The sequence below is a fragment of the Triplophysa dalaica genome, chromosome 17 (assembly GCF_015846415.1).
Source record: "Triplophysa dalaica isolate WHDGS20190420 chromosome 17, ASM1584641v1, whole genome shotgun sequence".
Classification (NCBI taxonomy): Eukaryota; Metazoa; Chordata; class Actinopteri; order Cypriniformes; family Nemacheilidae; genus Triplophysa; species Triplophysa dalaica.
Window position 1 is genome coordinate 4,789,835 of NC_079558.1, and position 56,887 is coordinate 4,846,721.

The window sequence follows — 56,887 nt, forward strand, 5'->3', positions numbered from 1 at the left end:
CATTACGAGCCCATTTATCTTATTATCAATTTTCACTACGTCTCTCTGTCCTCAGGGCAACAGCTGCATGAAAAACCCAAACAAATCATGAAAGAGAACAAAAGACCTAATGTCATAAAGTTTGTTGATTGTTATGTAACGATGGATTATTGTGACTACTATCAAGGCGCAAAAAAGCGAGAAAGCTAGTTGTAAACCAGGATGAAAACAAAAATGTCTTGGTTCTGGTCAGAGCTCCTGCAAAGTCATTCTGCTGTCAGAGGAAATGGTGGTACAAAAACAGTTTGCTGGGAGAGTGTTGATAATGATACTGTAAGGTAAACTCTCTCTCTGTCTCTCTCTCTCTCTCTCTCTCTCTCTCTCTCTGTCTCTCTCTCTCTCTCTCTGTCTCTCTCTCTCTCACTCTCTTTAACCCTCTTTTAAACACACACGCACAGACAGACATGCTCTTTGTCAGCGTCTTTGTCTCTCTCTTTCGCACACACACGCACTGTTCTGTTTGAGGGGAGAAGGAAGAGGTAACAGGCAGATTTACATCGTTGGGAGGGAGGAAACTTGGCGACCGGCCCGCCCACTAATGCCCCCAACCTTATAAAAAACCTCAAGAATGGAAAAGACCCTCTTAGAAAGCTGAGCCAAACTGCCGGAACAGCACATCGGTTGCTGGAACGAGTGAGAGACAGAAAGAGGGCGAGAGAGAGAGATTTTAATCTGCATTCATGGATGAACAGAGAGGTAAGTCTATGACAAGCACTTTCACACCAGCGCAGGACGAAATTTACAAGCGGTGTTTTAAGACAAGAAAAAGGAATGCACATAAAGCTTTTCAGGGCCATTAAACAATGCTTGTATTTTGTTTAATAGAGCTCGATGACTGTGTGCACTAAAGTTTAATAAAACAGGAGCATGTGTTCACATTAGTTGCCAGGCATTACGTGTTTATGTTTTTGTCTTTATGTGTTGACTTATGGCAGGCAAATACAGAATTATACGTTGTGTTTAGCTTGCCACAGCCTTTCTTTAGTGGTGTGCCAAATTACAAAGCAACAGTGTTTTGTCCTGTCAGCTAACTAATTTAACTCAAATGAAATAATTTGCATTTTATGGATATGACTGCTTAGTGGCATGATCTGTTCTACATTTCAGCAGGACAGCTTGACCTGTACAACATCAACTGACCGTAAAAGAATTTCAAACATCCTTTGATGTATGCACTTTACATTATGCCGTCTACGTTTCTGGAAAACCTTTTAAACAGACACATCATGAAATATTCCTGCACGGCTTTTAAAAGTGTATCGATCTTCTTTATGACCTCTAGGGAACATATACTAGATTACAAACTATAATATGCAGTAGAAAAAGTGTCTACCATTGTTCACTAAAAAGTGCTCTCAAACTTTGTTTGGATTATTTGAGTAAACAGATTATTTGAGGCTATGTAAATAAATGACGGTACAAAATATGTGAATCCCTTGAAGGCTGAATGTTCATCTAATGCCGAACTCTGCATCTGGCGTCCATCTAACTGCTTTAGCATCTGGAGTCTGTGAATTAGTAAAGGACTCAGGCATCCTCGTAGAGAGAGAGAGAGAGAGAGAGAGAGAGAGAGAGAGTGATTGTTACGTAACAGCCGAGGATTTCTTCCCGTGTGTGAACAGACCATCTGGTAGCTCTGCAATCTAGAGTTACAAAACAACATCATTGGATTGTTACCATGACGACAAAGATACTTAGGTTGCTTTCTGCATCAAACTTCTAATTAAGCAAATTTTCCATTTAGTCATATCTCTGCACTGAACATGGAAAAGAATTATGGGAATGTCGCTGTTGTATTCTATTCCTTAAAGTAGAAAACTTTTACTCACTGTTTGCCATCTTCCTCTCATTCTTCAAAAAGAGGCTGTACTTTGAGGACGCCACCAAACTTCCTGTAGCTGACACAACAATGTTAGTGTGGATGTTGCTCATTATTCCAGTCATGAGCATTTGAGGAAGTCCCATCCCTCCCACACACAAGGCCTTATCTGGAAGCCTGGCAGGGGTGATTCCCTTTAATAAAAGAACATTTCTGAAATGTAGAATTTTAAAAGAATAAGATGAAATAATATGCATTGAAAAAGTGTAAATGAATTGGGTCCTCGCAACCTATATCACAAATCATAGAGTGACAGTTTTAAAGCTGTGAGTCTTGTGTGGGTTGAACCCCCCAAATGATTTTCCGCTGCTGTCAGAATGTGGTCTGGTTATAGGCTAACACTTACTTTGAAAAGGTCAGTCTACATTTTACATATAATTTATATTTCACGACTGAAGCGATACGTCGTGTAGTCTACATTTTACATGTAATTTATGTATAAATTGATAAAAGAAAAATAATCATTCTTTATAATGGAGATGTCTGAAGCAGAAACAAAAAGAAATGTTTGATTTTGTTAAAATTTGAAGTGGAGCCTATTCTAATGACTCCGCAAGGTACAGTCATAACCCACTTAAACCCTTCTTTCTTTAGCAGACATTTCCTGCATGTCCTTGTGTGATGCATCAAAAATTCTGTTGGATTAACATAAAAAAGTATCAAATTTTTCTTTTTTTTCAAGAAACATATTTTATATACAGGCATTTAAGATTTTGTTTACAGTTCACAACTCAGACATTTTTGACATTACTTTAAACTTTCATTTTCAAGACATAAAGTTTACAGAAATTAAAGTGATAAATGTAACCTCCCACAACCTTAACACAAGCACCAAATTCATGAACAATGGCAACCACTAAACTCAAAAATATGACAAACTTTTCTAAACACTTATTTGTTCTATTTACTGAAAAACATCTAAAATGTATTTATTATAAAAATATAATTTCCCAGAGCTATTCAGAGAGGGTCACGACAACGGAAGTTCACATTTTTCGTGTCACATGATTCACGAAGCCTTCAGATAGTTCCAGGAAGTTGTGTTTTTTCTTTAAAATTTTTCTTCCTTTAATTTTTTATTTATTAAACAACTTACGTCTTTAAATGTGTCAAAAGTTTACCTCAGCTGGACTGTTTAGCCGCAGCATGCGTCACTTGGAACTTCCGGAAACTATTGAGAAGCACAAACACAACCTAATAATTTATGTAGTCCAAACCTTGTGACAATTTAAAAAATGTAATGATCTTGCTTAAATTAAGTTAATTGAACAAGAGGCAAACTCTATTTTTCATTACTGTAAATCTTATTTCCAAAGAACTAAAACTTCCTCACTTTGCATTAAACTAATTCATCAAAATCATTAGTTCTACACACTGTGGGGTAAACACGCTCAGGCAGATTACCGTCAATAACCAACTACAGAGGAAAGATGCCTCCATGAAAGAAATATGTTTGTGTTTAGGATGAGTAATGACAATTATCACGTTCTATTCTTGGCCCATCAAAATCAGGCTTCCTCAGGCCATAAGTTGCAAGATTTGGTAAATGAATACATTTTTAAAAAGATAAAAAGTCTCTGTGTTCTCGTGCTATCCTGAAGTCAGAGTGTTTTGGAAGGTCATGTCGTGCTCAGTCTAGTCATCAGTCATTTCACAACTCAGCAACACAGAACACAATCATGCTCACTTCCTCTAAGCTTAACGTCTCACGCAGTTGAAATAAACATCCTTTTCTGCAAGAATAAATGTATAGGGAACGATTGTACTGAAATGTTTATAAAATGTATATATCACATGTGACATGGTCATTTCAAAACAAAGAGAGCCTGATTTTTGCAAACAATTGATAAATAGTAGAGAATGCACAGTTAAGTACAATAAATAATGTTTAACATCTTTGTAATAAAGATTTTGTTTTTATTTTTTATTATTAAGATAAGAGTGGAGATCTACAGCGCCTCTCTCAAATACCAAATATACAATATTTTAAACTCTAGCAAATCTCTTTGCGCAAGTCTCTTTTTACTTTGCTGAGAAACAGTTCTTATTATGGTTTGTGTCAACAAGCCCATGTTGACCACATGATCACTTTGGCACTCTCTTCGAACATGGGTGTGACAAATGCTTTTCTCTCTAGTGGAAATTCTGACTGCAACCTGTCTTAACCGCTAAGTCACACGTATTTTCAGTGGGTCGACTTAATGTCTTCAGAAGTCTGTAAAACTAAATGATCTTCATTATATCTAAGCCTCTTGATGTAAAGAGGCTTCTTGGCTCTCTCACAAAAAGTCTGATTGCTTTCAAATGGACTGGATTTCAATTGACATTGTTAGGCAGTATGGTGCAGAGGAAAGAAAGGCACCATTTATTTTATTATATTTCTAATAAAAACCTCACAGACGGATGACTGGGAAATGTAACTCGGTGGAAATGCACCGTTAATATGTATTGTTTGTTACTGTAAGACTTCAATGACGATTTTCCAAGAAGCTGTGTCAAGCGAGAGGATGTAAGTTCTCATCAGTGTGAGCTCTGTATTATTTACACGCCTTATTTTTGGCTGATGGTACGTATGTGAGGATTACACCTGTCAACGGATCAATTTGTTTCCTGTTTTTACACTCCGTTTCATGAAGAACTTCAGACTTTAGCAAAAATACCATTAAAAGGACAATTTATGTTGTTCAAAAAGACAAAAATAAATCTTCATAGGTTCTTCTATAAAACTTTTTACAATTCAATGCCACTCCAAACAATATTTTATAACGTAGTAGCCTATATTACCACCTTGCAACACATGGGAAAGCTCACCAAAAAATCCTGTCATGATTTATTCACCCTTACGCCACTCAAAAACTGTATAGTTTTTTTCCTCTTTAGAGCACAAAAGATGATATTTTGAGAAATGATGTGGTTTTGTGAACATACAATAGTAGTCAAGATAAATGAAAACAGCATTGTTCTCTATGCGTTTATCTCTGCGATCCCTTATGGATCTTCATATTCTTGTCTTTTGAATGCCATTCTGAATGTAGAATGGAATCTCAGATTTTTGTTTTCATCGCTCGAAAGTAAATACATTTAACCCCGAAAGAACACAAAGATGTTTAAACCCGATGCTGTTGGTCAAGCTTTCCCACTATTCTGCTGTGAGAACTCTTCTGCACGTAGGGTGTGAAGTGACATTTACCATTTTTTACCTTGTCTCAAGAGTGTCACATTGATACAGATTACGTCATTACTGCTTATTCAAGCAACTTGAAGCATGTTAGTGCAGGTAAACCGTAAGAGGACACATTAAACTTGCCGTAACAGGTTCAGCCACAGATTTTGCCTACAGTGAGTGTTCAGTCTGACTAGACATAATCAAAACTGATGATCCGTTCATGTAAGACAAATTCATAGACACTCCAAATTGAGACAGAATCTGTTTATTTGAGAGCTAGTTTGAGAGTTGTTAAGTGTCCCTCAATGCACCTGTCATAACAGAGACGCAGTAGAGATGTGTAGGTTCAGGTTGCTATATAAACATCCTTCGTCACAAGCCTCAGTTCAGAAAAATGCATTGTTTATATTTCCCTTTGCGCAAGAGTAAATGCAACTTAGTTTCATAATGATGTGTAAGGCCAGGAACCTGTCCCTGGTGCCGCGGATTGTTTTGGGGGCATGTTTCTATGGATATAACAGCAACAGTGATTGCCGGAGATCAGGAAAGACTTGAGGGTGATGTGTTTGGTGTGGGAAGGTTGGCTGGATGCATGCAACAAACACAGATATTGTTAAGGACAAGTTGTCCTTAATAGAACATTGATTGGATTGTTTAGTTTTACTGATATTTTTGTTTGCAGAACAGTGGTCGTGCTGCTTTTCTGCAATCTGCAATGTACTTATTTTACCGTCAAACAGTGTGTTCACATTTGATGAATTACTGCCAGTTGTAGTCATCTGCAGCATACATGTTTTTCATAGAGCATGTCAGTTTGTGCATGAGATATTAGGTCAGTGCTGCACAAGTTTTGCACGCTCACTAACAGGCTATTTTCCATGCAACTTTCAGATTGGTGTTTGTTTCCTTGAATGTTGAGGAAAACACCAAAATGTTTGTGGCATTTTAACTCTAAATGATTTTGATGCCTTATTTATCATTTTTACAGTAAACCCTTTGTGTGTCGACTTGTGGTATCTCTTTTAAGATGGCCGCAAGTCAGGGATTTCGTGAAAAGGTTGGGTGGGATCCAATGATGATGGGGGTATTGTGCAAACAGAATTTCTGATAAATGTCAGACATGAGAGTTTAGTGATTCAGTCTGCCAAAACACTGCCAGATCCTAAGTAGACAATGATGCAAACATTTCCAGTCCTTTCCCAGACATTTATAATTTATCACTTGATAAGGACCGAATAAAAATGCCTCCATTCATATTGCACTTTCAATAGTTTGTAAAAAATATTATGTTTGCATTTATGCATTTGGCAGATGCTTTTATCCAAATCGACTTACATTGCATTATACTACACATTTGTTTCAAAGTATGTTGTAAATCTTAATCTACCATACCTAAAAAAGGTTATTTTGTAAAGCTATTTTGAACAATATTCTTTTTATGTTTGAATAGATACTTTAGTTAGTAGCTGTCCTGTAGAAGGTTGTGGGTTCGATCCCAGTGGATTGCACATACGGAAACAAATGTATACGGCAATGCAATGTCGTAAAAAATTGATAAAAGCGTCTGCCAAATGTAAATGTAGTTCTTATTTAATACATACAGATATGAATAATAATTTATTGGGGTGCATCAGAATGTTGCATGAAAGTGTATCAGCATTGCTTGTGAAATAAACTGTATTCTCATATACAGTAGAATAGGCCATATATTCAGACAACTAACAGACGCTTTCATAATTCTATTATGATGTTTTAATAATATTTAATGTATAAAAAGGTTATGATCGATTGTAACTGCATAACTTTTAAAAAGTTTCCCAAGCAGGTACCTCTTACAAACTGCATGCGAAAGTTTAAGCTAATCGGGACTGTGATCTGTATGCAGCCGATGGCAATTCTCCAAAGGGAGTCAAACCCCGACCCGGTACTAGGGAATTCCGCTAATAGGCACCTGTGACGTCACTGCAAGCCTGCCTCCTCGTGCGAAGAGGGTGTTTCCCCAAATTCACATCAACTCCCTTTATATAATGAAGGAGAAAAGAAAACCGCAGCTGTGTACTTTAGTGTGTGCGTGATCTTGCACACACATATTTGAAATCGTTGCTATAAAATCCGCACGGATACATTGTAATTTAGTGACCAGGAATTGATCCCGTTTGATTCGGTGTCAACCCGCAGGAACCACGTGAGTCGTGTACGACAGCACAGACAGCGCGCAACGGTTGACAGACACGAGCGCCGCGGGTCCTGATGGGTAGGTGGCGGAAAGCCCTGAGAGGTCCCACGATTTAAATGAATGAATGGTGTCGTGTACGGTAGCTGATGTTTGCTAATGTTACTGACTAGGCTACTAAATAATGCGATTCTTTCCAATAACAAAGGAAATGTGTTGTGGCTTTGTTCAAGTAGGCTACACTGTGTTTTGTACTGTTTATTTATTTTAAACGTGCTTTTCAATCGAACACTTTCATGATTTATGTCCCTTAGATTATCATTTGAATACCGTATTTTTTCTTTAGTCAAAGGTGATATGTTTGACATTTTAAATGGGATATTTTAAAATAACATCACAGATGTTTGTAAAACTTTATTATCTATAAATATATGAACATATAGTTTTATATAATATAAATGTAATATTTTGCAGTATTTATTTTACAGTAGTTAATTCACATTCAGACCGTAGGGCCTCTTCTATGTATTTCTTGTATAAACAGAGACAGCTGTATCATCCAGCATGGTGCATGGGTTTCAAGCCTTGTTTGTTTTTCCACTAAATGACAGGGATTACTGTTTGATCTATTTTCATTTAACACCTCACCAAGGTATAGGGTTGAATCTATAAACATATATCTGCTTTCTTTTCAGATGCAGTAAATGTTTGCATTGCAGATTCTGAATAGAAATGACCTAGATTCAGTTATAAATTAAACACATAATTCAAATAATATTGATTTGAGCCTATACACAGTAAATAATGTTCATTTTTAAATAAGTGATCTGGCCTGCTTTTTCCACTAGTTGTTCTGCGTATTATTTATTGTTCTCAGTAATTCAGCTGGCACACTAGCCGCCTTTGTGCGTTTTATCTACAATACATATTGATGACATTTATCAACCGGCTCTCTGTCTTTGAATCGGTTTAGAAGTACAAGTAAAGAACCCATGCCACAGGCCATTGTTCCTCATTCTGACTGCTGTTATTGCTGTGGGGATCATCACTGTGGTTTCCATTTCTGTTGTCCAGAACAAGCCTTTACTCCAGAAGTACAAGGTAATTGAATCGGCCATTTACAATGAGTCATTATTTGTAAAACATTTATGTTACAGCAACGTGCAAATGATACACATTGAGTCAAGATTGTATTTGAACTTATTTTTTGTTCACGATGTTACAGTATGGAATAGTTCTGGATGCAGGCTCCTCCCACACATCCGTCTTCATCTACGAATGGCCAGCTGAGAAAGAGAACAACACGGGAATGGTTCGACAGACACACACCTGCCACGTTAAAGGTACATGAAAAAACTTCAGTCCAGTGTCTTATTTAAGAACCTTTTATAGACACGTTAAATAACTTCTAGTAAGAATTTTTACAATATAGCATCTCTCAACAAATTCTGCATGGGTATTCTGAGGAACTGGCTATTGTGCATCATGTTCCTTTTATTTACCTGTAGGCAAAGGAATCTCCAGTTATTCCACAAACCCAGAGAAAGCTGGCATGTCCTTGCACGAGTGTATGGAAGAGGCTAAACAGAAAATTCCTGTTACCAGGCACCCGGAAACCCCTGTGTACCTGGGAGCTACCGCAGGCATGAGACTGCTCAAGTAATTGATCCTCAATTTGTCAAATACAGCCCAAAATCAAGCAATGTTAAATGGGACGTGTCAAGTGATGACACTTAAACAAGTCCATTTTGAATTCAGCTTAAAAAAAATATTCAAAAAAATATTATGGTTTATCGTAATTGCAGTATTAGATTTTCGATAAGTGTTGTCTGGCCTTTTTTATAGTGATGCAACTTTTTTGAATAACTAATAATTGGTTATTCAAAAAGCGTTTCTTTCTGGTATGTAAAAATAATCGATAAGAGATTAATTATCTTTTGTGAAGATTATGTTTCTATTTTTGTTGATTAAATGTTTTTTTTCTCCAGGATGGAGGATGAAGATGCTTCCGAGAAAGTGCTAGCCTCTGTGACATTTTCTCTGAAGAAATATCCCTTCTCCTTCCAGGGAGCTCGAATCATTTTGGGTCAAGAAGAGGGAGCTTTCGGCTGGATCACTGTGAATTACCTTAGTGACAACTTGAGAAAGGTACGGCAGTCATGTCTTACATTTAATGATGTTTGGGTTGCAGAATCCACACAAACGCAATTTTCTAAAGCCTGAGTTGCATACAGAACAATTTTGATGAATTTTGCAGAGGGTTTGTGAGCTCCCAGCAAGCATTACAGCGTGACAAAAATTCTGTGGTCCCGTTAAGGGATTATTGTTTGCTGACTTTATAGTGTTGTCATTGCTGTGATGTCATTATAAGCTATTCTTTTGTCTGATAATACTATGAGGTCTATCAACACCATGATATTTGTTGATAGTCTCTGTTATCATGGTTTCGTGTGGTGAGGCTTTTGTGCGTTGTGTTTGGATTATAGGATATTCTGTTCAAAAAAAGGCAATAATTGCTGAGTTCTCTGGAAATTAAGCCACGTAAAACCTCACATAAGAATAAAATGCTAATTGATCATTTACTATGCAATTTATTGAATAATTACATTAATTACAAAAACAATTATCACAGCAGTTTGGCGAGAACACCAAAATGCTAAGAATGTCTCTGTAAAATACTAGGCTCTCTAAATTTGTTTTCTAAGTGAGCTTGTATGTTTATCTTGTAGGCCATGGGGACCCTTGGTGCTCTTGATCTTGGCGGAGCCTCCACGCAGATAACCTTCATACCCAAACAGGAAATAGAATCACAGGACAACGCTATTGACTTCAGGCTTTACGGAAACGATTATCACTTGTATACACACAGCTTTCTTTGTTTCGGGAAGGACCAAGTGCTTAGGCTTTCTTTGGCCGAGAAGTTCCACTCCACACTTGACAAGGTATTTGTATACAGTTGTAAAAACATGTAGACCACACTTGTATCTAATATTTTTTATTTGTCTTTTCAAGACTAATTCAACTTTAAGTGATCCCTGCTTCCACCCTGGATATAGCAGCAGCAAAAAATATATGGATGTCTTTGATACACCCTGTATAAAAGAAAAGAGAACCTCATCCAAAGACTTTGTCCACGTTGGAGTGGGGGATTGGGTGGAGTGCCAAAATTCGGTTCGGAAGGTTTTTAATGCAAGCCATTGTGGGTACTCAACATGCTCGTTTGATGGTGTTTTCCAGCCTTCTGTTGAAGGAAAGTTTGGGGTAAGAAACAATAGAGATTGTTTAAATGTATAGTTGAAGGAGTAGTGCACCCAAAAACCAAAAAATCTGTCATCTTTACTTGCCCTCTTTTTAAATCTGTATGACTTTCTTTCTTCTGCAGAACACAAGAGGAGATATTTTGAATAATGTTGGTTACCAAAAACTGTAGATCCCCAGTGACTTTTTTTGAATGGACACAAATCCAATGTAAGTCAGTGGGGACTGTTTTCGCTTATCAACATTCTTCGAAATTTCTTCTATTGTGTTTTGCAGGAGAAAAAAAGCCATACAGTTTGAAATGACAAGAGGTAAACAAGTAAATAATGACAGAATTTTCGTTTTTGGGTCAACTACTTAATGGCTGGTTGTTATAGACAAATAATTGTTCCGCACCTATTTTAATCTACAGGCCTTCTCAGCTTTTTACTTTGTTATGAACTTTTTGAATCTGACAAGTGGAACATTAGATGATGCTAAGTTGAAGATGAAAAGGTATTGCTCCACCCCATGGAAAGAGGTGAGATGTTTACGCATGTCTTTTAAAGATGTTTTAGCATTTTGATTGATCCAATGTCTAAACGTAAACTTGCCTGTCTTTTCTAGATTGTACAACGATATCCCAATATACCAGAGAAGTATCTTTCTGAATACTGCTTCTCAGGAACTTACATTCTGACGCTTTTGGAACATGGATACAAGTTTACCTCAAACAACTGGAAAGACATCCAGTTTATTAAGAAGGTAATAAAGTAAATGCATGCTTTAACAGTCAATTCTTTCTCTTGGTGCTCGTGTTGGATGAATAGCAAGAACAACTCCATAAAGTTGAAATTAATTTAAGCAATAATGAATGAGTTAAAAAAAACATGAGTGTGGAAAAGCATTGGCTGTAGTATTCCATTATATGTTATCAGTCTGATAATCTCTTTACTTCATGTTTGTGTGCAGATAGGAGACAGTGATGCTGGCTGGACATTGGGTTATATGCTGAATCTGACCAACATGATCCCAGCTGAAGCTCCAGACGTACCCCTGATGCCACATGGGGGATACGTTTCATTTATGGTCCTCTTCACACTCCTCATACTTCTTCTCTTCTTTCTGGCCTTTTTATATTACCGTCGGTCCACACGTACAGCCCAGAAAGACATCATTTAGCTCGCCTGATAAAGTAAGAGATGTGCTGCAGTCTCTTAGTATTGAATGTTTATTTCTGCAGTCTAAAATATGCAAGATCCAAAACTGTGTTTTTACTTTTTTTTCAAAGAATTTGGACTTCATACTTCATTTGAAAGATAAACAGGTTTCGAGAGAAAAATGGGTGTCCTGGGTTCTGGTGCAATTGCATGAAGGCACATGAGAACTCTGTGGGAAGTTACTCTTTCTGTTATTTTATGTTTTTTGGTGGTCACTTACAGTAAGTTTGAAAATCTCTTGACCAAAGTTCAGGGCAGCTGGGCATGGGCTGAGTGAAAGTGGCTTGCAGGGCTTCGTGAACAGAATGTGCACTGACGATATATTGTGTGCCTCAGAATCTTTTACGGTTTCTCAATTACTTATACTGTAGAAAAGCACATGCACACATTTTCTGGATGACAGTATCTCTCAGTTATAATGAAAAATATCTGCGAGGACAAAGTCTCTAAGCATAAACTTTTATGCTCTTTTTAATTTGCATTATTGTCTAAAGGTCGATGTTTAAACTAAATAAAAGCTTTGTAATAGTAAAAGGAGGGCATTATGTCAGGCTTGTCATGCATTTTCTCTGCTTACTGTGTTTGGCTCTTTATTGTACCAGGAGAGGCTACAAATGTTCTTGCCTCTTTCTGTAAGGCACATTCTATGTGACATCACTGTGTAGTTCTGAAATGTTTATAATTACGTGAAAATCTGTTTTTATATATTTAAACTACACCTGTAGCAAATTTCTGTAATAAACGGACACAGTCAAGGTTGTGGTTGTGTGTAATGCGAAATGTTAAACAGTTTGACAGGTAAAAGAAGTCAACGAGCATTGAATATACTAACATTTTTATTGTTGCATAATTAACAAAAAATCCTTACAAAGGTTAGGCCTTAATTCCACAGGAATATTAAAACCATGTATTGCCACTGATAGAGATATAATTTAACATTTATCTTAGGAATCCATGAATAAAGCCTGTTTTACAGATTCCAGGAGGGGCCTTAACACTTTACAATACGTACATAGAGTATATAGAACCAGTTTGAGATTATAGAACATGATAGGAGTATTATGTTTTATTAAAGAGAGTGATTATATCTCAGTAGTTTAGAAACCGGCAATATATGTTACTTCTTTCATCACATGAAGCGACAGTGCAATACACAATCTGCATAAGATATATGAGGTACATACCATGTAGATACATCACATTTTGCCATGGTGACTCATAACATTCCTCTTACAAACTCAATGGTCCAGTTTCAAACACTTGTAACTTCTGATCATCCCTCAAAGCCGTTTTTGCTGTCCCATTGGTATGCACCCTTTGGTGCCCGTCAGCACCCCAACAGCCAGGTCAGGTGGTGGAAGAATTGCAGTTCCTGGCCTCTCTCGGCCTGATGTGAAGTGTCTCTAGCTGCTTGTCTCTGGCACACTCTTGTGGCTGGTCCTGGTTGTACAGCATGGAACGTAAATGTGGCAGGCATTGGTCCCAATCTTCAGGCAGCAGGAGCAGAAGGAAGCCCAGACAAATGATGGAGCCAGCTATGACTCGTACACTGTTGAGCTGGATCTCACACATGAAGCGGTCTATGACTGAAATTGGAAGATGTTCTGTGATCATTTTTGTATATATTTGTGAAATACTCAGTTTAGCTTTTTCTTGTTATATTTTTAATTGTTATATTTTTTATTGCTTTTTAATATTTTTTTATATCTATAATTAAGTCAAAAATTGTGGGATTCAAAAACTAGTTTAAACTTATCCTTAAAATTAAAATAAATGAAAATTAAAATAAATGAAAATTAAAATAAAAAAAATTAAAACATTTGCTAAATAAATACAAATTATGACAAAATTATTAAAAAATTATTAGATTGTACACTGTTTTTCTGGTTTCTAATCAAATCCACTTTTAAAAATAAAGGTGATACACAAGGTAAAGTACTTCACAACTTAAGAACCATTTGGTTCTTTGGTTTCCCAAAGGGCCATTTCTTTCTTACATTTTCATGGTCTAAAAATAGCTTTTTAATAGAAAGGTTTTCTCGGATATTAAAGGGTTCTTTAACATTAATTCTTTATGGAACCATACAACCAAAAAAGGTTATTCTATGGTCTCATGTAGAACATTTAATTTTTATGAACATTCAACCATCTGTGGTATGTGACCTAGTCATCATTAGGGTTTTATCTGCATCAAATTCGAAAAGTACAAAAGCCATATTTACACTTGCATTGGACTTCAGAACGGTGCCAATATGACCTACCGGCATTGACAGGAACACTGAGGACAATGCCCAGAGAAATCAGAGTAGGAAGAGTTATCACAACACCAAAATTCAAGAGAAAGTTGAACACTAAGTGGGAAACAAAAGGAAAAAAACATGAACGCTAAAACTATTAATGCAGTTAATATTGATCGGTTTAAAATAACACAGTGTGACATGGTGAAAGATTATATTAAAGAAGGAAAGTATGTGCCATCTCGGTGGTTGCAGCAAGGAGACTATAAACCAAGACGGTTGCTTGGTCCAGGACTACAAATACCAGATGACTCGGTGGAGGATGAACAGCTGTTGTGAAGGAGCTGTTAATGTGTGTGTGTGAGGAACTCCAGTGTGATTACCTACATCTCACAATGCCACAACAGTGTTATCAAATGTTTTGCCCGACCTTTTTATAGTTCCTGTACAATTCTGTGGTGCCCATTATTGTGAAAATATTTATTTAATGTAGCATCATTTTTTTTGTGCATATTTATCTTAAGTAAATTTTGAGATTTGACCTTTATTTGACCTTTGATCTGCTGAGAGGATTATTGGTGCCCCCGCCCAGCCTCCATGATCTCTACACCTCCAAAGTGAGAAAAAGGGCTAAGAAAATCACTTTGGACCCCACTCACCCAGCTCACTCCCTCTTCGAACTGATGCCATCTGGCCGGCGCTAAATGATATTGCAAATAAACAAAAAATGTAAAAATTTTCACATACTTTGAAAATTAGTTTCCAATTGTCACTGTCAGAAACTTCTAGAAATCTCTGTAGCACAGGGAAGGTGGCATGAAGCCGTGATGGGTGACTATGCCTGGAACATGGTTGGTGAGGACAGTCTTAACGACCAATTTTTGGAAACTGTTGTGTTAAACTGTTGTTTTGAGCTTAGTGTTATGCCAGTATCTTGTCATTTCTGCGTACGAGTAATAATACCAAAATGTATAAATGTGTAGGTGAGTACCGTAGATGGTTAAGAATGCGATTTTCAAATTATGGATGTTAAACTTCATAATGAACCAGTAAATTTAAAGAGCAACACCACCTTTTAGAAAATGTGTTACATTGGGTAAGTATGCCACTTTTCATGAGTATAACCAAGATCATTTTGTGACACGTGTTTATAGATCTATAGCCTCTTACCCAGCAAAAGAGCAGCCATGCCACAGATACTTGTCCATGGCAAATCTCCGGGTGAAACAAAGTCCTCAGCTCCCGTGAGGAGCAGGATTAGGGGTACGGCGCTAATGAAGACCAAATTAGCTCCACCGAGGATGGTGAGATACACAGCTGCTTCACCGAGCTTTGCATTACCCAGAACAAGCTTGAACAGTACCTGAAGTGACAAATGGACAGTTCATAGATACAGCCAGAGCATAAAATGTTACATCGTAGTTAGAACAACAGATCAGGGTGTAGGCCTATAACAGTCACCCTGTGCATTTATAATATTTGCCAGATTTGAAATCCTTACTTTGTATATAGCTGCTGTTGATGCAGACCCGACCACAAGAGAGATGCCAATGACAGAATGACTGTGAAAACCATCAGCGTATGTCAACATAACAATGCCCCCGATGGCTAAAATGGCTGCCACAATCTGTGATTAAAAATATTTAAATACGTAATTGTTATAACAAAATATCCATAATGGTATTTTGTTTAGTTTTTGAAGTAAAAAGTCGAGAGTCGTTAAAATATGTTTAACAGTATAGTTAAAGGGATAGTTCACCCAAAAATGAGATATATTGCATATCTCTAAGAATGTTGGTAACCAAACAACACTGCCCCCTATTGATTTTCATAGTACAATAGTCCCAAAATATCTTCATTTTATGATTGTGATTAATCTTCATTTTATTTATGATTTATAATTAATTATTTTGGGGGTAAACTGTCCCTTTAAAGGTGTAGAAAGATTTCAAAACAATTGCATTTTATTTAATAATGTATGTCATTATAGTCTTAATTTTAAGCCTCACCCGCACTCCCATGAAGCGATCCCGCAATACAATCCAGGATATGAGGAAGACAAAGGCACGACTACAGCAGAAGAGAGCAGAGGCGTCGGTGGCAGGAATCCTGCGGAGGCCTTGCAGGTACAGGTAGCTGGTGAGAGTCCACAGCACTCCAAATGGAGCCACGCGAGAAAGCAGCATCTTCAGAGAAAGCCCATCATCTCCCAGGAACTGACAACACTCTCTAGTGTAAAAAGACAAATAGCGTTGTCTATCATTAAATACAAAATACGGTAAATATTTATAGAATACGTCTTATGATTATAAAGAGCTTTGATCAAAGTTCTTAAAAACATTTTCATGCACATACATGTTTTATAAGTTTGCTGAAAAACATTGCATGTTTTAAAGAGGAAAAAGGCCATTACAATTACGTACAGTCCATTCACAACCCATTTAAATTGTATAATCTAATCATCTAAAGCAGTGGTTTTCAAACTGGGGGGTACGATGGATACAGAGCGAGGGCACAGATTTTGTGGCATTTTATGAAATATTATATTTTTTATAGATTTTATGCAATCAAACATCAGAAAAATAAGACCACCAACGAAAAGAATTGATGTTCCAGCATTGTATAACTAAAAATGTTTTTGGTTTAATTAAAATTCTAAGTTTAATATTATAAGTCTTTATTGTCCAAGATCAATACAAATCAGTACAAATACGGTTTTATTTTCTTGCTATGATAAATCCCCTTCCAAAAGTGCTGAACCAATCCTATAAAAATGCAAATGGTGTACCAATAAAAAGGACAAAAATGCAATGGGACACGGTTAGAAAATTGGGCTAGTATCTAAACAGACCGTCTCTTCAAAACTGCAGCGTCAACACAGCAAACTATATAAAGCTGCCTGCATAATCTACAGACTATAACAGAATTTACACAAGAAACTCTCATTTAGTAATGCAGTAAAACGTTTTGTTTGACACAGATGCAATAAGATCTCAATAACCTTCCCTCCTGCTTGAGATGAAACCCAACCCTACCCACCTGAACCGCTGTCTAGGAGTCTGTCTGTCCTTGCTACAGCACAGGTGACCCAGGTAGTAAAGAGGAAAGACGACACAGTTCCAGGAGGTGGAAAACCAAGTGAGGGCAAAAGGAACATTCAAGCGTCTGACAGTTATTTTGGCCAACTGAGTGCTGCCAGACCAAGATAAGCAGATGCAGATCACCATGGCGACACCCCATAGTGCTTGATGGAGGTGGACCGCAGTCATGTGCAGACAGCAGCGTAGACTCTGTCCTCTGGTCACGTTCTCCGATTTAACAGTTGCTGTAGGAGCACGGCCATCTACCTTTACTTCCACTTTTTCTCTCTTGGATTGGTCATCTTCTAAGATAAAGACAACAATGGTCATATAAATAGAGTTGTGTCTGTATGAATTAATGGGATAGTTCAACAAAAAATGTACATACTGTCATCGTTTAGTTTTTAAACCTGTATGACTTTCTTCCTTCTGTAGAACACAAAAGAAAATATTTTGAAGAATGTTGCTAACCGAACAGTGGCGGCATCCATTCACTTCTATTGTATGGACACAAAACCAAGGCAATTGAATTGGTGACAGTTAACAACAGTCAAAATATCTTCTCTTGTGTTATTCAGTCAGAAGAAAGAAAGTCAGGCAGGTCTGAAATTACAATAGATAGTAAATGATGACAGAATTTGTTCTTTTTCGGTGAATCACTTTAAAGCGTGTGTTGCATCAATCAAAACTATAAGAAAGAATTACTTTTTAAACCCCCTTCATTGGTCATTGTTCAATAAAGCAGATAGTTCTAACACCCAACTGAAAACAATAATTTCTTATATTTAAATAAATACTTAAATAAAGATACATTTACTTGAGAAGCAAAATGACATATGATGTTTAGTCTTGTTTTCTGTAAAAGGTATCAAAATTAGATTGGTTTATGTCTTAAATAAACATGTGGGGAAAAACGTAATTTTTAGTTTAAAACTTAATAGAGTTTTAACTTTAACATTACAGTTAATTTTATTTGCCGCATTCACACAAATGCCTAATGCAATATATGAAAGACCTGAATCAACATATTTTCTAAGACTTAACTCAATAAGATAAGAAATTTTACTCATACTTTGAACCTACGTGTCCATAATGTTCCGAATCTGACCGTGCTGTCCATGGTACTGAAACTGTTAAAACTTTATCTATCAAGCCATTTGTTTGTCTATTTAGCATATGTTTTCAGATCAAGGTAGTCTGAAGAAACAAAACAAAATAAATAACAAGAATTATCAAAACTTCTCACTTCTCTTTTAGCCCCATCCTTAGTTACATCGTTTGACTTTAAACATACAAGATGAAAGCTTCAACAAATAAATAAACAATCAATATAATAATATTATAAAATTTTGAGTATTCTTCTTCTTTTATTGAGAGTTTTTTTGCATGCCTAAGAAGCTACTGTGATGAGGTTTGTTGAATATTAAGCCCGTAGTCAATGGTAATGAGAAAAGCCAGAGACCTTACCTGCCCCTGATGACTCTGCACAACTGGCTCAAAAACTTTCTCATGCATATTCTCATAGAGCAGCTCAACACACAGTAACTTATTGCCTACATTTAAATCAAATACCGCAGCAGATACATCAGAGTTCTATTTAGCTTAACACGTACTTCTTACAAATGATCTGACTCGGCTGTTTATTAGTAAAGTGATAGATGTTGTGGTCTCTGGCCGTTTCATCTGTTTTCATCAGTGTGGCCACACAGACATGTTATGGAGAGATTGTGTGAAGGAGCTCGGATTGACACAGAGGCGTGAAGAAGAGGTCTCTGATCGATGTGTTTACATTCGCGTCAGCCAAGATGTTTATTTGAAACATCTATCACAGACCCACAGTGCTTGAATAAACTGAACGTACAGTACTGACTGGCACTGTTAATAAAGAAGAGTCAACCAGATCATTGAAATGTAAAGCAATGCAAACCCTTTATTTTTATAGCCTTATTTTTAAAGATATCATAGTGCTTAAAATCCATACCCTTGTCCTTAACTCATGTAAAATAACCAGTATAATTCTATATCCTGCTGTAAGACTTATGGTATACTTTTTAAGCCCTCACTCCTAAAACATCAATAGTTTACTTATTCTTTACCTTCGTGAAAGTGAAAAAGGGAAAGTGACCAATTTGTCAGTTATGGTGACCCATATCCGAGATATACCTCTGCTTTTAACCCATCCAGAGAGTAGTGAACACACGCACAGCAAGTGATGAACACACATACACCCAGAGCAGTGGGCAGCTATCGCTGCAGCGCCCGGGGAGCAAGTAGGGGTTAGGTGCCTTGCTCAAGGACACCTCAGTCGTTACCCGCCTGACCTGAGGATCGAACCGGCAACCGGTCACGAGTCCAACCCTCTAACCATTAGGCCACGACTGCCCCTCGTGCTTTACTCTTTCACTAAAAGACATCAACCCTTAAACATAAAGGATAAATCTAGTTGAATACCTCTGCAGATTGCACTCCACGGCTCATAGCCATAGTAACCAGTGATCCTCAGGATGCGTTCTTCTATAGATGCGCTGTTGATGCACTCCACTGATTTGGATGACTTTAATTCTTCATTTAGATCTTCATCAATGACCAGAGATTTCAGCTGTCTGAGTTGAGGGCTGATATCTGACAGGCGGCGTGGACTCATATCTGGCTGTCTCGTTCCTCTAAAGTTAAAAAAGTGAAAGATAAAATATATTAAAAGAGAACAGTGCATCATGGTAGAAATGTGTATCTTCATGAGTTGTCTGGCTAAAAAGACCCAGCCCATACTGGTTATAAACTATATTTAAATCAATCTAAACTGCAAGCACGTGTTTGCACTGAATTGTGGGTCTAAAAAGCATAGGTGCATAAGCCTGTTAAAACCTTTTGAACATGAACAGTACTTAATCTAACTTTATAGTGGATTAAATGCTTTGGACTTTTCCTGTTTTATGATACAGTAAACATCTTGTTAAACTGAACAGGATTTTTATGCAGTCGGTTAGCAGTTCACTGTTTTGTAATTAAATGCTCAAGTTAACACAGATATACGCTAAATTGTAAACATTTCCAACAACATGATTTGACAATTTGAATGGCTTTCTAAAATTTGTATTGCTTTGGTTATTATTGACATCTTATATATACAATGTAATGTTTATATACATTAATTATTCTGATTAGTTACTTTATTTAGTGCTGTTAATAAGATTCATATGTACAGCTATGAATAGGTGACTTTGATGGAATTTTGTTTATCTGGATATAAAAAATCTAACACAAAGTCATTGTGATGCTGTATTTAATGTTAATTATATTCTGCATGTGTGTTTTCACATTTACAAACCCTTGCTGCATTGCTGCACACAGGTTCTTGTCAAATCTAATGCCTTTGTGTATGTTTTTAATTTTTAGGTAGAAAGGTTAAAATTTAGCAAACACAGCATCTCAGCACAGCCCATATGTCTAGCACAGCAGAGACAGTGCATGGCAGGGGGAAAGAATGAAACTGGCCAAGAATTGATGGAGAAGAAGGAAGATGTTGAGGACACCCCAAGAGTACAGAATTGCAGACAAGGTATTTTTGATCCAAGCTTTGATCTTGTTTCCCACTCCGGGAATATCAAAATAGGAGATCTACTTTAGAAACCAAAACATGCCTTTCCTGAAGACCCATCCTGTACAACTTTTAATTAGCTGTATTTATGTTCATAGTCAAGAATTACATAAAATGTAAATGCACTTTTCCATGCAAAACTCTATTGCGCTAAAGAGTGCATGGTTAAGTGTTTTGACTGGTTTCTAGTGAGTTGCTAGGCAGTTGCAAGGGTGTTAGGAGACCTGGCCCAATTCGAAATAGCCTAGGTCTCATCTTGCTGATAAATTTGAATTGAGTCTTTCCTTAAATGAATATATATTGGATTGTTTATGCGTGTTTAACTGTCTGGAGATGAATAGCCTTAAATCAGATCACTTAGAAAAGAAAAGCACACTTCTCAGCAAGCTATGACATTTATTTGAATACAATGGTTTATGGATTTGTTAAAATCCTTAAACCTACATTTGAGTAATAACTATACTGATGTTGCAAGACAAATTGTACTGTACATTCAGTCCTGTAATATACATACAGCTCATATCTAACAGATTCATCCCTCAATGACACATTATACTTTCATCACTGTTTTAGTACAATGAGCAAAGAAAAATAAGTTAAATAATAAGTTAATTCAAGAACCAAAGAAAACAAAACTTCTGAAACTGCTGCCAGCTGAGAAAGTCTAAACATTTGAATGCATATTTATAAGTTATTGCTACTGTATGTTGAAACATTGGAACAACTGAATATGCCAAGAAAATTGACATGGAAATGTTTATGATTATGCAAGGAATTAAAATGTATTAATAAATTGTCATCATATCATACATTTTAGCACACAATCAAATGTAAAATTATTTTTACCTTTCTTTTTGGGGGCATCTTTGTACCCAGGCTGCTGGAGTCTCATCCTCTCTCTGCATTGCGCCGGCACATCTTATAGGAAGATCTTCTTCCTGCAGTGTGGCAGCTTCACTGTCCACCGCCAGGTTTTGAAAGATGGCTTGCAGTGGGGGTGTGCGACACGGTGTGTACGTGTGCGGTGTGGTGAGTGAAGACTGAGGAGTTCATTGTAACTAGTTGGCACTTATCGATCAGGACGAAGCGTCACCTAGTTAAAGCCCCAGTCGGGAGACCTGTGCTTAGCCAAGCAAAAACTTCTGAAAGTGCCGTCAATAATCCTCCCGAATCGAAGCAGTAGGGAGAATCCATGAGTCATTATTACAAGTTTGTTCTCAAGAACTCTAACACAATCTCGAGCAAATATCATCGGTTGTATATTATTTTAGACTTGTACTGTATAGTTGTATTATTATTATTTTAATGTATATTAATTGTATCCAATTTAATAACTAAAAAACTATGCAACAATTATTGATCCTTTGCGGAGGTCTACTGGAAGTTACGTTTGGGCCACATCATTTATGTTGTTGCCGCTGAAACCGTTTGTAATAGTCATGCATTGACGTCAATTTCCCACGTGAGCATGTCGGGACACGCTACCCTGGGTGGCAAAACATCCAACAAATTGGCCGAGGAGAACAGGAAAAACAGACTAAAACGACTCTACGACTTACATATGAATCAGGTGTTCGATATTGTAAGCAAGCAGTCATTTTGAAGAGTGTTTTGCCACCCATGAGGGCACGCTCCGCCGTGCTCACTTTCACGTGGTAAAGTGACGACACGTCCATTCCCTATACCAGTGGTTCCCAACCTTTTTTCCTTGGGCTCCCCCACGTACATATATGACAATCGGAGCCCCCCAACACATAATTGCTACTCACACACACATATATAGATAGTAAATATAAATAAATTAAATAATTTAATCATAAATTAAATTAAATGGTTAAGAAGAGTAATTTAAATGAATTTTCTTTCTTGAATACTCAAACAAATATTCAGGTTATTTTTCAGCTACTGTAAATTATTGCTTATTTCACAAGGTGTCTTTTCATTTTGCTTGGTTTCATGCTGTCATTTACCAATTTTTCACCACAGAACACACATTCTGATCGAGACTTGTCTTGTCCTCAATGAAACCTAAATTTAAGTAGGTTTTGTCAGAGCATCTAAACTTTTTCTTCATTTATGACCGCATTAACATTTGTAACGAGCAAGGCGGGACGAGAGCCGTGAGGGAACCGAGTGATTAGTGTCAGCTGCGCGTTGCACCGGTCTCATATCTCTCACGGAGGAGATCGGAATCATAAAAGGACGAGCGACTACTAGTGTACGAAGAGAGAGGACCAGACCTGGATTTTTTGTTATGTTTTATTATGTTTGTGTGGCCGGCAGTCGACCGTGAGGGAGCTGCCGGAATCCTACTTTCGTTTTGTGGTTTGTTTATTTTAATAAAAGTTATTCAATGTTTTCCCGTTCCCGCCTCCTTCCTTACTTACTTGGAACTGTGTTACAACGTTTCTCTGCTATTTTTCCTTTTGATTTTTATGTTGACATGAACGTTGACTCCTGACAGAGGACAATTCTCACGTGAGTATCATAGTGAGAAGATCAGTCAATGTCAGTGCTTCCAGCTACTGGTGGAAGCCCTGTGTGAATGTCTGCCGATGGAGTCGGAAATTGAAATAATTATTTTATATAAGATTTAACTGTTTTATCTTGGCACAACACATCTCACATAAGAATTCATTATTTCCTAGAAAGCAAGTACACTGAACAGAGACATACCCTATAGGTGATATTGTAATACAAGGGGATCATTCAGAAACACAAACTAAATACATTTGAACAGTAAAGCTTTCCCTTTAAAGAAAACAATGAGCGAAAAGGACAAAATAATGAATTTGTCAAAAATGTATCTCTTATGTCCCATGATGCATTGTCAGGTGAGACGTTTTGTGTGCACATGTAGCCTAATGTAAGACCTCTTACAAGATGCTCTTGACTGAGAACTAGTGAGACATTCTCCCGTTTAAGTTTGACAGGGTGGACACAGCTGTAGGCCTTGTCAACATAACCTCGGTTCAATTTCAGCACCACTATAACAGGACGGCATCAAATTGACTTTTTAACAACAGAGTAAATATCTCTTTTAACAGCAGTCAGCAGACCTCCTGATAGACTGTTAACAGACAGTACAGCTGCTTAATGCCTCTCTCCACACACCAGCATGTAGCAATGGCCTGACAGTAAACAGCTCTTAGCTACATTCTAGCCTTAAACCAGTGGGTAATTTATTAAATGTTCATCCAGTGAAGGTGCAGCATCCATGGCCAGCGGCTGAAGAAGAGGCACAGTCAAGCATGTAAAACAAAAAACGTCCAGTTTATTTCGTTAAAGTGCATCTCATAACAAATTATAACAATAAACTAATTATTTAAAAAAATAATGTAATTCCTTTAGCAATACCCAGTCAATCATAAGAATATTCAGATTCACAAATGTGACTCCCTCCTTACAACACAGCAGCAAGAACACTCAATGCTCAATATCTCTCCCTTATGGAGGACAACTGTTCCTGTCTAAAAAAAACATGAACCCCAAGAGCCAAAATGGCTTGAAAAGGCGGAGAAAATCCCTTCCAGAGATAGTATTTTAATTTTTGATTGTCTGAATCCCTCTACTAAATCTGAGAAAATAAACATAAATATATCTTAAACACCCTTTATGTTTTATTTACGTAATTAAAGGAATGTAGACTTACAAAGAAATTAACCAGGGACCTGCCCCTGTATATTACAAAATATAATGCAGTTTGGCGATGACTAACTAATAGTGATAAAGATATACTTGAAGGCATGATTTGCATTAAAATTACAGGATATCCTTCCCTTTTAAGCCACCTAGTATGAAGAGTATTATGTAAAGCAAGTCTATGGCCACATAACCACGTTACCATCTGATATTTTTCATATCAGTAGCTGTTCTGACAAGTTATATGTTCTTCAAGTTACACTTTTTCCATTTTAAAATAACTTCAACCTGTATTTCAAGTATCTATATCTATAGTACTGTAGTTTTTTTTATTTGAGTATTGTGACATATAGTATTTAACAGTATTTATGCCCTAAGTTGAGAAATATGACAATTGTGTTGTGCCTCAGAGGGTTCAATATTCACAGATAACAGATCTATTCAGAGAATCTCATCTGTCCATTTGTCCATTATCAAGGGTGGGAGAAGCATTGATCACATCGTCAGGAAACAGATCGCTCTTATCTTCTTTAATAGAGGCTGCCTGGTCAGACACAGAGGCGAAAGAGAGGTGATCGTGATCCACGATGTTAAGCTCGTCCTCGGTCTTCTGCTTTCTCAGGTAGAACATCTTCCTGAGTTTCTTCATCTGCTGCAGCTCACAGAAGGTTTCCAGAACCACCAACATAGCGATCAAACCCAATATCAAGTAGACTGTATTGGAACAAGACAGATTTAAAAAAAATTATGAAAAAAGATTTAAAAATGACGGATGAACAAGAATAGAGCAGACATGATAGGGGTCTTTAACACGGGCCATCGGTGAACCCTTGGGGTACACAGTGGTACCGCAGGAGGTCTGCCAATTGCAGTTCGAATTTTAATTTGTGTTGTAATAAATGGAAACTTGGAAATGGAAAAATGCAAACAATACAGTTTGATGAAAAATTATAAGCAACAGAGCACATTGGCCTGATGAAGACCCCTGGCATGTGTGACCCTGGATCACAAAACCAGTCTTTAGTAGCACGGGAACATTTTTAGTAAAATACAAAAATACATTGTATGGTTTTAAACGGTTTTATCTCAGCCAGATATTGTCCTATTCTAACAACTCATACATCCATAGAAATATTATTTATAAAGCTTTCAGATCATGTCAAATATTAAATTCGAAAAATTGACCCATAAGACTGGTTTTGTTGTCAAGGGTCACATATATGCAAAAAGGGAAAAAAATACTCAAATGACTATATCAATGTTGTGAATATAACAAATTAATAGCAAATTCGTTTGGCACTTACGAGTAATGCCCAATTTATAGAGTTCTCTGAACTTCTGGTGGTAGCCCTCTCCCGGTACATAGTCGCCCAAACCAATGGTACTTAGAGAGATGAAGCAAAAATAGAAAGACTCCAGGAAATTCCAGTCTTCCTCCAGGACTGAGAAGATGATGGCGGGTATGAGGAAGAAACAGGACACAATAATAATAGCTAACAGGGAAGCGTGCATGGCTGCCAGCAGAGGCTTAGACATGCCCCAGCGCCGGTGCAGATACTCCACGGGCCTGCGGGTACTGAACTCCATGATCCTTTGGACCACTGCAGTCAGGAACAGAAGTGTGAATGGGATTCCCACCACTGAGAAAATGATGCAGAAGGCTTTACCCCCATCTGACAGAGGCGCGGTGTGGCCATACCCTGCAAAACAAGTGAAGCTGTTAGTTGAGGTCTGTAGTTATAGTCACTAGTCCTTCTGTCTTTTATCTGACAAATAGCACTCAAATAGGCCTGTTTTACATGTCTTTAAGACTGTCAGAGGTCTTGAATGAGAGGTCTCCAAGCTGTTACCTGTGGTATTTAAATCCTACTGGATTAAGTTACACTACACAGCCCTTGGAAACACTACACACTGAATGCTTATCCTTCATACACCCTTCAAATGGATTAACAACAACTGGAAACCTCAGGGGACGTGAATATGTAAGCAGGTCATGGAGTTGTTTCATTATTGGCACATTGTAAAAAATGTGATCAATAAATCAAGTTAACATACTGTATCTGTACCTAATTTAGTCCAGAAATTTATTTAAAGTGTAAATTCACCCAAAAATGAATATTCTGGAATAATTTACTGTCATTTAACTTGTCATTTCAAACCATTATGACTTTTTTCTTCCGCATAACACAAAGGAAGATATTTTGAATTGAGTTGATAACAGAACAGCACTGGCCCCCATTCACTTCTATTGTATGGACACAAAACCAATGCATGGGATTTAGTTAACAACATTCTTCAAAATATCTTCTTCTGCGGAAGAAAGAAAGTTATACAGGTTTGAAATGAGGGTCAGAAAATGCTGACAGAATTTTTTTGGGGGGTAAACTATCACTTTAAGACAGCAACATTTTTACAGTTTATAAGAACATAAATGTGGTAGAACCTGGCTTGTCAGTATTGACCAAAAAACAAACAATTTCCAATTTACTGTAATTATACAAAAATATGAAATGCTAAATGAAGATGTATGAGGTTAAAGAACTATGTCAAGATGTTCAAACTAAATGAGCAATAAGATCATGTGTGCAATATTGATCTGTAAATTAATTTCTGTCTGGCCCTTTTATATGTTTATAGGTAAATACTTTATTATTTTAGAATATAAATAAATTAAATTAAATATTGTATGATGATGATTACTATTATTATTATATTATGATGACTGTACAGTAAATAGTATATATTATTATAAATATTTATATTTACTTGTATTGCCTATTTCTTTAGTACACCTCACCATACATACTTCCTGTGTGTATTATTGTAAATGTTATTTATGGATAAAGTCTTGTTGCTTTTTTGAGAATGAAAGAAAGAGGAAGCGAGACAGTTCTAACCATTTGTATTGTATGCATATGGGTGTTGCTAAAATTATGATTAGATTATAAATACTCTATAAAGCTTGTCATTACAAGAAGTCGTTTTTTTTGTTTCAAAATGTGTGTGTTGTTAGACAATTTAAGCCTGTCATACAGTATAGTCGTCAGCTGATGCTCGCACCGGACAGACATTAGAGAGAAAGGACAGCTCGACCTTCCACTGTAGAGATGACATCAGACTGGCGTCTCATTTGTCGTCTCGCCCATAGATAAATATTTAAAGAGAAAGGACTTACATAGTCACAAGCGACATATTACAGTGTAAATCAATAACAATGTCGGCATACAAATACAGTTCGTCCTATCATGCACATCTAAAGTTGTCTAGATCTGATCTTACCTGTGGTGGTAAGCACCGTGCTGGTGAAGAACAACGACGATGTGAAATCCCAGTTCCAGTTAATAGTAGCATTTTGTAAAACCGACACACCGTAGTTACTCGCCTCCAAAGCTCTCAATAAAAACTCCTCAAGTTTTTCTTCGGACACACATTCGTTATCCTGTAAAAACTGCTGTTTCTCGGTCCGGAGCTGTTGTCGAAGCTGCTCCTCATATGGCAGCTCCACCGCGGAAAACACAAGCGCTCCGAATATCAAATATAAAACGTACGATACAACCAAAATCAAGAAATACCACGTAGACTTGTACCCGTCTACCACACGCATACACGAACTTCCCGACATACACTGAAGCATTGTCTCCTCTTGAGTTAACAGCAGTTACAAATGTGACAGAATCAACACAGGTCAATGTGTTTTAGGAGTTCGTTCGTTTCCTACCTTCCTAAATAAATGAAGGTAAACACGGGCGTCTATTAATTTTAATGTCCCTAGTCTCCTGCCAGCGTTGCAGCTGATGTGACAGACGGTGAGACGGGCGCATTTACTAATCGTACTACGGCGAAGGCCACGTCGTTAATATATGTAGTGGTCGACAAGGTAAGCGCTCTCTCATTAATATTCACAAAACGCCTTTAACCATTGGAGGGTTACCAATCTACGTCAGCAGTCACTACCCAAGCCTTGGTGGTAGTATGTTTCGGAATCATGCGAACCGGCTCGTCAGTCGGTGACGTCTTGTTCTGCCGCCTCGCCCAGCTCAGGTCTATTCATCACATTTCTCGCGGCGCGCCCTGTTAGGCAAACGTGGAATTTGCGTTTAAAAGGCAGATACTGTTAAACACAGTTGTATTAGGGAAACAATAGGCTACACCGGCTCTCCAATTAATGTTCTGCCAAGTTCTGGCCATTAACTAAAGACTACAGTGGCTATGTTAGCTGGCTGAACTGGTTTTACTGGTGGTGGATGGTCTTTCTCGAGTGACAAAAGATTTGAAAAGTGACCTCAGAGGAGTATCTAGGTGGTTTCGTGCACAAATATATGTAGCGGTGGTCTGTCAGCATTTCCACAGCTACTAAACCCAGATTCTGTCATGAAATAAGCTGGAGTTTTATACAGTATTATATTTATAGACACAAAGACTAAAATAGATCATTTAGGAACCCCCCCCCCTTATTGTACGGTGACTAGAGTAAATGAAGGCCAACCAGTTAACTTGTCTGACAAGCAGATCACGTATCAGTAAACTCTCTCAACTTCCCATCCTTTGACCTTTCTTCGTTTTAAAAACAACTCTCCACCCTGCGTGAGTTCAGAGTAGATGGTTATCTCAATAAACAGGCCTGTGCAAATTTTGCAGTGAAAGCCATTAAAAGACATCAGCAGCTAAATTGTGACATCATTGTTTACTGTTCTCTGACATGACAGGCAAAAATATTTTTGTCATTAAAAGTTCCTCAATTTTCTCTTTTGTTTTCTCGTTTCCTCTTGATCTTCTGTTCTAATCATTTACTCTTGTCCAGTACATGATATACTGTACTTTATTGTTTTAATATTTGTTTTAAAGCTGATCTGAGGGGTAATTTTGGGGAGAGGTCAAACTTTCTGATTTTCTCTGCTTTCATATGTCAATGACCTCACACATCCTGCCTTTTTCTGTTTAAAGTTATGGTATAACTTGCTGCTGGACATTAGATCCTTGATCTGTGGAATCTGTATGGTCTCTGTGAGTTTCGTGTTATGTTTCTGTAAAACAATAAAACCCTGTGTTGACTCTTATTGCTTGTAAATTGTGATCTATTAATTCATTTTACTTTGACTCGCTGTTAAACATTTATTGACTATTGAGCAAAAGTCTAACCGAGCTTTCCCTTTATGCTCTGTTTTGCTCATTTGGGTTATTTCTGGAGGATCGAGTGAAATGTGAGACCTCCGGCCAGATCTGAGCACCAGTACTCAAGGTTGTTGCTGACACACATCCTTGACTGTTGTACGAAAAATGCAGTAAAAAGTGGAACGAGACCATCAATGACATGTCAATACAAATCATTGATAGGCTACGACCAACAGGGAAAAAATAATAGTTATTAAGCCCATCAAATAATGTATCATAATAAAAAGGCACAGACACCATAGTGCTAACAGCTTAGTGTAAGCAAGCTCATTTGCAATATTAAGTTTGGAGGATGTTAAGTAAGAAATTGTACATAATTTGACTTAATCCTGTGTATAAATAAATTGACGTTATTACAAAAATTAACCTAGAATGATAGAGAGGGAAAAGTTATGGATTGCACTATTGGAGATTATTTTAGATCACTCCATTACTGAACATCTGGTGACATTCATGACTCATAGGCACCTTTAATGCCCACTAGAGGGCACTGTGCCTCCAAATTCAGTGAGTTGTCGCCTAAATATGTTGCAGAGGTGTGGTGTTTCAAAGGTCTGTTACTATATAGACTGAAAAAGTACATAAAATTCCTGGTTATTCTTGAGCCAATGTCATTGAAATGCGCAGCAAACTTTCACTTTAAAGGGACAGTTTACCCCAAATAAAAATTTCTGTCATCATTACCCGCCCTCGAGTTGTTCCAAATCTGTATACATTTCTTTGTTCCGATGAACAGAGATAAAGATATTTGGAAGAATGCTTGTAACCAAATAGTTCTAAGCAACAATTGAATAGCCTATCATAGCGGGACATTTGGTTCAATTGCCCCAGACCAGTTTGCCTACCTACATACTTCAAAATATCTTCTTTTGTGTTCAACAGAACAATGAAATTCATAAAGAAATTTTTCCTTCAATACTTTTTGCACAACTACAGAATGTGAGGTTTTCCTGTTTTGTGATAAATACCAAAAAAGCAAGTATTGTGCTGTGAGCTTTCCGTTTTATGATGCTACCATTATGTTTTCATACTGTTTAAAGCCATTTTAACATGCCCTTTTCATTTTCAAAATGCTGTTTCCATCCCTCGAGCCATAACACATATTTTGGTTATATTTTCAGATGTGATTGCAAAGACCTGCGAGATTTCTAACGTCAAAGGCCAAACACACAATGAAGATTAATCGGTGGCTTTTTTGACTCATTCTCTTGATTTACACCTGCGTGCATAAATGAACAGCAGAGAGGCATAAATGCATCAAAGCATTCCACTCACTTTAGAGAAAGCCCTTCATTTTCCAATTGTTGGCCCTAAAGATAGACAGAGGAATTAAATGTACTGTCTTTAAGAATGTACGTCTCTTCCCAAACATTCAGTGTGAGGGAGGTTTATAATTCAAAGATGATGTTATTATCGTCTATCGTTTGTCTTGTGGACTGCACAGATTTCTTCTTAATATGTCTGCTGTAACCATGACGTAGCTTCTCAGACAGGAAGTTGAAGGCCTGGGGCTCAAGCCAGAGTCAATATTTTGTCTCAATGGTTGGCGGCAGGGATGTCAAAAAAACTCTTTTGAAGGGCACCAGTGGCAGTTTTGGCCCCATTGGTGCTTTTGATGAGAAAAGACTTGACTAAAGGAAAAAAAACAAATGCCAAAAGATACTCATAATTTTATGGATGTTGCATTTAAAAATCACTTGAATCAAAAATCTAAGGGGGTATAACGATGTTTGGCATTACAGTTTGGGTCTTGTTTCGTTTTGTTTTGTTTTTGACCCTCCCAGTGATCCCGAAGTTCCCAGGCTTATGTTGCAAAAACACACGGCTGAAAATGAGATCAGGACACCTGTGACAGCTGGGCATAGTTTGCCATCCCACTTGCGATGCACACGTTCCCTGATGCCATGTACCCGCCAGGCAGCCCGCTCTTTAAACGGTGTGCGTGTTTTGGCAGAAGCCGCTACTCCCCGTGTATGTTTTTCAGCTGTACGTTTAGGGCACGTCATTGATTGTAGCCATGTGCAGCATATGTATGTGTGCATGTGTTTCAGGTTGAGAGCAGAAGTACTTTCCTGGCTCAGTGTGGCAAGTTCTGCAGTTGACTTGGGTCACATAGTATATGGTCCGGACCCAGAGAAGCGAGCTGTGCTTCTTGAAACATCTGGAAAAGGCATTCCTGCTGGCAGGTCCACCTCACAGGAGCACTTACAATGGGTTTAGTCCATAGACATGGGTTAAATGCAGCATTTTGTAAATTCCTTGGAGAAATATGGCCTCTGTTAGTTCGTTTGATTTATGTCACCCTCTTTTAAGGCCACTGGCTGTCTGTAGTGCACAATAAAAGTGCAGGTTTTCTCTGAAGTTAACAAAATAAAGAATAAATAAAATATATATTTAAAAGAAACATTTTAAATGTAAAATATTAAAATGATGAAAACATGAAAACATTATAAAAATGCTAATAAAGATTTTTTTTTAATAAGTTTTCACACTTGGTACTTTATATGCTGTATGTGTGTGTGTGTCTGTGTGTTTGTGTCTGTGTGCATGCTTGTGTACTTGTTTTTATTGTAAAAGTCTCACACTTGCATTGTGAGGGCAGAGGGGGATCCCCACAATTCAAATGGATTACTTCACATAATAAATTATGTTTATTTGAAAATGTAAAAATGCTGAAAGTTTTCTGTGATGGTTAGGTTTGGGGTTGGGTTAGGGGAAGGCGATATACACTTTGTCCAGTGAAAAAATCATTACGCCTTATATGGAAAGTCCCCACAAAGTTTAGAAACTTTGTGTGCGTGCGTGCGTGTGTGAAGGGGAATAAGAGCCATGCAGAAGAAAACTTCATTATGGCAAGCACAAAAGCTTCAGAATGGCTCCGTTTTGATGTTTCAAATCTTAGATGAGTCTGTGTCATGTCAAGCTCTCTTACTATAATTTGCCACCTTTTTCATGACCTCAGCACCTTCTTTGGCATTTTGAGAGGAGAGCTAATCGTCTTAACCTCACCGACAGAAGACTGCCTGACGCACAGAAACATGGTGGTGGCTTAAAAAGTGCAGAGCTTCCTCCATGAGCTCATTGCAATGCCAGTTTGTGGTAATATTATTTTGATGAGGCCTTAATCACATATAATCAATTTGCCATGCCTCTGAACGACAGCTGAGAGGGTGCATCTGTACTATGAACCGAAATGAATGCCCATGGTCACTCCGTCTTCAGAACATTGAAGCTGGCACCCGTGCAGGATTAATTCATCATTTTCTGACTGCCAGTAATGAAGTCAGACTGCTGGTTTTGATTAACTTGTTTGCACTAACATCAAACACATTTAAAACGAGCATGTTACCTTTGTGGATGAATTACACCTTTATTCATGAAAGAATGAAACAGACAATGATTTTCCATGTGCTTAAGATTTGTTAATGGGCTCTTGGGCATACAAGATGTTTTGAATTGCAATCAAACTTTGTTGGTTTCTCAAACAGAATGGCATGTATTTTGACATGCGGTCTTGATGAAGATCAGTGTTATTAACATTTGAACACAAGAAACCATTTTTTTACCTTTGTATTGATGTGAAGCCCAATCCCTCTTTCCAAGACCTTCTTAGTTAAAAGAGTGAGCCTGGTTGGCAACAAAATATGATTAATGAAGGTTATTAATGATGGCTGTTTTTCATGTTTGGACAACAGTTTTGATGTTTCTGGTTCAGGACATTTATTCATCTGGCAAAGCTTCGATTGCTTAGGAATTGGTGGGCACAGATGGGCAAGCCAATACAATTGAGCACTCAATGAGCAGCCGTACAACGATTACTGTTGCGACAAATCAGTTCCTCTACGGGTGTCTTTGGAACAAGCTGTTCTTTTTGGCTATATGCTTTGGCAGAGGCTTTTACCCCCCAAAAAAACATGACCTTGCCGTTGCTAGCACCATGCTCTAACCACTGAGCCACTGGAAAGCTTTATTCATGGATACAAATAAGTTCTCCATCCTTAATGTGCTAATTGGTCATTCATATATGAACATGAGCTTATGGTTTATGATTTTATTGGTCTCTATAATGCCATTAAAGAATTGTGAGTCTCCATCGAGTGTTCCTTTGAGGAACATTCGTGCAACGTTCATTTATCAGTCCGTTCAACAGCCAAACTGTGAGGTCACTGAAAAACAATGAAGTAGCCCACATTACATCACTACATTGTCTCGTTGTTTATGCAATCACAGCTTTCTTTATGTGCAGAAGATATAGCATTTTGTTAAGCCCAAACTTTGCCCCTAATTTCCATGAAATAACTTTTTACTGCAATATGGCCCCATCTTGGTGCAAATGGACAGCTGGTGTTTCGGCAAAGGAATTAGAAGAAACATTGGATGGAAAATGTTTTCTTATCCACTTGGCTTCTTCAAATCCTCCTGCTGCTCATTGGATGAAAGTGATATTTTTGTAAGGGGTGGTTATAATAAATGAAGTTTGCAGGTTGTCCTGCACTTTTAGGATGCTTGAAAATAGCATTGGAACTGTCTCCAAGCTCCATCTATTTTGCCAGGGTCCATTACTCTTGTGCATTCTACTCCTGCTGGAACACGATGACAACATAAGCAGACAAACTCATTTAAAAACATACTGATGTTATAGAAGTTTTGTCTTTCTGCATACTTTCGACCCACAACGATTTTCCAAGGCTGGTTTTTGGATAATGTTGATCTTGAGTTGATTGACCTTGTGCGTATTGTGACACATCTCATGGTTACACAATTCCCAAGGTAATGTGAATCTTCCGACACTGAACTTCTGAACCATTTATTCTTCGACCAATATAAAATTCAGGAACAGATCAGATGTGTGCAGGATTCACCATTGGATGGGCTCAAAGAAGAAGCAGCAGGTGATTTTAATGGCAGTAAGAGTAATTACAGTAGATCTATTTTGTTAGTTTTGGTGCCTGAAAATGCAGCAAGCTACTCAACCGTGAATTTGTCCAATGAAAAGAAATGACTAAAACATCAAAAAAGCAATAAAAACCCTTTTTTTCAAAACACATTTCTTTTTCAAAACATATTTCTATTACAGTTTGAAACCAAACTGATGCATGAAATGTCGTCAAGGTCATTTGACCAAAATTTTGATTCGCAGATCTGTGTAGCTAATGTAAATCCCTGAAATTTTCATACTGTATAATTTGAGACAAAAGTATGTTTTACGGTTTTCAATTTTGTTCAGCGTTATTAAATCAACTGCTTTTAGAACTCTGTAATACCTTTAAGGATAATATTTCACCTCAGCCCAAATGTAGTTCCAAACCAAGAACCGTAAACCCAGTGAGTTGTTCAGGACAGTAAGTAACACTGTGGTCTGCAATCTCTCAAACGTTTCATTTTTATTATTTAGTCACTTAAATCAAACAAAGTATTGCACTTACTAAGGCTCTTTCCAGAAATGGGACCTTAAGTTTAATAACTTCTTAGAAACTTCCTTTGAGAACTCTTTAACTCTGAGTTGGACTCTACAAGAACTTTGTCTGCTGTCTCCTCATGACACACCCTGTTCATTTTGCTACAGATGAAAACTGTGGCTGACAAATAACGCTCTGCGATAGGCTTTGCAGTGAACCGTGAGCACAGCTAGATCTGTATTACTCTAAATAATACAACAACCGAGCTTTAAGATGTAAAGAAAATGTTTTATTTATGGTCATCAAATGCTATTTTGACATGTTTAAGGTTGTTCTCTATTTCTAAACTTTCATGAGGCATCATGAAATCCTCCACATGCATGCCTCTGTTACCAGTCTTCTGTTTCCAGTTGCTATGTGGCCTGATCATTAGATTTAGCACGGCACTTCCCTTTAATGAACCCTCATTATAGTGTTGTGTAAAAAACACACTCGCACATGCATTGCTTCCACATGACCCTTCGAATGCCGTAGATCACTCTGCAGCATCTGAAAGCATTGAAAAGTGGGCATTCATTCACAGAGAAGCATTTCTGGAGGCGAGCATGCCTTTTTAATTCCAACAAGCACTGTTTCCCCCTAAATGTTTCAACGGACCAGCAGATGAACGGAGAGAACACTACCAAAATTTGATATGGTTAAGTGATTCAGAACAGATTTAAAGTGCCTCTGTTTGCATAAGTCAAATAAAGCACTCATTTAAACTGTACACCTCAATAATAAGCTTATATTATGAATTCAAGTGGCTTCATTATGGAATATAATATAACGTAGATACATAAGAATTGATATCTTTTGCCAAAAATATTGTTTATTCTGATTATTTTGTCACCACTGCTTTCATAATTAATAATGGATATTTGGCTTATCCTTTTGAACAAGTCACAAGGTTAGAATAGTTTACTAAAACTAATAAAACAGTTCTGTTAATTGAAATTGAAAAAATTGTTGGTCTAAATATTACTTAATAAACTTAAGTAAACAAGCTATAAATGTTTCTTCAACAATAAAAGTAAAAAGATTAACTGAAAATGGTTAAAAATTAATAAAGCATATATATAAAATAAAATAACATTTAAAGAGCAATATTTAAAACAGATAATGAAAAAATGAAAAGGCACATAACAAAGGTGCTCAAATTAAAAGGGTCATATGGCGCGAAAAAGTGTTTTTGTGTGTCTTTGGTGTGTAATAAGTTGCCCATACATGTATTAAACACGTAAAATTGCTAATATTAAAGTATCGGAACAAAATCATGCGTTTCAGAGAGGCGGGGCAAAGAGGAGATACTAACATGCTGGCATAGAATATACAGCGTTTTTAACCTTAAATCGTGTATACACATTCCATTGCATCTAAAATAAAGATAATATTTGTTTTAGCCGTGTCATATGATCCCTTTAAACAAAAATAAACATGAAAATTAAATATAGAAAAGAAAAATTAAACAAAACTCTGAAATCTCCAAATAGGCAAATAAAAATAAATGTAGTTGTTTTTTACTTATTTACTTTATATTGAAGTGCAAAATAAAAATATATAACAGAACAAAATTAACAAAATGTATCTAACACTGTAGTTTGTGTACAGTATATAATTTTATTGACAGAAGTAATTTCATCACAATTTTGCCAATAGATATGAGTGATAGAATATCGAACAACTGTTTGTCAATGAATACAAACAATTATGATTCCTTAAAAATGTGACTAGCAGCAAGCCATACACTGTAAATGAATCCTGAATCTTACAATCTAAGAATGAAGTCGTCATGAAATGCTGTGAATGGGAAAAGCTGAAATGAAACAAGTTTAAGTTCAAAGAATGTAAATGAAGATCATGTTCCACTATCAGCTAATTACAAAAAATATATATCACTGGTGTTTCATGAATTGTCCTTCCCCTCGAAGTTAATGGAATATATATAAATCATAGATGAATGACATTAGTTTATCACCATTATACATATGAAAACTGTAAGTCTTACTGGGTAAGTGAATGTTAAGCGCTGGCTATATTCCTTGTAGGTTCTGTACAAAAAATACATATGTAATAAAACGTATGCTTTTTAATACTACCAAAACTAACTTTCTCTCTTCATATTCACTTGTAGATACAGTAGTGACAAATACTGAGCCTTACTGTATTATGATCATGAATGCAATATGATAACATACTCAGCACAACCTTTTAAAAATGTCAATGTAAACAAATAAATAAGTATTTACAATTTGTCAGCAAGAGGAAATACAAAAGAAATGTTAACTAAAATACTAATGCACAGAAAAAAAGACAAATAAGTTACAGTAGATAGAAGTAAAGGTCTGAATATGATACATCTCCCCTAAAGGCTCTTAAAACTCGCGTTAATTTCTCTCCATACGAATAACTAAAAAGACACATACTGTATAAAGACTAAATATTGTAAAAGGAAAAACTATAAACCCTTAACACAAGGGTTTATATTCAAGATGGCAGGACACATTGTAGCATTAAAGATTTTTGTGCAACAATTATCTGAGGACTGAAAGGAATGATGTTGTCTGACCAAACTAAGGATTCATCCTTCTTGTTGTCCATGCAACGCATGTTTACTTCTTGACGGCACTTTGTGTGTAAGTTTTTATAAGGTCACTATTTGAAGAAACATTCATCTGATTTGGCTTTGATAAAATCAATGAGAGTAAATACTCCGATCCATTTTAATAATCTGCAAAGAAGATAGAAAGACAGAAAAGAGAAAGATCACAAGATGAATAAATATTGAAACCGTTATTTTATTCTTTAAAGAAATCAAATTGTTTTTACCTCTGCATTCATATTTAAGGTCCGAGAAGATGACGGCCTCCTGGGAGAAAACAAATAATCCAAGTCTCCCCCCGCCAAACGTCTTGTCATAAATGGGACCCGAATCTGCCATAATCTGCTTTCCTTCATATACAACAACTCTAGAGGAAAAAAAGATACAGAGTGTAATTAAAGTGAGTTAAAAAACACACATATATAAGGAATTACTCATATTTAGTAAAGTCTCTACCTAATGAAGCCGGTCTTAGGTCTGTGGATGAGATGCCAGCGGTAGGCGGTAAAGTCTTTCCAGCCGATATTCTTGGGGTCGTGCCACAGAGTGCGCACCTAAATGATGCATGGTAAAGTCATCCATCATTTTAAGCGCTACGTCTGAGCAATGCCTTGAATCGTTTGAATTTACTGGAGAGTTTATTGCTTGTAATGGCATAAAAAAGGAAGCTGTCAGAACTGTTAAAAGTGAAGGAAACGATCACCTGTTGCTTGGTGTTGCCTGTGTGCCATAAAGCATTGCGTAGAATTTCCCCAGTTCCTGTGGTGGAATTGACTACCTTCAGGGACACACCGGAGATGCCAAAGGACTTGAAGGGTTTGTCTTCCCAGTACGTCTGTGTGATCTGTTTCCACATCACTACGTAAAAACGTCGGCTAGACTGGTATCCAAACACGAAACCTGCGTAGTCATCATCCCGGTCGGTGTTGACGTAAAAGGTGCCACTAAAATCCACAGCGTTGAACTCGTCAAATCCTGTTAAGGTGCAAAAAGATCGGAAATCAGCAAAAATGACGTACTTTGGAATAATATGGAATTTTTTATACTGGCAACCGTCACTTACCCACGGCAATGCCAGGGTCAGAGTTGGCGGTCTGCACAAGTTCTTTGCCCTGGTTTCGAACCACCCAGTTGGGGTCAGTCTGCGTGGTCCCCTTGGGGTCAAGGTGAACCATCTGAAACTTCCGGAAGTCGGTGACGCTGATGGCATTGTTTTCCGGACACGCATCAAAGATATCCGGAACGCTGTCGTTGTCAAAATCGTTTTCGCAGGCATCGCCACGACCGTCCCCTTGTGTAAAATAAGATCGTCATAAGTAAGCATGAATAAAACATATAAGTCAAGTTTTACATGAAATATATCTTGTTTTAAAGCAGCTTCACAAGATGTCATGCTGTCTATAATCCTTTAAGAACATTAGGGTGGAATATTGTCATATTAAATATGCGGTTTAGTGTTGAGCTAGGGAATTCAAATGCGCTTGTGTGCTTATAAGGTCATATAAAGCCATATACTGCACACTTTTCTTTGTAGAACCTCTTCATAAATCACTCAAAATCCACTGACGCAGAAAATTGAATCTAAGCTTCACATCGTTTCACCATTTAATCTGCAGGCCACTGGCATCACAGTACAGCCCTTGCCAAGAGGTATTTTTCCATTTGGAAAGATGAAAAACAATGCTTTTTCCCAAAGCTTCAGACACTACTTTCCAAGCCAAAATAAACTCAAGGATCTCCATTCTCCCGTTAGACCGTGACAGCTTCAACTAACACTTGGAGAGTGTGAGAGACCCAGAAACCCTTTGGAACGCCAGGGTCAATTTTACCCCACTTAAATTTCAAATCCACTTTATATAAAAAGAGCCCAAACAGTACGCATGGCCTGACAACAGAGAACTTATGAGCATTTAGGTTTAACGTCAAACTGTGTGTATCTGCCTGAAATACCTCATAAAACACATTAAGCTTAGAGAGAGAACCAACCCAGAACGCATTTCTCTTCTGCATTTCTGATGCCAGCGAGAAATTTACGCATCTCTTATCGGCCTGCTTTTCAGGCCTTCTCTTTGATTTCCTTTTTATTGGACAGATTATTGGAAGACCCTCATAGGAAATATGAAGCATGTCCAAAACAATAGAGGCATGCACGACACAAAAATTTAAGGCAGTATTGCGCATTAAGACAAACAGGTGCTAGAGACCCAAAGGAAAATTCTAGATGTTGTTTATCGCTTGAGGATCTGCAGAGAAATTGTTCACATGTAGCTTCAGTGCCAGATATCATTTATTAAACACGCTGAACACGTCCTTTATGCAAGAGTCACACAGTCGACGGTTGTCTGAGCCAATTTATGAGCATATATTACTGTTCTCACTGTAAATAATTATGTTAGCTCCTTTTTCTCACACAAGGAACAGGCCCATGAAAAATGTAAATTCTGTCAAAATTGGCTCACTCTCATGTTGAGCCAAAACCGCAAAACTAACTTTCTTTCATAAAAGGAATTTGAATAATGGTCACGATTTTCAGTGCAATTACGAAAATGAGGAAGGTCGCAAAAAATGAACAAAAATAAGATAAAAGTTTCATCATCTAATACATTTTACGCATTATATTTGAGTTGTGATGTATATGATATCTGTATTTATGTTGCACTTCTTTTTGGTGATTTGGCATCATTTTTGATGCTTGAAAGTAAATGATTTATTTTTATTGCTATTATAATTACTTTTATGATTATTATTTAGAATTTACAGTACTCTTTACAAAATAAAGTATATACATGTAATAGAAAGTATTTGTATAATTATTACTATTATATTTATTATAGAAAACATATATTTATTATAAATACTTATAATTTTTTGTGTTCCATGGAAGAAGGTTAGGTAGAGGTTTCATACATGTTTGGAAAGAACAACATTAGACTGAGTAATAATTGTTTTTTTGTTGCTTTAGAAAAAAAAGTATTAATCCGACAGTATTATAAGAGACTACCAATACAAAAAAAAGTGGTGGTTTAAATGATTACCATCAGAGTCCACTTGGTCCTTGTTGGGAACCAGTCTGCAGTTATCTCGATCATCAGGGATGCCGTCATTATCATCATCGTGATCACAAGCGTCTCCTTTCCCATCTCCATCGTGGTCAGCTTGGTTAGCGTTGGATATGTATGGACAGTTATCCATGTTATTTTGATGTCCGTCTTCATCTATGTCCTGGTTGTCATCGCACTGGTCTCCAACGAGATCATTATCTACATCCGTCTACGGAAACACGATGGTAACATTATGATATAAGATGTTTGAACTGAAAAAGACTTGGTTTCTGGATTCTGCCATACCTGCTGTGGGTTGTGGACTAAGGGGCAGTTATCACACTGGTCACCAACGGCATCTAAATCAGTGTCCTTCTGGTCTGTGTTGTAAATGTAAGGGCAGTTGTCTTGTGCGTTTAGTATTTCTGAAAAGGAAAAAATATGAAAAGTCACAATTCTCTTGTCGCAGTCTGATCACTCAGAGTAATTTGACTTAAAGATCCAGTGTATTAAATTTAGTGCCATCTAGCGGTTAGGTTGCGAATTGCAACCAGCAGCTCACTCCGCCACTCCCCTCCCTTTCGTAGCACTACGGTGGCTGACACAGAACTAATGTATATATCGTCCTATTTTTGCTTCGTTGCCGAAGGAGATAACGTATTTACGAAATGCGTTCTGAAGAGTAGTTTGTCCATTTAAGGCTACTGTCGAAACAACATGAATAACTCCATGTTAGGGGATATGCGGTGTATGTAGATTGAAATAGCTCATTCTAAGGTAATAAAACGTCATGTAAGATCTTTATACACCTCTGAAGACATAGTAATCTATATTATATTGCATTTCAGTCAATAGATCCTACAAAAAATACACACTGGACCTTTAACAAAATCAGAATCATATGGAAGAATATCAAAGCCATCTTTTATACCATCTCCATCTATATCAATAGCGCAGGCGTCCCCTTCGCCGTTGTTGTCCGTGTCGGTCTGTGTAGGGTTGTGTTCATAGGGACAGTTATCGCAGCGATCTCCAACATCATCCTTGTCATAATCATACTGCCTGGGGTTGTACATCAAAGGACAGTTGTCCTGGAAGGATGACACAAATGCATCTATATGAATTCTGCACATATTTTATGTGACAATATGGTCTATTAACTTAAGCTGACTCACCCTTTCGTCCATAATTTCATCATTATCATCGTCTTTGTCACATGCATCTCCCTGCCCATCATTATCCAAATCCTCCTGACCAGAGTTGGGAAGAGTCGGGCAGTTATCCTGCAGAGGTCACCAAAGATATTTAATAAACACACTTGCTTCATAAACCATGTGAAAGATCTGGAGGAATCACATGACGATAAAAGTTCCACATATCAAATAAACCATATACTGTACAGATGTCAAATATTCATCTATTCTCTGTTATGAGTTCTCGATTCCACCAATATTTTCTTTTATTCGTGACGTGCACATATATTATGCTTTCGTTATTGCTTTTCTCTTGGCTCTTTGCTTCGCCACGGTGATGTCTTGCAGATTGTGGTCCTGGTTTTTCTCCGTGCTGTATCATGACACAATCAAGCAATTATCAATCACAGGAGAAGAATGATGTCATTATTTAATTTGTGTCCCGTCCTCTTCTAAAAACTCCACCACTGAGACGTTTAAAGGATATAAAATATATGATTCCGTAAGGCATAACACACGGTAAACATTCAGCCGACTCAAAACATTCCTTTATTTAATGATCTCTGGGTCCGTGCCTGACTTGATGCCATTGTCCTGTGGGCTTTATTAAGACTAAACTATATTTCTTTCCGTTTTATATTTCTTAGCTAACTTCTCACAGCAGTCACCGATCATAGCAAAACTTTAAGGTCTGGCTCCTATTGAATGAAAACGAAAATGTTCAGCCAAAGAGACCACAAAATTCAATGCTTTACTGTTTAGTATTGAACTGATGAGACAATCTGTTGGTAAACATACAACTGGATCCAAAAGTCAAAAACCCTAGTGAAAATGCTAATTTAACAATTGTATTTATTACAAATAAGGCCTATGTTATAAGCAATAAAAGTTGAGGGAAAGTGAACCCCACAAATTTGCGCAAAACCATGATCTGTGTTTTGCCAGATTGACTAAAAATGTTCCAAAGAGAATTTGTCTGCTTTATTGGAAGCCAGTAAACGTGATATTTTTTTTATAAAGGAGCGAGCATTTCAAATTCACACATTTTCTTAAAATGACCTAGATATTATTTTTTGTTGTTGTAAGTTTAATAAAAAAATTAGCACATATTTACTTTTTGTTGTTTAGAAATCCATATGCAGCTACGTAAAAAATAAGAGACCATTTCAAAGTAATTTTAAACGCTTTTCTGAATTCATTATTTATACGTTTGTGTTTAGGTAATTTTTAATTTTTAAAATATTCTTTCTATTTAAATTTATAAGCAGAAAATGAACAAGGACAAAAATAAATGCTCTGTATTTTTTCAGACCTCAAATACTTTTAGCGATAAATATTTGTAATATTTTTACATTCGGAAAAGTTCAACAATTTTTTTATGCGATAACCTTGATTTTTTTCACAGTTTTCATGAGTGAAAGAGTTTTTGTCCCTCCTGAGGTTTGAATATGTGTAAAATTCAACAGACACTGCACTGGAATGGCCACACTACAACTAGAAATGCTGATTAAATATATACATTTCTTTTTTCTGCTGCTGTATTTGCAGTTCTATACATTTGCACAAATAACCCGACACAACAGGTCAACAGCTCTAGATAATGTTGCGTTATGTAGTACCTTCTTGCAGTGGTAGGTGGCATTGGCTCCACACACAAGATCCTGATTGGGCCATCCGTCCAGATCAAAGTCCTCTCCGCATAAGATGCCATCTCCAGCATACCCGATACGACACTCGCACTTGTACATGGGGTCGCTGAAGTGGGTAAGGAAGATGCATTCTGCATACTTGTGGCAACTGTGGCTGTTGTCTTTGCAGGGGTTGTAGGGCTCACACACCTACTCATTAAAAAACGAAACTATATTTAACAACAATAACACAAACCTCAACAAAGAGATCACTATAAAGGTGTCTGTGCTGGGTGTTATATGAGATATGTGTGTGACTGACCTGTTTGTTGGTTTTAGCCGACTCGATTCCCATCCCGTAGGGTTGAGTCCCTTTGTAGCGCGGGGGGCAGGGTAGACAGTGGAATCCAGGATCAGTGTTTACACATTGCTGTAGGCCACCCACCTTATGACACACATCTGAAACCATATCACACTGCGCTCCACAACATAGAAAGAGAAAGACAAGAGAGAATCTGGATTATTAACAAGATAGATTTTTTATATTGAAAGAGTCGTTTTATGTCTTTAGATTTAGCTGTGATTGCATATATGTAAGTCACAATCTGTGTTAACAATCTGACATAATTTCCTCACCCTCTTGTCATTTCAAACCCTTTTGACTTATTTTCTTCGACAGAACACACAAAACATATATTTAGTTGTGAACTGGAACCCATTCACATGTATTGGTTTTGTGTCCATACAATAGAAGTAAAGGGGTCCCAACGCTATTCAGTTACCAGTGTTTTTTATCTCGTGTTCTGCAGAAGAAAAAAAGTCACAAAGGTTTAAAACAACAAGAGGGTGATTAAATGATTATTTTTGGGTGAACTTTCACTTAAACTTAAATGTCTGGGTTCAGTATATTCCTTTATATGCCTTTACGCTCCTCCAGGTAAACATCTTTAGTAAAAAATCAAACTCGTAAAAAATTGCACACTTTTGCAAGCGAGTCCTAAGATCGGAGGTCTAATTTTGTCTACAGTACAAACTGTGCTGAATGAGAAACAAAGTTGAATACGTATGTTCCTCTCATCAATAGTTATAACCACTTGCCTTAGCAAGTACCACAAATTATTCTGATCAAATCAAGCTGACCTCATTGACGTCTTCACAGAACGTTCCGTTGCCGCGGAAACCGTTAGGGCAGGGCCCGCACTCCCAGGATCCATCGGAGGCTGCGCTACACTCAGCTCCGGCAAAACAAGGGTTTGAAAGACAGCTATCTGTGAATTCAACACAACACTTTTGTGTGAATATCAACCGTTTTTCTTTTGTGTGTAACACTTTTTGTGTGTTTTTTTCTGTCCACAACCATAAGGATCTAATCTCAGATTTTAGAATTTTTTTACATCTTCTCTTTGAGATCATCTTCTTATTGTATCATCTTCTTTTAGAATCTGTGTAGTATTTCTTACCAATAGGGCACTCCAGTCGGTTGCACACTTCATTCTCAATAGGGTCTCCGAGACATTTCCTTCCTCCGTGCAGTGAGCGGGGCTGTTACACTCTCTAACACGGCTCTTCAGACCCCCTCCACATGTTGCCGAGCATGCTGCCCAAGGAGACCATGGTCCCCAGCCACCATCAACTATACAGAGATGTAAATGCTAAGTTATAGTCCTGTATACAGATGCCATATTGTCCTCAAATACACAGTTCATAGTGACCTATAAGCATCTGTTTTCTGAAATTTTATTTTTTGAATGATGCATTTTATAATGTGTTGTTTTATCAAGTTCAAGGCAGCGTTTTTGATGTGAATAAGTTCACATGCTTGGGAATTGGTTTTGGCTTTATTTTAAACGAAGTGTAACATTTTTTGTATTGATACACTTAATAATGTAACGTTTTAGGCAGCCTTTTTAATGTGAATAAGTCCATGTGCTTGGGATTTAGTTTTTTGTATATTTAAACTGATCATTATTAAGTTTTATTGTGTTATTTTTCAATTTAAGCAAATCGCATAGTAAAAATGAACATAAAATTTTAAGAACACAGCATGTTTGAAAGCAACCTGCAAGAATTGCTGATGTAACAGACTAATGAAACCAGGTCGATATCAAAGTTGACTACCCTTGTTTTTTAAATGGTTGAAATCATTCATTTTAGATTTTTATCTAAACCCCATGTTATATTACGCAATAGCATTGATACTTCACACTCCGAGTGCTTACCCATTGCCTGCTAATGTGGAAATAACACATAAATGCTCACATATCTCTCTCCTGGCACTCATTACTATACACTGTTAAATGCAAGCAAAATCCTCAACTTGCAAGAAATCTCAGAGAGATTTCAGTCATCACGTCTCAGTGGTGAATCTCATTCATTGGGCATGTCATAAGTATCTTTCCCATAATCCCCCGATTTAAATTGCCAGCAATTTCTGTCCCCTCCCTGCTCTAATGATAACATAAGCCCTGGAAGAAATGACATCACGCATGGATTGTTTTTCCAGGTCACATCTGAACAGCAGGGGTGGATGTGTGCGGTTGAGCTTTAATTTGGGGTTGAATTTTTGGCATTTTTGGATTGCCATACTCACCCGGGCAAGGCTCGGTCTGGCAGCTCTGTGTCTCTCGACCGTCACCGTCACAGTCTTTTCCACCTCTCTGTGGAACTGGGGCATTACAGTGGCGGATCCGTGTGATCAGACCCTCCCCACACGTCACAGAGCAGGACGACCAGGGAGACCATAAGCTCCAGCCTCCGTCCTGACGAACTGAGTGTGCAAAACACAACAGGTCTTAAAAGTCCAAAAGTATGAGCATAACAATAAATCACATACAGTGCTGTAATTGTACCTCTGCGGTCACATTTTCCCAAACTGCACTTGCGTGTCTGAATGGAGGGTCCAGCGCACGTATTGCTGGTGTCATCACAAGAGCGACCCCGCTGCTGGGTGCCACTTCCACATGTGACTGTGCATTGTGTCCACTCTGACCAAGGAGACCAGCCGTCCTCACTGTCCATTGCTGGAAAAGATATAAATCAATAAAAAACACAACAAGGTGAACGAATAAAAGAAATGTAGCCGTTTTCATTCGTCTGTACTTACGAAGGCAAACCGGACAACATTCCCCGTCGATGAAGGATGGATTGGCACATGCCACTGGAGGACAAGTGATTTGACGACAAACAACTTTTCCTTCTTGGCAGGTACATTTAGTGCAGCTATCCACAATCCAGTCCTCTTTATCTTCAAACAGGCGGCCGTCTTGCCAACACATGCTTTGCTCAGATGGGTTCTGCATCTTATTTAACGCCTCTTTCATCGCCGTGTTTTCCTCCGTCTGAAAAAGATCAGTTTGAAATAAATTACACAACACTCCATCTTCATTCTGGGAAAATCACTGCATGGAAAGTTTAAATACTTGTCTTTGAGCAATCAAACATAACCGTCAGTCAGAATAGATGATTTGTTCCTGTACGGTTATTCCAAAACGTCCCTCCCCCATTGCCTACTGTCTAAACATCACGGAATCTTACAAATGGTGCGTGGATATCATCAATGTCAGACATTGATCCAAAACTGCCACTTTACAGGACATTAATAAAAAACACAGAATTTATTAAATACTTAAACACTGTGTTGTCAAAGTTGACAAGTTTTTTAAATATTTTTGATTGGTTTATTATGTAGAAAAACCATGAAGGTAGTAATGATTAGAGGCACACCAATACTAAATTCCTCCCCCGATTATTCAGAGTCATATCTGCCAATGACGATTCTAAGGATTACATTAATATTTCTGAATGTTAATAATTCATTTAATGACTAGTAATATTGAACATCAAGCTGGTGATGTTTCTAAACATTTTCAATACAGAGCACAAATTCATTACACTTTCTTGTCCTCTCCTGATTGACAGGATGCATCAGCCCTGATTTTCAATGTTTTTAAACTAAAGGCAATTGTGTGAAAATTGCTTTTATCGACCGATCCAGATAACACATTGTAACATATTTTTGTGTCGCCCAACCTTCTGTGGTGCTAATTACTGTGCTGATATTCAAAATTTATTTTCCATTTGTCACAGTCAGAAACTTGGATTGTGAGTCCTCATTAGTCATAAAAGACCAAAAAGATAAAATGTACACTTCTGAATTTTTGGACGACTCATATTTAGTAACTGTTATGTTAAACTGTTGTTTTGAGCTCAGCATTATGCCAGTGCCTTGTCATTTCTGCATTAGAGTAATCATCGAGGATCGTCGATGGTAGAAACAAAAGATACTTGTTATTCAGCATGCTAAACTTCATAAATAAACAGTCAAATTAAAGCAAATAATTGCAACATTGTTATTGTCTGATATATCGGTGCATAATTTATGAAAATTTGAGAACTAGCTATCAGTTCGATAGTGATGATTTATAATATGAGAAGCAAGTCTACAAGTCTAATGTATTTTACAATATGTTACAAATCTACAGATACAATTAACCATAGAAATGTACTGCAGATACAACAACTGGGATTTTTTATTTCTATTGCTTCTTTTCAGAATAAAATAAAATTTGAGGGCAACATTTGCCTTTTTTACTGAACTTGTTGGAATGCATTCTGGGATTTTTATTTCTGCAGAAGGACATGTGCAGTTTTCCCTCATACATAACTTTTTTATTCTTAATTAAGTTGCCCACCTTTTGGAACAGTCTTCACGTTGGAAGGATGCCAACGGTGACTTAATACGTTGTCCCAGTAGTCAGGTTACAAGGTTTTTGGAACAAAGCGAGTGATATTGTTCAGATTCCTGCCACAGGTATGTGGGCAGACAAATAATTATGGTCCAATTACTCTGTTTATGTGCTCAGAACCAGTAAAAAACCTCATCTCGCTGCAGTGACTTCTGGTTTGTTTAACATTAGACAAAATAGGCTTATATCAACAATTTGCCAGGAAGCTTCTGTGGGCCTCTTTTCAATTACAGTTGTTAAAAGTTCAAAGACATTTACTGAAGCTATAGTCTAATCTCATTTAGGTCTGGAATGCGGTGAAGTAGGAAAAAAAATCAAGACCAAAAGCATGAAAACACTTCAAATACATATCAAATACACTTTTTGAGATATTGTTTGATATTACAAAGACAGAACAAAGTGGGTCAGGTCTGGATTTTTCAGTGGACACATCTGGATCTGTCAAAGCAAGACTCACCACTTTCTGCAAACCGTCTATGAGGTTGCTAACAACAACTCTCAGACCCTTGAGCTCCTGGAAGAGGTTGGCCAGCTCCTCACAAGAACGTTCACACATCAGTTCTGAGGAGCTTGTAGCTGGAACATCAGTGTTTTGGCCAATCACATTGGTGGCTATTGAAGATGGAACGTCCAGCACTTCTGTGCTCTCACTGACTGCGTTTGCCTCCCCTTGGAAAAGACAAAAAATGTGAACAAATTATAAATTTATGATTAATGCATGTGGTCTGAGGTCAGTTCAGCAGCTTGGGGACAACTATTACATCTGTTAGAGTTGCTGTGTGATTTGTTACATTTGTTAGAAGTACTGTGGAATGCAGAAATTTCCATCATCTGAATCTGAAAAGTGATTCCCTGTCATATATTTTCCTGAAATCTTATACAATGAGATTCTGCCATCAGAACTCTTGACTCCTCCTTAAAGGGTTAGTTCACCCAAAATAATAATTCTGTCTTCATTTACTCACCCTCAAGTTCTTCCAAACCTGTATACATTTTGTCATTATGTTAAACGCAAATAAAGATATTTTGAAGAAAGTGCAAACCCAAAAAGTTCTGGGGCACCATTGACTTCATGGTCAATGGTGCCCCAGAACTGTTGGGCAATAAACATTCGTCCAAATATTTTTATATGTGTTCAGCAGAACAACGAAATCTATACTTGTTTCCAACAACGAGGTTCCAACAAGGTTTTTTATAAATACTAACACATTAAATCTCAAATTAGTTCATATATATATATTACATGTCCACTTATTATTTGGTACATCACTATGTACACTGTAAAATCTAATTAGTTGATCTTACTTAAAAAAAGCATGCAAACCGATTGCCTTAAAAAAACTAAGTAAAGTGAAATGGTATTGTTGAGTTCAAGTAACTTAAAATATAAGTTCAGATGTACTCTTGTTGGAGTACTCAGAATTAACTATTTTTACCAATTTAAGAATTTCCATTGGATTTATTGCATCCATCATTGGAGGTTTAAGTTCACTACATTTTTTTTTACTTCACATAAATATTATTCTAAAAATGCATAAATCAAACACCTTGACTTGTGCAACACAAAATCAGCAAGAGGTGACTGATCTCAGAACTGTATGCACAGACTATGCTCATTGGTAAAAAAAACACACGAGGTTCACAGACCCAATCACATGCACCTATCTTCTAAACAGTGGTAACCACAAAACTGAAACATATGTCAAAGTCTTCTAAATATCTAAGAGAAGTGAACATTAAACACTATCAAGTCTTTAACTTTACTAAAAACATATAAAATAATCATATTTTATAAAATGTACTCTCCTAATTTAGTCTGGCGCAAAGCATGCTGGGAATCTTTTCTGCGTTCATGTAGGATCTGCTCTCCACTGCCTCTCGCTGGTGTAGTAAAGTAATTGCTTTGCATGCCGCTACTTGCTTGATTTAAGTAAAATATACTTAAGGCGAAAAGTAAGTTGTTTTATTTCCCCTGCAAGAAATCGTAACTTGTATCGTAAAATGTATACATTTTGACAACTGAGTAAAGTTAACAAATAATTTGTAATAATTTATAACAGTGAATATAGACAGATAAAAGTACAGTCAACTGGTCAGTATGTGTAAATAAATATATAATACAAGATCTACAAAACCTGATCAAAAAGTCTTGGCGCATTTTGCAATACTGATCAGCTAACTGATCTGTAGATTATACCATACATATCTACAACAACATACTGTAAGCCTTATAAAACGTGACATGGAAGAAAAAAGTGAACTGTTACAGTACATACGGTCACATCGACCTTTGTAGCTATTTCCATTCTTTACACATGACGGTTTAAAAAAGGTTAGTATAAAAAATCCCAACCATGGCCAATACCAACATTTACAGATTGATCAAGCAAAAAGCAGTACAAGCAGTGCAGATACATAAACACAATCTGGAAAAGTCGTTGTATCCCAAAACTTCTACCAACGACTCAACGAACAAGGAAAGCAGTAAATAAGGACTCAACAGGCGGTCACAGATTAACAGTGGGAATAGGGAGGCATTCGACCGTGGTGTCTGCGTTAACAGAAGATTGGACAAGCTGAAGGCTTAACACAGAGAATGCAGACTAGTTCATCAGTAGGGAGTTTTGCCAGCATGCCGACTAGACCTGTTTGCAATAAATCTTTACACACGGCGCTCAGACACACGAAGATTGTAATAGGAAGCCAAATTAAAAAGTTTCAAGGGCTCCTGTGATGTAACCCGCATGTAACCGCAAGCTATTTTAAGGCACACAGACCTATCTCAGCAATTGCTGTCTTTTGAAGCAAACAATTTTGAAGTTATATTTAGGCAGTTCAGAAAGACCACAGTATAATATAAGTATGGGTGAGGTGGTAGTGTGAATTTTCCCACTTAGCAAAAGTTGTGGCTATATGATATGTAGATGTCGCAGGGTATACTGTGAACATGCACAAAGAAAACCTTTCTAAATCGTGATCTAAATCCCTTATGTGATGCCGGCAATGTTTTTATATCTGTGGAACTCATTTAATTCTGTGTGTGTAAGCAGGAGTGCAACATTTATGTGGTTCGTTCATGTTAACTTTTACCATCAACACTGCCCCTCCTCCCTTAATGGCCTTATGACCCGTCTATTTAACCTCACACATGATCGCTTTACTTCTGACATGGTCAATTCATTCAGGTGAGCAAAGAACCTGCAGCGTTTCTTAAAATTACACCTAAAATTACGATTAAATGTTACAAAACTATATGTCGTCCTTCCTTGCAACACCAGTGTAGTAGAGTAGGCAGGGCAAGACCGGACATTCCTTACTCAATTGTGAATTAGCGCCAGCTGTGCGCACACCGGGCTCGAATCACGTAGGAGATAGGGAGCATATAAAAGGAACAAGCGACCGGACCGTCGAAGAGAGAGGAACGGGCCCGAACATATGTTAAGTTTGTATTTGTATTTATATTTGTATTTATGTTTTGTATCCGGCGGTCCGGTCGCTCGTTCCTTTTATATGCTCCCTATCTCCTACGTGACTCGAACCACGGTCTCGCCCCGCCTACTCTACTACAACCAGAAGATAATTATTTGTATCATATTTACTAATTATTTCTTTAGTTGGGTTTGTTCATGTCTCCAAAAGAGTGAAACCCTCTAAGAATGTTTATTTTTTTAAGCTAACTGTCAGAAGCTTTCCCTTGAGTAAGGAATGTAAAAAGCCTGCTCAAGAACCCATTCTTTCCAAAGCCATGAGCATCACCTCAAGCTGACGTTGACGTAAAAAAAAAATGGACATACAAATTTTAGCCGTGGACAATAGATTTAATCATTTCCTGAACAAATGTCATGACAGCAGGAAAATTTGGTTTGGTGCAACCCAAGTCTTGTGTGGTGTTTTTTCCATATTTCATCCAACCAGAAACAACCCAGAATATTTTGAATGCATTTCGGCAATTCCTTGAAAATGTCAACCTTACCAGGAAAAAATTGACTATGGTAACAGTGCAGATTTTAACATTTGGTGGTTCAAATACCCATGTGAGATCTCTCTTCAAATTTGTAAAGCATTTGTTTTTTTCCTAGTACGTGATTTTTCCTAGTCAGCCATTTTCAGGATTGTCACATCCATAACGCTTAATATTCCTCATAAATGGACACATGGAAATTAAAACAAAAAATTTTGATGTTTAGACTCTATCAACAAGGGTTCAGTAAAATATGAACAGATGGTTCAATATAATCGTAAAGAATTCATTCTCCGAACATTTTTATGTCACGTCCATAACGAAAAATGTACCTCGTGACATTTGTTTTAATTAAAGTATAAAGAAAAATGGGAAGCCCATCTTTTCAGTTTCCCTGAGGAAAGCAAAGTGTTTTAAAACAACTTGAGTTTGAGTAAATAATGACAGGATTCTTGTTTCCTTCTACTTGTGAGTTATATATTGTTTTCGCAGCAGTTTCCATTAATCAAAACTCCATCTCGATTCCAAAGGTTTGATTTCTGGGAGCAACTTTTAGTTGGCTGGCTATAAGTGTTGAAAGAATCGTAAGACTCACAAATCCATCCTACCTTGGCTTCCGAGATCACATCCGCCGTTTTCCAGAATGTCCTCAAGTGGGGTGTCAAAGATAAAACGTACATTCTGCAGTAAACCCTGAAAGAAACAACAGCAGCTGTCAGGCGTCCTATGCCAATTTCAACCGTTCACATACATCTCCCCTGGCTGGAAAGTTGGGACTAGCCATAATTTATACTCCAGAAATTTGCTTGGTATTCCCTTCACTAATGCTGACTAAGTGTAAGCATGGTCAAAATGTAAAACCAGATTAGTCACAGCTATTTAGACTACACTTGATATTATGTATCTGAACAAGTTCTAGATTGTCTCATAAATGCATGAATTCTGTAAGTGACATCATACATACCCTAAAATGGCTTTCTCGGGTGGCCCCTTTGGCCACAAACAAATGGCCGCCTGTGGCGCTCAGGTGCTCATAGAAAGGTTCATCAAGGATGAAGCTATCAATGAGCATGCAGCCAATGTACAAAGTTGCTGTCTCCCCATGCACATAAAGAGTTACGTTCTTCCACTGTGAATCTGAGAGGTCTACATCCTCAAAAGAGATCACATTGCGCGAGCCATCAGCCCACCAGTACACCAAATCTAAAGTGTTGGTTCGGCCATCCGAAATGACCTCAAACTGTCTGCGCTCTCCGGGACCCTCCAACGCGAGGATTGTGCCGCGGGACGTGCGATCCTGCCGTAGGGTGGCTGTCAGAATGAAGCCTTCGTTGTTTTGTATCTGCAACAATAGTTTTTCGAGCGCTTCAGAGTTGATAGAGGGGAGCTGGTCAAAGCGGATGAAACGGTATGCTGGGGAATCGGTGTCCTGACCCTTGAAAAGCTTTACACCGACAGTCTTGCGTGTGATCCCACTGGAGTCAAACATATCAAAAACTGTTTCATCTTCCAGCTGAGCATCTGGGAAGGGGGACATATGAGTTTTTTATTGTTTTACAGTGGCACATTAGTCACATGTACACTTTATCTACAGCATTCGTGCATCTTTGTGTTAAGTTGTGCATGTTGTAGACGATATCCCTGGCTGTTATGTGTATCAACATACTTAGCACAAACATAGAATCAAATGTATAGTTCAATGTAAGTCGCTTTGGATAAAAGCTTCTGCAAAATACTTTAATGTAAATATATCAAGTGTTGGGGCTGTAGCCAAAATGATATCAACGTAATATGCGAATACATCTAGTCTAATAGGCAAGACATTTAATATAGTAATGATAGTAAAGAGACAATTATATTGATGTAAACAACTACACATTTTATAAAACTACACAGCATTTATACAAATTTGCTATATGAGCTTCACCAATGTCTAAGGAAAAAACGATAAAAACGATAAAACGTATGATATACTACCTTGCGTTTTCACGGAGACACACAGAAGCCAAAGTGCCAACCAGGCATGACATCTTCTGAGGATCATTCTTCTTTATATCACCAAATATAATCCCCTATCAAATTCTGGTCGTTCACGTTTGAAAAAACAAATGTCCCGGTGGCTCTGCTCGACAGAAAACCAGGACAGCACACCTGGCATTAAAAAAAAACTCTATTAGCTTTGAAAACCTGCGTTATTTGGCATGCCATTCTTTGGATAGCCCCGTGCGCAATTGAGAAAACTTAGCCGTTCCCAAACCCATGCGCGTGATCTTGCGTTTAATATATATTTATTGTAGTTTATAGAATAGAGCATATCATAAATCAGTTTAATAAGCTTAAGTACATGTATATATAACGTACTTATGTGTTGCAATTACATAAAAAGTACATTGACGTCTAAAATTAAAACGGCAACAAACACCTCCTTACCTGAAGCAAAGACGAACTCCGTGTAAAGTGACAAAAAACGAACAAAAATTAAGGTAGATGTATCTGTAGATGATGTATATAACTTCTTGTTCCAGTCCGTATCGAGTTCCACAAAGGTCAGCACGAGAAAACAATCAAAAAGTCATTGCGTAAAACCTGGAGATGCCACCGGTACCCAAAGGCAAAGATTAAAATTCGCGCACGAAGCGATGGATGCACGGAGGGATGGAGTAAATCAACTTTTATTCTTAGGACATGAGATGTTACTGAACCATGTCTTTACATTCCAGTATTGATATATGATAAATCCAGATGCCGGATTCACGCGCTCCTTTCTCATAACTTATACCTCTTGAATTTTATCATGAGGGACGCGCATATTTGGTTTCAAAGGGGAGTGTTTATTGGCCGGAGGGGGTCTGAAGGAGGGGCTAGACACCCGACTGGAGAAGTTTGGATTGTTGTTGTGACAGCACGTCATGATGGATTTCATTTAGCTAATCCAGTTGCTCTGGATCAAGCCTGGGGCTGTTGGGGTAAATGGTGAAACCAAGACTACAAGCAAAGGTATGTGGTAAGGTTAAGATTGAGGTCAAGTTTATATTGAAAAGGAGTCCTTGGACACATGCCAGATGCTGCACACCATATAGAATAACAAAATATGCAGCACAAAGTACATTCTCATTCTATTTCTGACACTATTTAATACATTAAATAAAATACTGATTTCACAATATTTAAAAATAATTTTGTCCCCACAATACTAAATATATAAACATGATACATTTCAAATATTTTTGAAATACTTCATAAATACATTTACAGTTCAAAACACATGAGCGGGCACACCGACCAGAAGCTGTTGGACCAGTGAAGTCGTGTAACATTCACCGGTGAGAAAACATTACAGTAAAAAATGAATTACATTGCTACAATAACAAACAGCTCCAGGTTTCTGAATGTTTCTGGACAGGATTGCCTTCTCAGCCTTTAAACAAATCAAAGGTTTCTCATATGTTCCTGTTCCCTCGAGTCGTTTCACACAACACACAAACCAGAAAGCACTGTAATGAAAGTTGCTTTGTATACAAGTGTCCACCAAATGCAAGAGCGTAAATGATGTGGTCCTAAGGGTTTTAACCGTAACAGATGATGCTGAATGTGGGGCGCAAAAACCATTACTGAAGCAACAATGTGTTTGCAGACGTCATAGACGTATTCTGCAATCATAACTCAAGAAGTACATTTTAACCACACGACTGTCCCCACGGGGGTATGTGGGAAGCTTACTGGAATGATTTTGGTCCATGTTCAAGGCAACCCTTCCTGAAAATCATCAATCTTTATCATGAATCTTTACTTTTTGATAGGATTCTATAAAGATAAATGATGGGATTCTTAGAATGTACTTTATGGGAAATTATGTTTTGGTTAAGCGTAATGAACTGATGCACATAACAGATTCTCAAGCTCAAATAACACAGCATGGTGCCAGTAATGCCAAGTTCATGGTTTTGATTCCCAGGGAATGGAAGAACTGTGAAATACATACCTTACTGTAAATGCAATCGATGAAAGCATGCATAAAGGCATAGATGAAAATAAAGAGAGATCGGAGTTCTGCAAATATTGTAAGACATCGTATCTCATGTTGTCTGTTTTGGTCTGACATGTGAATTAAATTAGGAAGTTGTAAACATACGTCTGGTAGTATAAGAACTGTTTTGGGTGATGTACCTTTGTTGTTTATATTAAGTTTTTACATAAGATCACAACCGTTGCTGCAGAAAAATCAAGTTAACATCAAAGAATATTTATGTTTCCAAAAGGGATCATCCATGCTTTTGTGACTCCAGTTTCCATAGCGATTACAGCATAACCCAATTAAAATGTATAGCTAAGCATCTGATACCCTTCATGGAACTAATGCCCACATTACATAACAAGCAGAGATAGCTTTCCCCTCTATTCAGCTCCCAAAGTATTCATATATCTGTCATAAAAATGGAACGTTTGGCTAATGACTTCCAGACTGACGTTGCATTGTATGAGCTAACAATGAGAGAATGCTAGACGCAGTCTGTAGAATTCCCAATTAATCTCAGATAATCGTTTCTTAAGTATTTGGCCTCTGGGAAATCTTTTTTATTCTAATAATATACTTTTTGCTTATCTCACTTTGTTACCGATTGATTTTTTATGCTTCTATCCGCTTGGACAATTTACACAGTTTCCAATCTTGTAAAGTCAGAAAGGGGTATTCACGTGCCATTTTATTTTTGGGAGTAATGCAAAGCGAAAGAGGTTCCAAATGTCAGAGGACGTGTGGGTCAATCACAAACCAGAAATCCACATAGATCTTCAATTCCACATGTGATTACACAGCGCTTATGGTGATTACAGTTG

The 56,887-nt window shown here is 37.4% G+C and overlaps 4 protein-coding genes across 4 annotated transcripts; 1 reads left to right on the forward strand and 3 right to left on the reverse strand.

Annotated features, from left to right (window-relative positions):
• Positions 1 to 435: 435 nt before the first annotated feature.
• entpd1 (ectonucleoside triphosphate diphosphohydrolase 1) lies at positions 436 to 12,469 on the forward strand. The gene is made up of 10 exons (XM_056771563.1): positions 436 to 735; positions 8,231 to 8,358; positions 8,483 to 8,600; positions 8,766 to 8,916; positions 9,246 to 9,405; positions 9,987 to 10,199; positions 10,270 to 10,518; positions 10,928 to 11,035; positions 11,122 to 11,259; positions 11,467 to 12,469. Exons 1-10 carry the CDS (start codon positions 720 to 722, stop codon positions 11,674 to 11,676), a joined length of 1,491 nt encoding a protein of 496 aa, XP_056627541.1. The 5' UTR covers positions 436 to 719; the 3' UTR covers positions 11,677 to 12,469.
• Positions 12,470 to 12,512: 43 nt separating this feature from the next.
• On the reverse strand, positions 12,513 to 21,534 carry slc35f3a (solute carrier family 35 member F3a). The gene is made up of 8 exons (XM_056771564.1): positions 21,476 to 21,534; positions 19,483 to 19,694; positions 16,991 to 17,336; positions 15,961 to 16,180; positions 15,453 to 15,578; positions 15,122 to 15,314; positions 13,976 to 14,065; positions 12,513 to 13,300 (listed from the first exon to the last, which is right to left on the reverse strand). The coding sequence occupies exons 1-8, from the start codon at positions 21,532 to 21,534 to the stop codon at positions 13,062 to 13,064; spliced, it is 1,485 nt and encodes a 494-aa protein (XP_056627542.1). The 3' UTR covers positions 12,513 to 13,061.
• Positions 21,535 to 23,883: 2,349 nt separating this feature from the next.
• kcnk1a (potassium channel, subfamily K, member 1a) lies at positions 23,884 to 28,109 on the reverse strand. Its single transcript, XM_056771460.1, has 3 exons — positions 27,551 to 28,109; positions 25,576 to 25,971; positions 23,884 to 24,985 (listed from the first exon to the last, which is right to left on the reverse strand). Exons 1-3 carry the CDS (start codon positions 27,903 to 27,905, stop codon positions 24,723 to 24,725), a joined length of 1,014 nt encoding a protein of 337 aa, XP_056627438.1. The 5' UTR covers positions 27,906 to 28,109; the 3' UTR covers positions 23,884 to 24,722.
• Positions 28,110 to 36,487: 8,378 nt separating this feature from the next.
• thbs2b (thrombospondin 2b) lies at positions 36,488 to 54,807 on the reverse strand. Its single transcript, XM_056771871.1, is given in 22 exon segments — positions 36,488 to 37,612; positions 37,711 to 37,850; positions 37,940 to 38,037; positions 38,187 to 38,458; positions 38,547 to 38,774; positions 40,519 to 40,753; positions 40,831 to 40,949; positions 41,456 to 41,615; positions 41,700 to 41,807; positions 43,337 to 43,555; positions 43,668 to 43,820; positions 44,486 to 44,613; positions 44,806 to 44,880; positions 44,883 to 44,978; positions 45,936 to 46,112; positions 46,195 to 46,365; positions 46,449 to 46,683; positions 48,548 to 48,759; positions 52,660 to 52,744; positions 53,016 to 53,572; positions 54,029 to 54,202; positions 54,482 to 54,807. Coding segments are annotated over 21 exon segments (3,543 nt in total). The 5' UTR covers positions 54,096 to 54,202; positions 54,482 to 54,807; the 3' UTR covers positions 36,488 to 37,604.
• Between the last annotated feature and the right edge of the window lie 2,080 nt (positions 54,808 to 56,887).

Excerpts from the sequence above, each read along its gene's own strand:
- slc35f3a (XM_056771564.1), bottom strand. The coding sequence starts at position 21,534 with ATGCAGAGAGAGGATGAGACTCCAGCAGCCTGGGTACAAAGATGCCCC. Across the intron at positions 16,181-16,990 it reads ACTCCTAGACAGCGGTTCAG|AGAGTGTTGTCAGTTCCTGG; the intron begins GTGGGTAGGGTT and ends TTTTTACACTAG. Across the intron at positions 13,301-13,975 it reads CAGTGTTCCTGTCAATGCCG|TCATAGACCGCTTCATGTGT; the intron begins GTAGGTCATATT and ends TTCCAATTTCAG.
- entpd1 (XM_056771563.1), top strand. Across the intron at positions 10,200-10,269 it reads TCCACTCCACACTTGACAAG|ACTAATTCAACTTTAAGTGA; the intron begins GTATTTGTATAC and ends TGTCTTTTCAAG. Across the intron at positions 10,519-10,927 it reads CTGTTGAAGGAAAGTTTGGG|GCCTTCTCAGCTTTTTACTT; the intron begins GTAAGAAACAAT and ends TTTAATCTACAG.
- kcnk1a (XM_056771460.1), bottom strand. The coding sequence starts at position 27,905 with ATGCTTCAGTGTATGTCGGGAAGTTCGTGTATGCGTGTGGTAGACGGG. Across the intron at positions 25,972-27,550 it reads CACGGTGCTTACCACCACAG|GGTATGGCCACACCGCGCCT; the intron begins GTAAGATCAGAT and ends CTTGTTTTGCAG. Across the intron at positions 24,986-25,575 it reads CTATAAATTGGGCATTACTC|TCTACTTGATATTGGGTTTG; the intron begins GTAAGTGCCAAA and ends GTTCCAATACAG.